Below are 71,879 nucleotides of genomic sequence, written 5' to 3'. Positions count from 1 at the left end.
TGGTCAGGGGGAAAAAAAATCAGGTTTCCTCTGTGCCTGAGGGCAAAACATTGGCAGTTCCTCAGAGAAGCAGAGTGCCGGCTCAGGTTCTTGAAACCCAAGGCAGCGTTGGCTTGGAGTTTATCTGGATCAGAGGTGAAAGGTTGGGGTTAGTGTGGGATCTGTTGTTTGAGTTTTTCCGTGCATTGGCAGTGTGCAGTGACGGTTCATTCAGTGCTCCGGAGGAAAGGATCCAGAAGGATTACGACATATCTGATCATCCAAACAATCAGCGAACCCCAACGGCTTGGTCCCAACTCTAGGGGGGGTTGGAATCTGACATTTGCGTTTGTTAAGTCTGTGCGGCTCCCTCCTTTCCTTCCTTCTTTCCTCCTTTCTCCTTCCTCTCCTTCTCCCTTCCTTCCTTGTGCTTAATATTTTTATGCTGCTAAGATAGATATGCAAAGGTGCATAAAAATACATGCAGAGTTTAGTGAGGTGTTACATTAGTAAAATCTTGTGCAAAGAGCACCCGGGTCAAGAAATAGAGCATTTATGGAATTCCAGAAGCTTTTCCCCTGCCTCTACCAGTTACACCCTCCTTCTCATCTGGGATAACCCCCATATTAACTATAATCATAATCACTTCCTGGTTTTTCTAAGCAGCTTTAATGACTTTAATGACCTGTTCATTTTTCAACATCGTATTTGGACACGTATCTATGTCATTGCATGTGGCTCAAGTTCATTTATTTAATTTTTTTGTATAGAATCTCCTAGTATGAATAGATCACAATTCCTTTAATTCTTGTACTATCGATGTACAACAAGGAGTAAGAAGGTTGGGCCCTAGGGTAGCTGAATCTTCAATTTAGAAGATAATCTCAAAATATCTCCTACCAGATTGTACCCGTTCATTCTCCAACCATCAATGAATGGAAGTTCTCATTATTTCACATCTTACCCATGTTGACGTTGTTCACCTCTTTCAGCTGTTGACACTCTGTTATGTGTCGGGGTTTCAGTGTTCATTTTCCTGAGTACCATCGAGGTTGAACACATTTTCATAAGCTTATTGCCAGTTTGGAAAGATCGGTCCATATCTTTTGACCATTTTTTAAAATTAGGTTGTCTGTTCTTTTCTTGAAAACTTATGCAGTTATTTATATATTCTGTTTGACTGTTGTATGTGCTGTAGATGTCTTTTCTATTCCATGGCTCTGTTGTCTTTTAAACTATTCTACCTTTGATACATCTACCTCTGTTCTTTCATTACTGATATAAATTTCTGTCTTCTTTATTCTAAGGCTCTGAAGATATTCTTTTATGTAATCTGAAATGTTAAGTTTTGTATTTCTTGTGTTGGTCTTTAAGCAACATGCAATATTTTTGTATATAAAACAAGGTGGGTATTTCATTTTTTCAAATGTTTGGTCAGTTATTTAGGTATTATTTATTGAAAAGACCATACTTACCTAAACTAAATAAATTGATACTTCTATAGTAGTTCAAGATTTGAGCCCTGGCTGGCGGGACTCAGTGGATTGAGCATGAGCCTGTGAACCAGGGGGTCACCAGTCTGGTTCCCAGTCAGAGCACATGCCTGGCTTGTGGGCCAGGTCCTTCGTGTGGGGCACGTGAGAGGCAGCCACACACTGGTGTTTCTGTCTCTCTCTTTCTCCTTCCCTTCCCCTCTCTCTGAAAATAAGTAAATAAAATATTTTTAAAAAGAGTTAATTTGTACATAATTCTTTTTCTGAGCTGTATTGACTTATTGGTTCCCCCTGGCCCACTATCACATGTCTTAACTACTGTAGTTTCACAAAAATACTGATTTCCTTTAAAGCAAATACTTTCAATCTGTTCTTCTTTTTAGATGTATTTTCACTGTTATCCCTTTGCTTTTCCACATACATTTAGAAACGGTTTGTCTACTTACACACCCCAAAGATGCATACACATCTCTCTTTTAGGATTTTGTGTGACACTACATTGAATCTATAAAATTTCTGGAAAGAGCTGACATCTTTAAAATATTGTCTTCCAAAAATCATTGACACAGTCTAAACTTCTAATTGATTAAGCCTTCTGCAATAACTCTTACCTAAGTTTTATAATTATTTCCATAAAAGTATTATATAACTTTTGTAAGACTTATTTCCAGACGTTTCATATTCTATGATGCTATTATAATTATATAAAATTTTCACTTTCCAATGGTTTACTGAAGGTATGAAATATACACTACAGATAAATACTTATATTTGATCTCTGCAACCTTTTTGTGTAATTTATTTGAAAACCCTTTTGGATTCCCTCATTTACAATTATTTCACTAGCAAATTATGACAGTTTTGTTTCTTTTTCTAATGTTTAAGATTTGCATGCCTTTCTATTGCTTTGTCGTACTGTTTATGACATTCAGTACAGTGTTAAAAATAGAGATACTAGCAGCCATCCTTGTCTTGGTAAGAAGCCCAGAGAAGATGTTGCTCAGAAACAAACATTAATTATAATATTTGTAGGGGTTTTTTACTACTATAATTTTACTGCTAAGATTTTTTTAATGATAAATTATTCTTGATGAGTTATATTGAATATTTGGTTTGTTTTGGGGCTTTGTAAAAAAATTTTTCAGGTGGATGGTTTTATCTATTAATGAGGAGGTGTGTTCAAGTCTTCCTCCTAAAATTGTGGATTTACGTATTCTGGTAAATCTGTCAATTTTAGCAAAATATATTTCACAGCTATATTATTGAAAACTGAACAAATTCAGAATTGCTATATTTTTAGGAAATAAAAGTTTCTCTCTATGAAGTAATTTAATTTATATTTTATACACTTTGCCTTACAGTTTACTTTGTCAAATATTAGCGTAGCTGCAGCAGCTTCTTTGGTCAGTACTTCTTTTCCTTCTTTTTACTTCCTCATTTGTAACCTATGGTTTATATAGTTCTCTGGTAAGTAGCCGGCATGGGGATAGCTTCATATGATCTAATAATCTTTATTATTTAATTAGAACATTTATTACATTCATATATCATATTATATATGTTTATTTATCTTATGATTTTATCTTCTTTAGACCAGTTTTAGGTTTACAATAAAGTTGAGGGGAAGGCACAGAGATTTCCCACATACCCTTGGTCTCCACCCGTGCACAGCCTCCCCTGTTATCAGCGTCACTCACCAGGTTGCTACTTTTTCACTAAGGATAAACCTGTATTGGTTTGTAATCACCCCAGTCCATCAGTTACCTTAGGGTTCACTCTTGGTGCGTACACTCACTGGCTTGGGAAGAAAGTATGACATGTATCCATCACCGTAATATCACACAGGTATTTCTGCTGCCACAAAAATCCTCGGTGCTCTGCCTGTCCCTGTCCCCACCCACCCTGGCACCCACAGACCTTTTCATCGTCTCCCCAGCTTCAGCCAGGCCTTTCCATTATAATTAGGTTTACATCTTTCATCTAATTTTGGCCTATTCTCTTAACATAATTTTTATGAGAGGACTTGTGATTTTTTGAAATAATTTTTTTTACTTCTCCTAACTATATACTGTTTCTAAGATTTTTGTGATTACCATCAACATTACTGCATAAATACAGGACTTATAAAAGTCTGAAATTGTCACTCTTTTTACCGACTTTCCATGCAATGCATGGACTTTCGATCACATCGACTCCAGTGACCTGCTTCATAGCTCATGTTTATTTTTGTCTTGTAAACTCCACAGACATTAGTGCGATTTTTATACAGGCACTGTTTGTTTAAATATATTCACATATTTCTATTTTCTCTGTTTTCATTCCAGCTTACAGCTGAGACCTTCCAAATAGCGTTGGTTTCCTTTTTTCCTAAAATAACATTTTTTTTCCCAGAATTTCCTTTAGTGAGGGTCACCTGGTGTGAAATCTATGTTTTAATTTGCCTGAAATGTTTTTGTTTTTCCCTCATTCCAGATAGATGTGTTCCCACACCCCTACCCCCCACTGCCTTAAACACACACGAGTGAAGACGCCATTCTTCCAGTGTGTACTGTTGCTACTCAGAAGTCAGTAGTCTGCCGTTTGTTTAAACATACGCCTTCCCCTCTCCCTCCAGCTTCTTACCTCTTGGTGTGTGGTGTTTGGCAGTTTTTCTGTACTGTATTTAGCTTGGATTTTCTTTAATTTATCCTCGTTTTGATTCATTGAATTTCTTTTGTCAGTCCTGGAAAGTGCTCTGCCGTCGTTTGTTCAGATGTTTTCTTTCCGATAGCCGTGGGCACGCTTCTCCTGGAAGTCTGATCGGAAATCGCCCACTTAATCCTCTGCATCTCCTCACTTCTCTACCACATTTGGTGTCTCTTTGCCTCGTTGTGTTCCAGACTGGAACGTTTTTTTCTGAATCTATCTTACAATTTATGAATTATCTTTTCAGCAGTTTCAAATATGTTGTTAAACCTGGTCATTGAGGGGTTTTTTTATTTGCAGCATTATCTGTTTATTTCTAGATTTATATTTTTATGTTAAATCTGTTGTTTTTCACTTCCTGTTTTATAAATATTGTCAAGTTTTTTTTCTGCTCCTTACCCAGGCGTCATTGTCTCTTTGACATTATTGAGTGTGAGACGTTTGCTTTACCTGTGGGCCTTCTTTGAGGATGGGGTGTTGGGGCATCCCTCCAGAGAGCGCTGACATTTGCTTTGGCAACTTGAACCCACGTGGTTTGAAGATTTTTTTAACAAAGTGAATGGGAACTCACATTGCCAGTGTGTGCTCTTAGACAGAATGTGCAGTTACGCATTCCCAGAGACTCACTTTCCCAGCACCAAGACAGCTTTCTCTACGGCGCTTTCACAGAGGACACGGGTTTATTTTGCGGCATTAGACAAAGTGGGTTTATTTCTCCTTGAATTCCGGGTTTACGGACTTGTGTGGCCTAGCAGGGTCTCCTCTTGTGAAAGCTTGTGTCCTCCGCACACCGTGTCTCTATCTGGTCTTCTCGGTACCCTCAGGGACAGCACAGCTGCGGGACCCCCTCACCTCTTGGGCTCTGATTGACACAGATTTCGGCTAACTAGTCTCTTGCTCTATTATCAGTTCTTTTGTGTTTGTAATACAAAAGTGTACTTTCTGTAGTATTTCAGGTATTTTCAAAGGAGAATGCATTCTGAAAATTTCCTTCTTTCTTGTCACCTTATCCCTGTTGAAGTAACCTCAGTGTGTGGCTTTAGTGATACACCAGGGCCTGGGAGGAAAGCTTGGCTGTTTTATACAAATTCCATGGTTTCTATCAGTTGGGATCAGAAAGTTCAGTCCTTTGATTTTTAAGATAAGTCTTAAAATTTATTTTCTTTTTAAAAATTTTTTTAAAAGATTTTATTTATGTATTTTTAGAGAGAGGGGAAGGGAGGGAAAAAGAGAGGGAGAGAAACATCGATGTGTGGTTGACTCTCAAGTGGCCCCCCAGAGGACCTAGCCTGCAGCCCAGCCATGTGCCCTGACTGGGAATTGAACCAGTGACCCTTTGGTTTGCAGCCCACACTCAAACCACTGAGCCACACCAGCCAGGGCAATTTCTTTTCTGATAATAAAAACAGAATGAATTTATTTTTGATAACATATTGAAAAACAATATAAAAATATAAGAAAATTGTTCAACACCAGAGACAATCACTGTTTCACTGTTCCTATATATTTTGGTATTTTATATGTACATACATGAAAGTGAATACATGTAAATTGTATACATATATGTTTTTAATCTTTATATTTATAGTATTAGACAGCATTAATTATACCTCCACACCTATTTCTATGGGATTTAGATATATATTGAATATTAAGTACCATTAGTCTACCATGTCTCATTTAACCCTCCTCCTATTTCTGTATTTTTTATTTCTTAGAATAACAAAACTTAAATTAATATCTTAGTCCATAAATCTTTACTCCCAGTTATTATTTTCTTCTGAAAAAAAATTTAGAAGGATTCTAGAGAATTTTTTAGATATTTGGAGGCTTTTGATATATTCTGGCATATTAACATATCTTCCAAAGCTAAATGGTCCTCTTTTATGATATGCAAATAATAATACTTTCATCATGCAAATTGAGGCTACAAGAATTAAATGTGACAATGTACATAAACGCTGGGCACTAGCTGGGAGCCCAAAACTGTGCCCATAGTGTTGCTATTACGTAATCCAACTCCTGATAACATGGCTGCGTCATTGTCATCAAACAAGCCCAAAGTGCTGAGACTTCCAAATATCTAAACGGGCTGTTTTTCTGCCTCACCTTCGCTCTCCCCCCTCCTCCCCACCCTCGCTAAGTACTTAACTATTACTATGACTTATTTCAATCATTAATTTGTAATTCTTCCTTTCTATAGCTCAGAGCAGGATCTTTAGCTTGAAATTAAATGATCCTTGATCCCTTTAGAATTCTCAGTACTAGAGAGACTGCATTACTGACTGCAGAGAATGGCAGAGGAGGCCAGACAACTTGGGCTCCCAGTCTCAGCCCCATCACGGCCTGCTGGATGATGCGGACAAGTCATTCCATCCTGTCATCGGTCCTGGGGGAGGATGGAGCCCTTGTCCTGGCAGCTCCATGGGGCTGTGGGAGCCGGGCTCCCTCGGACTGAGAATGTGCTCTCAGTGCGTCAAGACGGGGTGTGCATGTGTGAGGTGCTGCCCATGGGAACCCGTGTTTGCCCTTCTGGGAGCACGTTTCTGGGCTGTATTCCCAGCGGCCTTTTCCTTGGTTTGGTGACTGTGAGCAGAGCCCTTGAGAGCTGCACATGAATGCAAGAAGATGAGAGAGAAATAATAATATTTCTTTCTCCATAGGGAACTTCCAGCATCTCTGAGGAAACAGAATTTCTTTTGAACACAAGAGAGCCACAAAGGATATTAACCATGGCGTGTCCACCAACGGGAGGGGACAAGGAGCCTTGCTTGATGAAGGAGAACGGGCTGGAAGGACCTGGTGTGCTTGTGTGCGGTTCCCTGGCTGCACCAGCCTCGAGATCTTCCGGCACCAGGTCTTTCCATCTTCCACGGGCTGCGTCATGACTCCCTACATCTTCCCAGAGGTAAGGGGAGAACAGACAAATCTGGAAGCTGTCAAAGGAAGCAGTTATCAGGGACCCTTACAAAGTCCAATACCTGCAGGACCAGGCAGATCACTGTGCATGTGTCTGGCAAACGGGAGAGCACACGTTGTCTAGAGGCAGATGGTCACTGCTCAGCGGCCCCCCTGGCAGCCATATTGTATACTGAGAAAGTGTGTGTGTGCCTGTGTGTGTGCGTGCACTTAGCAGGAGGGATGGGCTTGGGCTAGGAACACATCTGTGGACGTTTGGAGCCAGCCACTGCAGTGATGAATAACCACGCACCCCCCGGACTGTCCACACTGGATCCCTCCAGGACCTGCCTTTGTCTGCGCAGCACCGCCGCAGTGCCACCAAGGGTTAACATGCTCCCCAGGCCTGACTGTGTCTCCCTCCAGGTGTTCGAGGGCAAATCTGTAGAAATAATGTTTCTCAGAGCCAAACATATGCCTCTGTTTCAAAGGGACTCCGCAGGCCCACCCTGATGGGGCCAAACAAAATACTCCTGAGAGCGGGATGGGACCTGGGACTGCCAGTTAGAGTCTTCGCTTCTTCAGGAAAGGAAATCTGTTCAAAATCAGCTTCTGAGGGCCATGCTCACTCTTACTGTAGTTGCTTTGCTTCCGTTCTTTTCTCTTTTGCTTTCGTGTCCCTTCTTCTGTTCCTGTTCTTCCTCTGCAGAAACCAAACACATTCCTTCCTTCCTTATGTCCCCTAATCCTGAATCCACAGCCACACTCCCTGGTAGCCTACACTCAGCTACACAGAACGAAAAGCAGGAGCTGCTACTTTTAGAGGGGGTGGGATAGGCTGTTGTATTTCTTCTAGCGTAGGGCAGAAAGGATGAAGCTAGAAATTATTTGCTCTGGGTGGCAAAGTGTCCAAGTCCCTCGTATAGTTCAATACATCAGAGAGGGTAAGCAAGTTCTTTTCCCATTTGTTTTTGGACATTTCACTCGGAAGAGAGAAGTACTGACAGCGGTCTTGGGACCACAGAGGACTGCTTTGCCACAGGACTTTTGTCATTTCCTGAAAGAAGGGAAGAGAATCATCCCCATGACCCCCCTGCAGAGGTAGCCAAAGATAAACACCCCCAAGGTGCTTGCTGACATGACCCTTCGGGTCCTTGGAGGTTTATTGGAAAGGTGGATGGCACTGGGGCTCCCAACCAGCCATTGGGACACCGAGGAGGACTGCAGGTCAAAATGTCATCTCAGACTTTAGCCTCCAACCACTGAAGAAAGGTCTCTGGTTAGTGCCAGAGACAGTCCCCACGTAGCCTCATGGAAGTAGCATGACTGAAGCATAAACACACCTCCTTCTCCCAGACGCTTGGGGCTCTGTTTACAGATTAAATCTCAGGATGTGTATATTCGATGTTCTGACTCCAGGATATTAATGGTCAAATGAACTTGTCTGGTGATGGCTCCGTCACATTAATGTCTGATGGACGGTTCCGATGTGAAAGGTGCGCGAGGCGCGCTGAGGCCTCTGCGTGTGCGCGTCGGAGGCTGGGAGGCTGGAATGTGAGCTTGTTTAGAGTGAACCCACATGGAGTCGATTTAACCCTGCAGGGGTCGAGTCATCTTAAATACCACGGCCCCAGAAGGCCGGGTCTTGATAAATAAAGCGAAATGGGCAAAATATTTACTTTGTGATTCGCGATCTGACTAATGGAGTCCAGCAGCATTTCTAGGAAGCTTTATGGGTTTTTAAGCTTTATTTCAAAATCTGCAGTCAGCTCAGAGGTCAGTGGGTGGCAGGGCAGGTACCTCAAGCCTCTTTAAATCTTGCGGAGAGAATTCTCGAAGTAGGTGATGGGCGCGGAGTGATCTCTTGGGTCTATTGAGCAGCTAGTGAGCAACCCCGCCTTGTCCACTGGTGAGCCAGGCAATGGATGGGAGGAACACGTGTTTGATTCCAGACATTGTGCACACTCTGATTGGGAGGCAAGACCAACTGGCAGGGAACCAGGACAAAGATGCATGGCACCATTAAACCTAACGTCGAGGGATATGGTAGAAGGTACAGCCAGGCATTGAAGAACCCAGGAAGATCTGCCAGTGTTCTCCTCCAAAACAGCGTGCCCTGGCGGCTTTAGGACAGGGCTGGAAAACACAGTGAGAGCCATCTTACGGCGTTTGAAAGCCCTTGGTGTCCTTTCAACACAGTGCCTTGAACTAGTGTGCATGATGCCAGACAGGATTGGAAAAAGAGAGGCCGAGGGCAGCGGATTCTCTCTCCGTCCCGTAGAAACGGGGAGCTAGTGCCCCCTCTTTTGTCTTCCATCATCTCTCTCCACGTCCTACACACAACCAGAAGCCACAGAGCCGAGGAAAGGGGGACAGCTCTGGGCTTCCCTGTGACTCCTGCTACCCGATTCACACCCGTACATCACCGAATCACCTTTCCCAGCGCCTGGCGAGGACGTGGCAGACGCTCCGTATCTCACTGAGGACTCTCCAGAGTCCAGAAGCCAACTGACCCAAAGCCCTAGAACCGGCAGGAAAAAGGAAAACCAGTTCTGATAAAATGGTTTATTTTAAGTCGAACAAAAAATGTTATAAAAAACAACGGTCATTTTTCATGGATCTTGCTTTATAATCACTGGTGGGAAGCAAATGTCAAATACATGTGTATATTTAAACAATTTTAGTCATTTCCAGAATATTTAACTAAATATAGAACTGCTTTTGGAAGATGAAGAGTATTATTTTTTTTATGAGATAAGTGTCTTTGTGTCATGGACATATAAGAAAGTATTAAAACTACTTCAGCTCTTTAAAAACCCATTCTAATAGAAGCAATGCCCATCAGAGTGGAGGCACTGGCCTCTGGCCCATTTCGGTGGCCATGAACTCAGCCAACACTTACTGAGTGCGACTGTCTGCCAAACACCAAGGCAGGCACTGAAGACAGACAGGTGACTCAGACATGGTTGCTGCCCCTTCAAATTACCTGCTCTTCAAGAGTCAGTAGCTGGGCAGCGCTCTCCAAGGACATCTCTTCTGCAAGACAAAGAGTTGCCCAGGAAACACGACCCAGCATCTTCCATTCCTTGCTTTCGTGACTCATACTAAAAATGTCCAGGCTGGATTGAGCCTGGGGTGGGGATGGGGGTGGGGGGAGGGCGAGGAAAAGAAAGAAAAATGAGAAGTACATACATTGGACAATAAATTTGAGATCGTAAACCTTGGGATTCTTTTTATAATACCACGTACTTCAAAATCAGGCAGTATTTTTCATTCGACGTGGATTTAAAGATAGCTCAAAGAAAACACGGGATTAACTGTAAGTAGTGAGATAGTGAGCACGAGCCAAGCTTCCAAATAAACACATCAGAGGCTCGGTCTAAAAAAAGACAGAACACAAATAACCTCCTCCTGATGTGCCTAAGGTTTCGTTTAACTGTTCCCAGGTCACGGAATCATTTGCCAAAAAGAGGTTAACTCCAGTGCCTCGTGGCAGCATTTCAGGAAACAGGTTTTGTGCCTGTGGCCTGTGGCGGCTGGGCCCCCAGAGGCCCAGCCGGTGAAATGGCTCTCCTACGAACACTTTTGAAAACGCTCTAGTGTACTTGAGTGAATGGGCCATGCTTTTGGAACTTAGAGAATAGGGCCCTGAACAAACATGGGCTTGGCTTGCACCCAAATGTTGATGTCTCCGAATCAAAAATTAGCCTAAGTACAGTTGCTTTGAGAGGCTGTGTGACCTCGGGCAGCCTCCTTCCCTTCCCAGGCTAGGTATCCGCCCTCTAAAATGAGGAGCTTGGACGAACTGCTCTTTCAAATCCTTCCCAGTGCCTGGAGGCTCTTCCCCCAGGACTCAATGCAGGAAGGCTGGCCTCTGCCCCCCAGAAGCTTCCAACGGAGGAGAGCAGCAAAGGAGCCAAAGTCCTAGCAGCTCAGCTGCAGGGTGATTTCCATTCACGACCGTCTTCCAGGCGCTGGGCCTGGAGGAGGAGCAAGGGCATTATATCATTTCCAGGCAAAGGCCTAGGTTCTCTTTTCAGGGCATGTGACTTCTCTTCAGATTTTGCACTTCATCGTTTGCTGCCTCATCTGACCTAATTCAGTGAGTCTCCTGATTTTCATACACGTGGAAGTCACCTGGAGATTTTGTTAAACATACTCCTTCCGGGGCCCTGCTTCCAAGGATCCTCATGGAGTCAACCTGGATTGGAGCCAGGAACCAGATTGCTTAACCAGCACCCCAGGGGATTCCATGGACTAGGCCGGGAGAACACTGTTCTAACTCTGCTGAACTTGGGCTACGTCTCTCTCATAGACTGAGTCTCCTAGGAGCCCAAGATCCATCTGACACTGCAACACAACAGGGAGCATAGCAAAGGGTGCATGCTAAGTGTTCAGTCCCATTCAGTGAGGAAGGGAATTGATGAACAAGTTAGGCGCATGGAATAGGGAAGGCCATCATCACCACCACCTACCAAACACGGAAGTAACCCAATGCTTGAGAAGCTAAGGTGAGTGGGAGGGGTCGTCATAGCCAGGCTCAGAGGCTGGGTCTCCTCGGAGCCACCGGAAACAGTAGGCTGCTCGCAAGGGGATGTTTCTTCTCCAGAAAACACATCTGCCCAGAGGGAGTCCCCAAGCCTCCACTGTATTTTAAGCTGCATCCCTCAAAATGTCAAAAGTGGGATTAAAGTGTAAATGATTGTCAACTCATGGCTGTCCTCCTGGGACAGTGCTGAGCATTACGGGCCCTTTGGGGATGCAGGGCAGAGGGGGAGGGGCGGAGGAGGGGACTGTCTTTAAATGTAACTGAATCGAGTGAGCTCCGGTGTGTCTTGGGGGGATAAAGCAGTTCACAGGCTGCTACTTTTTTGTGACATAGCTTTTATGAGGGGAGAGCCAGAATATTAAGCTCATTGCTTCCAGATGGGAAGGTTGGACAAGACAGAGAGGCCTTGGCTCCCGGAGCCTGGACACCGTGGTGCGATATGGATGTGACATATTGAAGTAATCGAGATAGAAGACCTGGCTCTAGCCAAGGCTGTCAGATAGATACTTTTTAAAACATTACATGGTTTGTAACAAGGTATTGTGTATCCTCCCAGAAACCCGGCAGCCTCAGTCTCAGGGAAGGTGGTGGGGGAGAAGTGTGCTTATTTTGCTTGAGTTACTAAAGCTCCTTTTTAGACACGAAGCACTTGGCATCCCCTGGCCGGGAGTGGCGGAGCCAACAGTCCGATGCACTTGTAATGTAGACCGTGCTAGTGACTCCCTAAGTGAGTCCAGGTGCTTGCTTGAGAGGCAGGGTCCTAAGCACTCCCTTATTTGAGCCCTGAAGCAATCATGGCCCAACGCCCCGAACGAGCCTCAAATCTGTTTAATAAATCATCTGTCTATTTATAGAGTTAATCCAGGGAGAAATCCTTCGGATTGCCTGGTGCGGCCTCTTCCACCAGAGGGCGCCCAATGCCCGCCTCATTCAGTCCCAGCTGCTCTTAATGGGTGAGGGATTTCAGCTCCCCCTGGAAGCCCCTTGTCCTGTTCTTTCCTCCCCATGTAACCTCCAGGCCCTGGATACAAGCATGTGGATCAAAGCTGGCTGGGATGGGGAAGAAAACCCAGACCCCTCTGGAGGGTCTCCTTCTCCTCCAACATCCACAGCGAGAGTTTTGTTCTGGCTGAGCCTGCCCGTGCGCCCTGGAAAGGGAGCGCAGGTGTTCAGAAACCCCCAGTTTGCAACGTGCCGGCAGCCTTGTGATTCTCCTCCTTGGGAGATGGCCCCTTCCTTGGCGAACTTCGCACCTGAGAACGGGTCAGGCATCCCTAAGGACCTAGCATCTGCTCTCCGTTTCAAAGGTTGGGAACTGTTAAGCTTGTATCTTGATGAAAATTTTGGTTCAGCTTCTCCCCTCCCCTTCAGTGTAATTTCTGGATATTTAATTTCAACCCATCATGTGAGGGGCGAGGGGAGGAGGGAGTTGATGTGAAACAGCACACAGGGAAAGGCCGCCAAGTCCAAGTCCGAGAAGAGAGCAGCTCAGGCCCGTGCACATGGGACAACTAAACTCTCTTTCCTTCTCCAAGGCAGGCTTTGAAACTGACGCCCATCGAGGACAGGAGATGGGTGCTGAGCTTGGAATCCAGATGACCAGTTGTTCAGGCTGGCCTCTCTACTATCTCCACGGCCTGGGGCTGGCTCCAGCTACCTGGTGAGGCTCTGGGGAGAGCATTTGTCACTGGCCATAGGGAGGGGTAGAAAAGTAGTTAAGTCTTCAGAAAAGCTAGTTTCTGGTGTCTACGATAGCCATTAGTGATAATGTCTTAGCTTCAAAGTGACTCAAATTTTTGGTTATGAGGATTACACTAAGACAGATAAAGGAACATCATTTCTCCTGCCTCAGTCAAACATCAGCCCACCTTGGTCTTCCTGTAGGGTGGTGGTCACTTATCCAAACATCTGCAGGGTCCAGGCAGGTCCTACAGAAGTCATGATGAGGCTATGCCTGGCAGAGAGAGGTGGGCACTGAAGATATATTGACTGAGTGGCTAAGAGTGGGTCTGGTGGGAGACATTAGGGAGTGGTAGGGACCATGCTAAACTGGAAGGTACATACCTTATCTTTGATGTTCAAATTACTGTTCTTTAAAATATCACTTTAAATATCTTCTGGCCCAAGGGCTACTGATTTTGTATCTCTGGATCCACTTTTAAAAAAATACCATAGGCCTGTGTAAAAGAAGAAAAATAAGGAAAGATTTTTGCTGAGAAAGAAGGAAAATAAATTTGGTAGTAAAGGAAGCCCCCAATCCACCCAGTTAGCCTGATGTAAGGTCCTATCTTTGCTCATGAAAACAGTCCCATTTGTCATTCTCCTTACCCACTTAGGATTAAGTAAACCCAGTCACTGTGGAAATAGTATGTATGAATGGTACCATAGGGCAGGAAGGATCATAGCAACATTTTCTTGAAGACCTCTGTATGGTGAACAAATGAGCTAATGATCATCCCTGCCTCATCTTCCTCTAAAAAAGCCCCCCGCCCCAAATCCATGAGGTTATGATGGAGACAGCGGGAAAACCGGCCTGGTCATGGAACTAGGCTTCGGTTTCTTAAAGTGGGGATTGTCCCTCCCTGGGTCTCCTCATACAGGGCAGTATGTGAGGGCCCATAAGATAATGTCATGCAAAAGAGCTTGTGAATTACCATGTGCAGAATGAACACAGCGAGTTAATACTGTTGATTTGGGGGAAGCCTGGAGAAATAGTTCTCATACTGGCTCAGTACATGCCTTGAATGGCTTATACTAAGGGTACGCTTTTCTCTATAGTTGAATGAAGTCCTCAGTTTATGGGGTCAATCTTTAATGTCCCTGATGTTTCTTACTTTAGTTAATGAGTCCAAAGCTCCTGTTTGCATGTGACCTCTGACCCTTACTGCTCACCCAAAGCTCTGGCCCATCCTTAGAGTGGATGTGAGGTGATGACCCTGGGGTCAGAGGACAGCCATAGGTGGCTCTCTGCGCCCTGCTTCCTCCATCCAGACTTCCTGCAGCGGGTCCAATCCTCAGTCATCTGCCGTTTGCTTTTCTGTTGTTTCTTGGTGTTTGCCTCGAGAACATGTGGTTGCAGATTCCAACCTTATATTTAAGGTAAACGTGTACGGTGATTTCATCCTAGAGCCAAAGGAGATGCACCTGGCATCACTCCTAAGCAGGTAAAGTGGAGGTGGGTGCTCGGGACGGCTCTTTCTGCCAGAGCCCTGCACTGCTCCCCGCTCCGGTGCAGGCAGGTGCGTACCGTTATGTTTCCAATAAGAGCCATAGATTTGCACTGCCCAGTGAGCAAAGTGGAACTGCTAAGCCTGGAATTCGAGGCTCTCCAAATCTGGCAAGATCTTTCTTGCCTTACCCTCCCCCACTTCCTTATTAACATTCTGGGTTTCAGGCACCACAGAGCACCTCCGCTTCCATGAACATACGCCACATTTTCTCACGTCAAGCCTTTATGCATACCGTTTCTTCTGCCGGGTGTTTTCCTCCTGGAATGCCTGCCTGTTACAATCAGGAGCATTTTTAGAGCTTTGTGCCCCTCATGTTTACGTAGGGAGGAAGTGTGGAGGTGGAGAGTTTCGCTAACCTCTCCAGGAGAAGGGAAGAAGGAGAGACACCACCAGGCCTTCTCTCCATCTTTCACTCATTCTTCCAAGGGGAAGAGGAGTACGTGGGGCCAGGAAGACGTACACACATTGGCCTCAGCCCGGGCCCCCATTCTCGGTAGGGCTGCATCTGCCCAGAGATCAGTGGCTTCTGGTCTGGCTCCCACCCACTCCCTTTGGTCAGGGCTTAGGGCTGCCTTCTAGAAGCAGCGAAGAGGCCCCTCCCTCTGTGCCTGTCTGTCCACGACGACAGGGCTGGCCTGAAGCAGCAGCATGCCTGCAGGGGGCAGGGGAGCCCATCTGCCTGCAGACCCAGCCCTGCCCTCACTGGGGTCCCCCACGCTATGGCCTACAGCGGTGGGGGCCGTGCTCTCCCACCCCGAGGCAACGGCAGCAATGCCGATGGTGTTAGCTCCTCACTCTCATTGCATCCCTGTTGCCTACTTGGTTCCCAGCTCTGAGAGGGAAGAGAGACGTTATTAATTATATCCTCAAACACTGACGCCCAAATACCACATTTGCAAACAGGTCTCTTCTGACTTCCCTGAGTAGGTGCCCTCATCCCTTCCCTTTTCCCTCTTTTTCCATCTCTGCTATAATTTCAGTTGCACTTCACTGGTTCCTCTGTTTCTTCTAAACATATTTACAGGTGTCTGGAGAGCCAGGGTTGTCTGAATTTAGATGTGATATGATTTCCTCTGAAAATCCAGCTCTAGACGTTCGTGTGGTATACTGGGAACAGAGTCGGACAGAAGGCCTGGGGTTAGGTTCCACACTGAGGTGCATGAAATACCGAGAGCCCAGCAGATGCCAGTAGCAATGTCTGGTGCTTTTTGAGACAAAATCTTGAGGGAGCTGGATAACATTACTCCTTTGTACGATGATGATAACGGAAGCTCAAAGACGGACCCGAAGAACACCACACATGATAGTAAAGGAGCTGTGGTCTGCTCAGGGTCCTGTAGCCAGTAGATGGTTGAGCCAGGGCTCCCGACATCCAATGCTCTGCTCCCCATGGTGTTAGCTCCACCTCAGCAGAAGCCTCGGCACAACACACGCTCTCTGGGGCTCTTGAGGTCCCTCTGCAGGGACAAGGTAACCAATAAAACCTATCTGTAGTGGCATAGGCAGTAAATGATGAAGGCCAAAACGAATGATCCAGGATGTGAGCGTGCAAAAGATACCATGCAGGGACACTCCTTAGGGCCTTGCCAGCCTTGGCGGAAGTAGCCGGAGAAGCAGAATAGACTGGAGCCCGGGAAGGCGCATCCTGGAACGGGCATCGCCTGGGAGGGGCGTTCTAGACAGAAGGTCCCCCGGCACCAGAGAGAAGAAGGGAAATTTAGAACACAGTGAATTTCCCACCGCCCCCATCTCCTGGCCTGACCCAAGGTGGATGTTTAGATGAGATGGCAGGTAGAGTTAGAAAGACAAGTAGTTAGGTCTTTACTAGGTAAGACAGTAGTTTTCAACTTAAGATGAACCATGCTATCATCTTTTTGAAAATACATACCCGCATCCCCAGACCTACTGAGTCAGAATGCCCAGCATGCACTGGAGCCATTATTACTATTTTTAAATCCTTCGTGATGGCTTTGATGCTGAATGAAGGCTGAAAATCACAGAGAAAGGAAGAAAGACTTCCCAAGGCAGAGGCTGGTTCCCGATTTAGACCGATGAGTCCTGGATTCGAGTCCTGGCCTGGGCATGTATCGCGCTCTGGCGTGGAGCAAACTTTGTGTGTGCCCCCATGTTCTCCTTTTTACGATGGGAGCAGTGATGGGACGGCCTCCCTCCCTCAAAGGTCATTATGATGAAAAGCAAAATGTTGTATTTGAAAGCCCAGCACAGCACGTGCGCACCGGAAAACCTAGGTAGCGGTGAGCTGCTTCTCCGAATCGGGAGGTGGAGCAGATTGCATAGGAAAGGGTTTGGGGCTGGCCGGCCGCCCAGGGAGGACGGCGCACTGAGGATTGGAGGGTGCTGGGTGCTGGCTAAGACACTGACTCAGATGAGACTGAGCCAGCCCAGCAAAGGCAAGGCCTCGAGGACATTCGTGTGGCCACAGGCCAATGCATGCACATTCTCTGTGGCTGAAAGGCCCTAAGGCAGTGTTCCTGCCTAAAAATAAAATGGGCCTCTCCCATCATTGGACTGGGTGCCTTGAAATACTGGGGGGCTGTCGTGAGATGCAGTTCTAGTTTTATGAAACTCCTTTTTTTTTAGTGCAAATACAGAAGCAACTTTGCTCAGGGACAATGTCTACATATTGTGTCTTTCAGCATATTATCAATGATCCCAAAGAGATGTCAGGTGCAGGAGAACTGAGGGATGTCCCGGGCTTTCTGACGCTAGCATCTTCCAGCAGGCGGTGGGGCAGCGCATGGAACCAAACTCGGAAGGTTCAAAAAATCCTGATGGGTGATTCGACGCTCCTCCTACTCCCACTTTGGTCTGACGCGGGTCTCGGCATCAATTCCCTCTGATCACGAAAGAGTCACTGCCCCTCAGGGTGGGGGCTGACTCCCCCTCCTCCTGCTCCGGCGGCTACAGGGCCCATTATCTCACGGACTTTCTCAGATCCCTGGGAGATAAGTATTTCCTTATGATAAAGATTGGGATCCTCACTTTACAGGCGAGCATGTGCAGACAGAGGGATGGTCCCGAAAAGAGGGAGACATTCTCTTCCCTTTCTCTGGACTCTGTCAAGTTCAAACCATAAAACGGAAAGCACNCGGGCTTTCTGACGCTAGCATCTTCCAGCAGGCTGTGGGGCAGCGCATGGAACCAAACTCGGAAGGTTCAAAAAATCCTGATGGGTGATTCGACGCTCCTCCTACTCCCACTTTGGTCTGACGCGGGTCTCGGCATCAATTCCCTCTGATCACGAAAGAGTCACTGCCCCTCAGGGTGGGGGCTGACTCCCCCTCCTCCTGCTCCGGCGGCTACAGGGCCCATTATCTCACGGACTTTCTCAGATCCCTGGGAGATAAGTATTTCCTTATGATAAAGATTGGGATCCTCACTTTACAGGCGAGCATGTGCAGACAGAGGGATGGTCCTGAAAAGAGGGAGACATTCTCTTCCCTTTCTCTGGACTCTGTCAAGTTCAAACCATAAAACGGAAAGCACAGGAAGCATCTCCCAGTATTTTTAAACCCGAAGTAGCAGGGAGCAGCGCGGGGAGAAGGAAGGCTAGGAGTGGGTTTGCTGTGCTGTAAAATTTATGTTCCGTTTGCAGGGCCGGTGGGGGGGGTGGGGTGGGGAGTGTGGATAGTTCCTTTTTCTTTTCATATGCCCATAAAAAAAGATGGGGTTCCAGGAATCATCTCTCGAAGGCTTCATTTTGCATATGAGGAAATGGAGGTCAAAGAGGGAGCTTGTTAAACAGGCTGTGGGGAGAAGAGCTGACCCCGCCCCCAAATCCTAGTTGCATTTTTGTCCTGCTGTCCTTGCCTAAACCATTACACATGCTCCCTGGGCCAATCCTCTGGGCGGGCAAAGCCACGTCCAAGGGTAACGCTGCCTTTCCTCAAGGTCATCGTGAGAGCCTGGCTGCGAGCCGGACTTATCTGAAGAGTTTGAGAAACATATTGAAATTATCAGGACTTGGAACTTGGCCTTCATTTGCACTAAGCTTTCACCGCCTTATCGAGTTCCTAGACTTGAACTTCTCAAGGTTCAGTCAGTCAGTTTTATTTGCCTCATCGGAAGCCCTGCAATCATAGCATAGGCTTATCCTCCAGGCTCAGGGTGAGGATTCTGGGAGGTGTGGGAGCCATGCTGTCTCCAAGGACTGAGCAGGGAGAGATGTTCTGGGAAAACTCCCCTAAATAAGCATAGCCCCTGGGCCTGGAATTGGAAAGGGGCACAGACTGGGTGGGAAGACAAGCCTTCAACACAGAGCTGTGGGCCTGGGTTCCGAGAACCAGCATAGAGTTTGGTACGGGGTGGCCCCTTTCCATGTAAGTGATTTATTACTAGAGACGTCCCATAATTGCCAATTTAAATAATTGAAAATAATTTTCTCATAGGCCTACAGAGGGAAGGATGCATTTTGAGACTTATAAATGTATAAATATCATAAGCAACTTTTTTTTTGGCTTTTGAATTTACTTTTAAAATAGTAACTTCATCTTATGTAAGTAAAGGCTTCCAGGAAACTTAGAAATGTTTGTTCAATGATGCTTCTCATTTTCTTGGGGTGAGCTGTACTGTTTCCCTAAATCCATTCTAAATCAACAGCTGGAGTTCTCCTGTCTGCTCTCTGGTCATCTTCATAGTATTTTATCCCACCCAAATCTCTTTCATAATGCTGTTATTCTCAGAAGTGTTTCTCAGCAGAAGCACTATCATGGCCACTTAAAGCGCCCTTGGATGGCATTGACAGAAGCTACAGACAAAAATTTAATGATAAGAACTCAGAGCAGCGAAAGAAATGGCAGCAAGATTTCCCCTCCACCACCGTCTTAGATAAATAACAGGAAGTACAGGGAGGGCTTCGCGTGTGCTGAGGGACAGAGCGTCGCTGTGAGGCCATAGTGAGAACTTGGTTCCCACCCAACTCAGCCCTACCGATCACATGCAGTTCTTCATTTTTATACATTTTGGAGATTTGAGTAACTCAAAAATTCATCGTTTTTTTGTGCTATGTTTAATTAAATTCATTTAACTTTTTGCCATTCTGTGCAATATGCAAAATGACATAGAAGTTCAGAGACTGGAGTGGAAAAAATAAAGACTCAGGATCGGGATTCAAACTCACAACTTTTGCTTGTGGACAATTACGTATATGATTTATTGAGCACCACGCACTCTAATAATGTGCCATTCTTACATGCTCGGCACACCTGGATTGTGCCCATTGCCTCCGTTAGGGGAAATCACTGCTGACAGAGCATCCTATCAGATACCCTCATTTTATTCGGTTCTCATGGCAACCCCAGGAAGCCAGTCTCTTCATGTCAAGCAGACCCTGAGTGCTTGCGCCACCTCCTTGAGTCTCTGCTCTCTCTCCGAAATTGTGGCCTCGCGAGTTCCGGTTGTTTGATTGTTTTCAATTCCACTGTTTTTCTGCTGACCCCCTTAAGAGAGCCTCTCAGCAACTACCCTCTGCCAGGCTTCCTGGCCACCCTCCCTGCACCAGGAATTGACAGACGCGCCGTATCAAGCTGTGTTCAAACACCTGGGCTCATATCCTGGCTCCCTAAGTCTTGGCCGCTTCCGTTGCTCTCTGCTGCCTTTTACTTTCTCTGCTTTCCTTATGGTTCTCACCTAGAGCAGTGGTCGGCTGCAACTACAGAAATAGTTAAGTTGACTTCCACCGGAAGTGGAAGTCAGTACGTTTCTGGGATTTGCAGCTAGAAACCTCGGTCATTCTTTTGAATAGATGAATAGAATTTACATGTGTAGTGCATTGTATTTATTTATAGGTGACGTTTGGGTGTTTTCCAGTTGTTCACTGTTAAAAATCACCCTGTAATGAGTATTCTTGCTGTCTTGTGCACATCTTCAAGAGTCCCTCAAAAACAGACATCTGAAAGTGGAATTGGAGAGCCAGAGAGGACACTCATGGTTAATTTCATTGCTTTTTGCCACTTTACTTTCCAAGGTAGATGGAAACATCTATTCTGTTTTCCCCAGCAGTGTGTGCTTGTGTTTAGCGCTAGCTTTGGTAATGTTTGATTGTGAGATCATTTATGCTTTTCTCATCAAATGGAAGTGGATTTGTATCTTCTTATTTTGATGTTAGTGGGTTTTCAAGTTCATTTCATTTGGGGGTTCCTCTTCTAGAAATGCCTATTCACCTCTCTGGTCTACTCTTCAGCTGGGGTTTCCAGCCTATTGGACCACAGAGCTGACCTACACCAGCAGTCCTTGCAGTTACAAATCTCAAAGGTGACTTCTTCCAACAGGCCCACAAGAGCCCTCATCCCTTTGGACTCTATTACTTCTCACTGTCCTTCTGTTCTCTTATCCAAACAGTCCAGCTCGAGCTCCTTTCTGACCTACCCCAGGAAAGCTTCTCACACAAACCTTGTCCCCAAAGAGCGCTCCTTCCTCTGAAATCTCTATCCACTGTTCTCAGCATGTGCTGCTGTGTTAGAGTCCAGAACTGTGTTCTGTCTTTTCCTGTCCCCCGGATCAACTCCAAGCCCCGTGAGGCCAGGGCACCGGAGGGCCATGGATCCTAGAAGCAGAGATGTCAGACATGTGGACTCTACCTTTACTAGAACGTGATCTTGAACAAGCCATATACCCTCTGTGCACCTGTTTCTTCACCTGTAAAGGCCATAATACCAACCTCATAGAAATATTGTGCAGACTATGGTCTTGAAGCCTTTATCAGAATGCCTGACCTAATATTCACTAAAAAAACTTAACTATTTCCGTAATAATTATGATTTTGTATTTTCTCCACCCTAAGTTCCTGAAGGGAATCTCATACATGCTAGGTTGACCTGGACTCCCATGGAAGCCTCTTACGTACCAACGCTCACTCTTTGTCCATTACCTCCTGCCCATCGGCTATTTGGTCCTCTCACCCTTGTCCTTGGACTGCATGGTGGTAACTGTGTCCTCAGGTGTGGGCAGTGCAATAGTACAGGGAGCATATTTGAAGGTGGTGCTTTCAGGAGTCAGCATGGAACCCATAAAACAAAGATGAGGATGTTTATGAGGAACTTCCATGAGATTATTTGCTTTATAATCATAAGAATCCCATATACTGTATAGCCCTTTAATGTGCAAGGTACTTGCACATCTATGATGTCACACCGTCTCCAAAATAATGCTCACAGGTAGTCAGGAAGCATTAACCCCATGCCATAGATGATTCAGGGGGGGATAACTTCCCCAGGTTCATAAAAGTCAGAAGGGACAGGAATGGGCTTCAATTCAGGGCTTTGAATCTAAATGATGATTGATATCGTTAACATTGAGAGTTCTTACTGTGTGTCGTACCCTACATTGAGTATTTTACTCATGTTATCCATTTATACTCATTTCACATGCCAGTGAGGTAAGTCCACAGAGATGACGTGGCGTGGCCCAGGTTCAAGGCTAGCGACAGAAGAGGGAAACCTGAAACTAGAGCTCTGTGGTTCTAGGGCACAGGCGCAACACCAGGCCCGCGGGCCAAATCCGGCCGCCCCCCTTGTTTTATCTGGCCGGCACCTTGTTTCTACCTGGTGGCAGCGCTGAGCTCTCGCTGAACTGTTAAGGAGCAGCTACATTTATACAGTCCTAAAGTTACATTCGGCCCTTTGAAGGCAACTGCACGGCTGACGTGGCCCCCAGTGAAAATAAATTTGACACCTCTATTCCAGAGCCGTTGCTTTTACCTGCACACCGTGCAGCTTATACATCTACAGGGGATAAAGCGTCAGGAGGCAGGAAGACACCTCACCTCAGGGCCTCTCGGATGCGACACTCACGTTCAGTCTTCATAGAGAAGGGACATCCCCATTCTTGCCCTTCCCCTCCTCCCCAGCTACCACCTCTCCCTTGAGTCCCAGGCTCTCTGCAGGGTCTGGTCCAGCTCTCTGGGAGCATCTGGCCCCTTGAGGGTGGAGACCTGGGCCTGCGCAGAAGGAGTGTAAATTTTTGACAGTAATACGCCAACTTGGACGTAGAACCATCATTCGGGAGCATGTGGAGAACTTTTGAATGTTTATCTGAGTGGTCTTCATAATGATACCCTCTCAATGACATAAATTGTAAAGCCTCATTTTGGTGTAAAGGCAACGAAAGAAAAAATCATCAGGAAAAAGCACATGGGGTGCTTAGAAGAGTCTATAAACCCCATTCATTCGCACATTCGTTAGGCTGGCTGGTGCTTGTTGGGCTGGGCAGGGAGACCTTTTTAAACATTCCCCAGGCATCGACCCCTGGATAGAGAATGCCCTGATTGCGGGGTGAGGGAGGGCAAGGCCATTAGGACATGAACCTAGCTACCACTTCTGACTAGCTGCTTCTTGGACTGGAGCACCAACCTGCTAAATGGCTGTCGGCCACCACTGTCCTCACCTTAATTGTCACCCTTGTGCATGTGATTGCAATCCATGTGATGTACAGAGCTAACCATATCATTCATCTGCTAAAAAACTCCAGTGATGTCTGTTGTCTAAAAAATTAGGTCACCTTTACCTCCCATATGTGGCCTTCATACCATTCACGACGCCTGTCTCATCTACCTTCCAAGTGTCTTCTTGAGTTTCCTCTCTCTTGCCAAGTCCCCGTGCCTCACCCTACGCTTCTCCTGCTGCCTGTAACACCCTTCTCTCCCTTTTTCCCCAGGAACCCAAGCTCCCCAGACCGACTCAAAACCACATGCTTAGCCACAGCTTTCCCGCCCACCACCATTTGTTGTCCTTTGAGCTCTTTATCACAGACTCAATTATTTTGTATTACAGCTGTTTTGTTTATGTGTATTTATCTACACTGGCTAGAATGGGAGCACCCTGATGAAGAAAAAAGTTGGTTTTATTTATCAGTGTACCCTCAGCACCCAGCTGAGTACCTAGAATACACCAGATACTAAAAAACAGTAGAATGTTTCTGCTGCCTAATATGGGCCAGGATGAAAGATGCCCATGTATTTGACCTACAGACAGACGGGACTTACAGGTGTGTGAAGGGCTTGACTGGAGGGACCATGTGAGCTGGGACTCATCACGCAGGTAGTGATTTTATGAGGGAAGTGAAAAGCAATGCCTTGCCCATGCAGGGGGAAAACATGGGGAAGAAGCATTCCCAGGGTAAGGAAGTGGCCCAATTGGAGTGAAAGAAGGTGAGGCCAAAAAAAAAAAACCCCCTTAAAAATACCAAAGGCTGAAGTTTGCTGAGGAGTAAGTATCATTTGCTGAGAGTGTTCATGTTGAAGCGGAGGTTCTTGGCTTGCAGTGCAGGTCACCTGCTTCCTTGCACTTCCAGATAGCAGAGTAAAAGGCAAGAGCCCACATATGGGATGACTTAAATTGGTGCGAGGGAATGTGTGTGTCACTCTGATCGGGGGTGGTACGTGCTGCATTATTAGGCCCATGCTGGCCACAGCACAGCCATAAATCAGGAAGTGGGTGTTTAAAAACCAGTGGAAGTGTTAAGGAAACATGAAGTGGCTGACCTGTGGGGCTGGGCTGTTACTCCCTACAAGAATTTTGATGACTAATGATGTGGATAAATAAGTGCTTAAATTTCTCATAACCACACGTGTAATTTATTTAATTCAGGGGGTATTAGGCAGTTCTGGGAGCCCTTTCAGACAACGGTGAGCAGTTGTTGGAAAAGGTTTCCCACTCTTCAGAAGAGGCTGGTGCCTTTTTCTTCCAAATGAGATTTTTCCCCTGATAACAGGGAATAATGTATAGAAGGATGAGATTTAGGAGTAGCCACCCATCCTTCTAGTTTACTTTATAGTTTGTGAAGTTTGACCCATAGATGATCATTCAATTGGGTCTTTGAGAGCCTTTAAAAAATTAAAATAACTGAGACAAAGGTGAGTCACACCGAAGGACTTGTTGGATCACATCGACAGAAATTCAGGGCACTCTGCTGAGAGAAGACCCTACAGGCTCGGAGAGGGGAGGAAGTCAAGTAACCCAGGTCTTAGACTAGCTGCCTACCATGCAGTTCATCGGTTGCCACACCCTGAGCCTCGATTTCTTCTTCCAAACAGGGGGCCAATCATGGCTCCCTCACAGAAGATTGTGAAGGTCAAAGGGAAAATTCTGACGCCTACTTTCATACGTGATATACTTCTCAGATGTGTGTGAAAGACAGAGCTATTTCAGGTGAATGAGCAATAGAAAAATATCATAAGGAAAGTTTGTTCCTAGCTCATTATAAACTACCAAATCCCTCACTGGAACTTACTGTTTCAATAAAAATCTTAGAAATAATATTTTAGCACTTTATGTTCTTTTATAAATATATATGTATATATATTTACTTTAAAACTGAAAAAAGATAATGAGCTTAGGTCCAATGAATATACAATTGAGGTTATAGATTATTTGCTTTCAGAACCCTCATTCATTCATTTGACAAAAACAAATAAATTAGTATTCAGTACTTGGCACGTTAGTCTCAAATGTGTCATGATTATGAGACGTATGTTGATTAACCATTCTCCTTGTTTTAAAATGTCAACCTATTTTAAAAAACACTGATAAAGTGCAGTCAGTATCCCAGTAGGTTCCCAAACACTGCAGAATATGGACGACGCCCCTGCGCACTGAACCACTAGCCGGCAGCAACTCTGTAGGGCTGGCTCAAAGTTCCTTTCGTGATGGTGAAAGTCTAAATTCAGCATAGAGATGTGTGTTAAGGGTCTTAGTGTAAAATATAGACAGTGAAAATGTTGAAAACCACCAGTATTATATCTAAAATGTTTTGGTTAAGGAGCCAACCTAATGTAAGGAAATAATACTAGAATTGGGTGTCAGAGGGTGCTGGCGGGGTAAGAGAAAAAAACGAGCAGGCCAGCGTGGGGGAGTGGAATCCTCTTTCCAGACACCAGGCTTCTCCTGAGAGCCAGCTCAGAGGCAGGGTGAAGATGCTTTCTTCCAGGGGTCGGTTTTTCTCTGTGCCATTCCCTACTGTAGAATTCCACAACTCCGTATTCTCAATCTGGGCTACATGCACTAAATACTTTTGGTTCTTTAAGAGAAAAGCCAATGCCTGAGCCCTACCTTATGTCAATTACATAAGAATTTCTGGGCTAGTAACTGGAGAAGCTTAGTGCAAATTGGGTCAGGATGTCTACCTGTTGTTTTTTTCGTCCTATATTAATCTGGAGATTATGCATTTTAAAAATTATTTTAGTGTTCACTCTGTATTATTACATTGTGCATCCTTGACTTACCAAACTTCAGTACCTATCTTCACTTTTATATTTCTCCTGGGTAATCAAAAACCTTTAGAACACTTGAACTAGTTATCCTTTCTTGATCTCTATCTAAATATGATCAGGTATATTGTCTATTATTTTACATTATGATTTCATACATCTTATTAGTTTTATATGATGTTTATATACTTCTTTTCTAATATAACTATCAGCTTTATACTGACTCAATAGTATTTTATTTGATGTTAATTATTTCCTGTATCTCAGAACTTCTATCTGGAATTACTTTCCTTGTGCCTGAAGTGACTTGTTTAGAATGTTCTCTGCTGTGATCAGCCATGACCAGCTCTCTTCATTGTGGTATGATTGTGAACATTTTTACTTTACAACCAGTCTGGATATGTATTCTGCTTGAGTGTAAAATGCTAGGTTGGCAATTATTTTCATGCAGTCCATCTACTATCTGTCACATATGTATGTATTTCACATGTAGCCTTTCAGATTGGCTTCTTTCGCTGTGGATGTAAGGCTCCTCATGTCTTCTAATGGCTTGACAGCTCATTTCTTTTTATTCCTGAAGAATAGTCGATTGTTGGATTTACCAATTTACTCATTCGTTCAGATACTGAAGTGCATCTTGGTTGCTTCAAGGTTTTGGCTCTTACAAATAGAGATGCTATAAATATTTGCGTGCAGTTTTATGCATAGACTTAAATCTTCCATGTTTACCTTTTTCATATTCTTGTTCAGAATTAGGCCTGTTGAACTTGTGGACTGTTGTTTTTCATCAGCTCTAAAAAACTGCCTTTCATTATCTCCCCAAACATTGACTCTGTCCCTATTCTCTCCTCCTTTTCTCTTCATAACTCCCATAAAAACATATTATGTATTTTTATTCTACTTACCACAATTCTTAGCCTCTCTCCTAAAATTTCTATCTTTATGTCTCTCTTTGCAGCATTCTTGGTAATTTTTTTCTGATCCTTCCCTTTAGCCCATTTCTTCTCTCTTCTGTTGTGTTCAATCTGCAATCAAATCCACCCTCTGAGGTTTGCATTTGTTATGGTAATTTTCATTTCTAGCAGTCATATATTGTTCTGAAAGCTGTCACTTTTACTGCTTTTTTTCTCTCTGCTGAAATTTTGTAGGTCACTTAAATTTTTTTTTTACTGATATTAGAGAAAGAGAGAGAGGAAGGGAGAGAGAGAAAGAAACACTGGTGTAAGGGAGAAACATCCATCGCCTGCCTTGCCCCTACCAGAAATCAAACCCCAATCTAGGTTTGTGCCCTGACTGGGAATGGACCTGGTGACCTTTAGGTGCACTGGATGGTGCCCCAACCAACTGAGCCACATCAGCCAGGGTTAAATCCAAGAAAATAAGTCATCAATTTGGTCTAAAATCATTAGGGACTAGTAATACCCTAGATGACCAGCAACAAAAAAGAACGAGCAAACAAAATGCCCAAACTTCCCAAATTTCTCAAATTTCAAAATGAGAAAAAATTTCTCATTTTTTCTTTCTTTAAACATACTAAGCATAGTTATTCTATCATCTACGTCTGATGATTCCTACATCTGACATTTTGGGGTCAGTGTTGCTGGTTCTCACTCCTGGTACCTATGCTTGTACCTTACTGCTTGTCACGGCCCTTGACAAAATTATTTACAGAGGTTTCCCAAGCCCTTTCATGAAAGAACCTTCCTCTCAAGAGGATTTGGGCATTTTGTTTGCTCGTTCTTTTTTGTTGCTGGTCATCTAGGGTATTACTAGTCCCTAATGATTTTAGACCAAAATTGATGACTTGTTTTCTTGGATTGCTCTGGTGAAGTCAGTTCCCACTTCTACACGGGGACCAGGGCTTCATTTACAGCGTTCCAGGGACAGGCTTCCTCCTTTTTTTTTTTTTAATAAGACAATTCTGAGGTATTTAATCAGAAAATTTTACATGAAAAGCCTTCACTGGACTCATTAAGCCCTTCCTTTCTAGAACTCTCTTTTTTTGGTATTATTATTTTTATTGCACTTTCTCCCATTACCATTTATCATCCTTATATCCTCTCTAACCTTCACCCACCCTCCTCCCCTCTGCAATCACCACCCATTGTCTATTCCTATGAGTCTTTTTCCTTTTTTGCCCGATCCTGCCACCTCCTTACCATGACTCCCCACCCCCCACCCTGCCCCGAGCTGTCAGCCTGCTCTCTACGAGTCTGGAGCCTGTCTTTGTTTTGCTTGTTAGTTCAGTTTGTCCATCAGATTCCACATATGAGTGAAATCATCTGGATGGTCCCTCTTCTGCTCGGTGTTGAGACAACTCTCCTATTCCGTGGGACAGCTGGGAGTGTTGTATGCCGTTAATCCCTGCTCACCCTTACCTTGATTGTGTAGTCATTTAGAATTGCAGCTTAAGTGAATTTTGGCGTCCACCGTATCCCAGATTTTACCCCAGATTCTGTGCAGGCTTTCACTCCTATTCTCCTTCAGGCTGTAAGCAGTCAAAACAAAAGTTCACATTCATCATTCTTCTAGGGTGACAAATGTCCTCCCGGCAAAAGTAATTTTTTCTTTTCCCTTTTAGGAATCTTACCTTCACATTTACTTGATTTTGGTCTAAGAATTTTTTCACCATTTTGTCAGTACTTTGTTGTTTTTAAGAAATATATACATATATTTTGTATTTTCATCATAGTTGTTAGTTGTCCTAAAATAAGATTGTCCAAGTAACCTAGCCTGTCATTTCCTGAAGCCAAAGTCCCTGAAATAATTCTTGTGAAAAAGAAATGTAAAAAAAAAAAATCTCTTATCTGTCACCACTCACTGTATTCAGAAAATTGTACATGAAATAATATTGATATGTCAAGTGTGTTATCAGTTGCATAGCAGGAAAACTATTCTAAGAATCTTTAATTAGTGGGTTTTCACTAATAGGATATGTGTAATGTCTGAATTCTTAGCAGATGTTGAAGACTTAAAACTGTTGTATTTCAAAAGAAATAGGCATTTGCTATAAAGTACAATAATATGGTTCTTTTGATCATTGTATTATGATTTAACTCAGACATCTTTATTGTTTGTGCACTTTCTCCAAACCCATGAAATGTGATATATATCCCTCTGGCGTGAAACCAGCACTCTGGATTGGGTACTGGGTTATTTAACTACCCTGATAAATAATTTACACTTGGGGATATTATGCAGAAACCTTTTCAATTAACCTGTGTTGACAGAGAAGCTAAATATAGAAGTCAATGAAAAAAAATTAACACATTCTTGACCCACTGCACAGAAAAGAATTCTTCCTTAAAATATTATCTACTCTACAAAATAAATATGTTAAAGGGAAAGATTGAAAATAATAATGATTATAAATATAGGAATTAAATGCTGACTTTTTATTTTAGGGACATTTTTAACTTTTGCTATGCACATTATTTTAGTTCACTTAAAGAAGTGTCTACTTGTCCAGAGTGTGTCAAATCTGAAAAAATTTGGTTCAAATCCTGGTCTCATCAGGCAAGTCATTTAGGCTTTCTTTCTTCTTTCTTTTTTTAAAAAAAATATTTTACTTATTTATTTTTAAAGGGGGTGCGAGGGAGAAAGAGAGGGAGAGACAAATCAGTGTGTGGTTGCCTCCCATACATCCCCCACTGGGAACCTGGCCTGCAACCCAGGCATGTGCCTTGAATGGGACCGAACCAGCAGCCCCCTGGTTCTCAGACTGGCACTCAATCCGGTGAGCTATACCAGCCAGGGCTCATTTAAGCTTTCTAAAGATCACTTCCCTTAGCTGTAAATTAGAAATAAGAATGCCTTGAAGTATTGTTACAAGAACTAGAGATAATATAGGTTAAATATCTCACATAAATAGTAGTTATTATTTTTCTAGAAAGAACTTTCTCTCGTGAGTTTAATTAAGTCTCCTAATTTGTTCTATTAATTGATGGATGGTCTGTGGTCTTAGGGATCTGCAATATCATGACATTATTTTAAGAAGAAAATAAGCCCTTTTAGTTTTTTTCATACAGGTACTTATTTGAAAATTAAGTAGGGGACAATGCAAATGCATACAGACTACATCAGAATTAATTGTGTTGATTTTAGCAAATCATATCTAGTTAATTGAAGGCAGACTGCTTACTGAAGTCCACAGGAATCTGCAGAGCAAACACTGGAAGGCAGTAATCAATAATTTGACAGCACTGTATAGAAGCTTTCAGGGGAATCTGTGGCCAGATTAAAAGTTTTTAGTCTGTGAGCTTTCTTTTTAGCTTCCCTCATAGTCATTCCAAATTACCACTGATTATAGTTGTCAAAGATGATGGCACGCTTACCCAAGGCTTTCATACTTATCATTGCCTCAAGAGTGTGAATACTTATCATACTTATCATTTTGAACGTGAGTGTGCAAGAAACTTCAGCATTACTGAATTCACAAGCCCGAAGGGTCTTCTTGCAAAGGCTGACCACATCCATTGTCTAGAGTGTAGGAAGAAACCAGTCGAATTAGCTCCAGCTACCCTGGCCACTGATAGGGTGATAGACATGTTAGTTTTTAGCATTAATTAACTAATTAAACAATCAGCCTAACATCTTGTGAGTAATTGATATACTCCAGCCCTCTACCAGATGTTGGGGGGGCGGAGCACGTTAAAATATTTGTCCCTGCTCTCAGCACACTGCAGTCTGGTTCTCAAAAACTCACATCCAGCCTTTGAATCCCCTCTTACCTTTACTTCTCTGATTAGATTTGCAGCGTATAAATAGAAATAAATATTCCTAGGGTAGCCAGGGTTTCAGTCATAAATGTCTTTCTAATCCATTCACACTACCCAAAGCACTTATGCGGGATTATCCATCACAAGTCATTCTACAATCTTAATCAAATTGCCTGCTGAAGGAAGCCTAGTATTTATTACATTTTTCCTAAATGGAAAACAGCTGTGATAAATTAATGTTCAGCAGAAATCTCATATTAGGAACAATTCTCAGATATTCTCTCAACTGTCAGTCTTTCCCACTACGAATAATACATCCCTGTCCCCCAACCCATGTCTTTGAGTTCGGCTAGTTCGCTTGGCCCCTCCTACCTCCCTGTGTGGTACACCGGACGTGAAATGTTTCCTGAGCCAGACTAGCCATATGTAAATGGTACATGCATATTTAAAACAAGAAAATGTCCTTAGGAAGGTAGCATAGTCGGCAACAGCAGAACACATGTTTGCAAGGCTTACTTCGAGAGCCTTGTCCACCGGAGCATAAATCTTCCATTTATGGGTTCACCCAATGCAGGTGTCACGGCTAATGATGTCACCAAACAGTCAGCCTCAGAATTAGCTTCCTCCCCTCTGAGTCAACAATACCCAACCAAGGTTCGGATTATAGTTTGGCTCCCCACATGGATTTCCCCACTGGGATACGATGTGCTACCTAAAGGAAAGAGCGTTCCAGTTCCTCTGGTGGTCCCTCATTGTCGACTGATAATCTGAGGCTGCTACGCTGAGGCCGAGCAGTGTGAGTCCTCCAGGGAGTGCCATCTGGGCGCCCCTCTTTGTCAGCCCCTCCCTCTCCATGTCCCTGTGCCTTCTCTATGTGGTTTCATAGGCTCCTTTGCAAGGTGGTTTTCACTTGCAAATGTATGGGTTTCCCTACTCCCTCTGGTCAGTGACTTTGATAGTCTACTTTCTTTGTAGGAAACAAAATCCTTCCAGGTATTTTAAGTGGCAAGAAGAGAAGGTGCCTACAAAATCATGGGAAGGGCTGGGAAAGTATGATAGGTTATATAGTAACAGGAATAACTGCAAAAGTCCTACAGAACTGACCAGTGAGGGGAAGCTACTACTTTGCCCGGGTGAGGAAGGGGGGCCTCCAGGGTTCGGGTGATGGATATGTAAGTGACAACACACAGCACTGCAGCTGCAGGTCAGGAGTCAGGAACTGAGGCAGGACACCGAGGCCACTGCAGCCTCCGCTCAGCGTCTGCTAGGAAGTGAGTGCACACGGAATCACAGGGGCTATCCCACTGGCCTCCTGTCATTAAAACACAACATCAAACAAAAAACAACTCTACATCCACAATCTTTCTTACCAGCCTAAAATGACCAGAAACGGTAGGAAAAAGTTCCCCTTTTCAATTCTCCCTTCAAAGTCTCATGATAGGAACATCTGTTCGTTGGAAGCTCATTTTCATCCAGGACACAGGTAATGTGTTGTTCTTGTTGTTACATGTTTGTTTATTGTTTTAAAACTCTCCAGCCTACAAGAGATTAAAAGGGCACTGTAGTGGTAGGAAGGGGAAAAAAACAAACTGAATGCCTGTCATCCATATCCTTCAGGTTCTATCTGTGTTATGTTCCTACAAACTCCATGTAAGTCATATTGAAGGTATCTGCACATAACGACTGTTCACAAGGAATCTTTCAGTGCCTGCGTGTGCGTGTGTGGGTAGGATCATGACCATGCACTGGAGTTAGCTGTACGTTAGATGTACTCGGCGTGATGCACTGTGGGAGATCCTGGGTAGTCGTACCCAAGGAGGCTAGGGCCGTGAATAAATGCAACTGAGTGTATCACTAGCATCCCCACATCACACACCGTATGAAGAAGCAGCAAGACAAATTCCTTCTGATAGACAGGGCACACTAGTACGACTTCTCATATTTGTATTTACGTCGCCAACTCCACTCATACTTTTCTAATTTAAATACAGTGACGTTTCTGTAGCTTCCATTATGTCTCTCAAAATATTGAAATACAGTTATCCTGTTTTCCAGTTCATAGAGACTTACAGAATAAAAATGTGCTTTTAGAGAAAAATAAAAGAATATATACATTGGAGCCTCTCCACCCTCCTCCACAAGACCCCAGTGAGTTGACTTTCCCAGCCTCCACCTCCATTTATCTATAGGATGGCTCTTGATAGCTTGTGTGAGCTTTTTAAAGTTCAGCCAAGCCAGCTGCATGATCCACACAGAGACAATGGCTCCCACACACGGGGCTGCGTGGATTAAAGAGCCCGATCCATCAGTAAATCTGCCAGATGGCAGTGGGAGAAAGCTTGTAACTCTCTCACTTTCATTTCAACAGCAGCAAACAATGTTCAGTGTTTAAAATAAACTCTTCCAGATGAGCTAAAGATAAACTCTGAGGTGGGCGGACTCGCTTGCTAGGGTGCAGCTCAGAAGTGTTTGATTACATTAACACAGAACCCCTGGGCAGAGTCCGCTTCTGTCAACAGAACGCTTAGGCTGGAACACCTACTACATGGAGCCATTTCCTGCGCTTTCATGGGCTGGTGGCAGAGACTAGCCTTGCTTTTTGCATCAACCAGTCACGATTATGTATTTCTCTGTGCCCGGCATTTCCTCAGTGTGTACAACTTTAAGATAGACCTAAAATGCCAGGACTATATGTAGGGTTGCACAGATAAAAAAAAAAACAACAAAACCTTTCGACTATATTTGCAACTTGAGCTTCTATTTACTCATTCATCCTACTGTTCACTTTACGGTTCTCATGGTAGCAAGAAAGGTGACATTAGTATCTAGAACCATTCTGCTAAGAACTGGATAACTATTTAGATGTATTGGGTAGAAGGAAAGAAAAAAAGTTTGGAACATTTCTGTTGCTGCTGTTTTTAGTAGACTTAAAACCTGCAGCTAGACCAGGCTATAATACCTCGTATGTAACATGGCAACTTCTAAAGACAAAATCGTGCACAGAAGAAGAATCCTATTAAATATTCAGGAACTTACCTATTTAACACAATAAGTAGATACTTTAAATGAGGGAGAGAAGCAAACACACGGCTGATGATGAAAATAAATTTGAGGCTGCAAAGACACTCAGGAACTAACATATCAAAAATAATTAAGTATATTAGGTGGTTTTGAAGAATAAAACACCCCAAATTTAGATTAGAAGTCTTTGGGAAAATACAATTCTCTACACGGAACACAGTGATTGCCAAGTCCTTCAAACTGAAACATTTGCGGTATGTCAGTGATGTAGGTCTGTTTTGTACAATAGAAGCCTTCCTATCTGTGATCAGTTGGTTACGCCAAGAGACTGAGTGAAGAACTTCATAAAGATGAATTATATGCACCTCGAAATTATTAATTAAACTGAAAACATATGACATATCTGTTCATGTGCCTATCTTTTGATATAAAGTTAAGGGCTCATCTGTCTTTCTCAGTGTGAGTTCACTTGGAATTCCATTTTCTTGTATTGTACTCACTTAAATAGTAGAGTCTGCGACTTCCAGCTTTTGTGTCTCTATAATGCAGTCAAAGTTTAAAGTCCCTTGCAAAGCACTAAATATAGACCCTTTTAGATGTTTATACTATCTATTTTTAGTATTTGACAGTTGTTTTGAAATTTTATTCAACAGTAAGTTTCTAGTGATTTGCTTTCATTTAGTTTTTTACAAAGCACTCAGCCTACTTTTCACAGAAATTCTTTCTTTCTGTACTCATCATTTGCTGGTGTGCGTTATGATTAGGACCTTCCATTATAAATGACAACAAGCACAGCTGACACACACACAGGATTGGCTGGGTGTTCCCAGTTGCCTCCTGCATCCCAGAGCCTAGGACAATGCCTAGGCATTCAGTAAACACAGGGTGGGGCAGAAAGGTTGGGTTGCAGTTGTTCATATGAAAAATAATACAATAAATAACAATAATACCAGAGTAAACTGTTTTGCATACTCTTGATGCAAACTGCAAACCGACTTTTGCCTCACCCTGTATTTGTGAAATGATGAATGAATGGTGTGTAACTCACTCTTCCTATGTATATAACAGAGCAGGTGGGAGCGGAAGTGCCAGGGGTGGGCTAGAGGGGACACTCATAGCCTACAGAATCCTCATGCTATGGGCATCCACCAGCATGCTTTACCCGCCCCCCTGCCCCCGCAGCCAAAAAAAATTGGAGAATAGGTTGTCACAGCGTCTGTTACATAAGGGTTGCTTGAGCGCTTCTCCCGCACTTTGATACTTAACTTATGGAAAACTCTTCCTTATGGTCCACCTGCACAAACTAAGCTTTCCATCTCACCTTCCTTTAGGAATAACCTACCTTCCTCCATGCTAACCTGTACCTAATTTAACTCCCCATTGTCCAGAGAAGGTTTGTGAAATATCTGATGTTGTCTGTGGGGGCCAAGCTCCTGTAGGGGGATTAGTAACATGTTTTCTTCAGTGTTGCTTAGAACATTTGGAATCAATTAAATATTCAAATGTTGGTTCTCTCAGATCTTTAGCCAGGCCCGGCAAGTTTGTGAGGGGAGAGAGTTCAAGGCAGATAACTGCTACCCCTCATACCAAAATCTATAGCTGGAGATTAAAAAAAAAACAGACCCTCTAGACTTGCTGGGCCTGCCAGCAAATAGATGGGGTCAGAAATGGTAAGGGGGAACCGCGGGAGCCTTGTTAAGAAGGAGGAGTGGCAGTGTACGTGAGAACAGCTGCCATGCCCAGGGACTTCAAGACAAAGAAGTAAGCACATCAGCATAAGTACGACAGTGTGGCCTGCGTGAGCTACCACTGGTTTTTACGTTTGTAAAGGATCATAAGAAGAATTTGTAACACAGACTGTACTTGGTGTAATGATTCTAAATGTTTATGCTCTGGCCTTTTGTAAAATTTGCTTACTCTTGGTTTACTTTAGCTTCTATCATATGTGCTAATATAAATATTAATAACTACTATTACTATTAGTAGTACTGATGAGGTGCATTGGGGAAGGAGAAACTGATGAGGGCCCACACGTGCCAGACAACTTGCTAAATGCTTTGCAGTTCAGGGGTGTCCAACCCTTTGGTGTCTCTGAGCCACACTGGAAGAAGAAGAGTTGTCTTGGGCCACGCATTAAATACACCAACACTAATGAAAACAAAACAAAAAAATCTCGTATTTGAAGTAAATTTACAATTTTGTGTTGGGCCACCTTCATAGCCACCCTGGGCCCCATGTGGCCCGCTGGCTGCGGGTTGGACACCCCTTTACATACTCTACCAATTCATTCACTGAGCAATGCTCTGAAGGAGGCATTCATTATGTCAACCACAGAGCATAGAGGACAAGCTCAGAAAGGTTAAGTAATTGTCCAGTGTCACGGGGAGGGGGCCAATTAAGTAGTGGAGTTGTTAATCAAACCCAACCAACATGGTGGTGTGTTTAAGCAGTGAAATCGCTTTTCCCATTAAATGCTATTTAGAACCTCACTATGTAAAACAGTTTACTGTGAGTAAAGTTGAGGCAGAAGACCCAGCAACCCCAGCCCTTCTTCAGGACAAGCTGTTTGGAATAGAAATCAACATTTCAAAAGATGAAGCTAATAACCAACATGAAAATGGGTTTCCAACTCAATTATCCCATTATCCAGCACATTACACATTTCCCTCGAACAATATTTTCCCAAGGTCAAAGGAAGTACCAAAGTAACAGAATTACTTTGTACTCATTTCTGTGCCCAGTGAAACGGTTACAGGTCAGTCCGCAGAAAGGAGAAAGATGAGAACAGCAAGTTTAAATAATCCTCAAAATCGAAGCAGTCACGCTATAGCTATTAGTCCTCCGTGCCATCAAACACTGGGTGGGAAGGACATCTTCCAAATGGCAGCTCATTTTACCCAAATAGTTGGTGTTTCCAGATGAGTTTCTAGTTCTCCATCATGATAAATTAATATATCCTATTTTATTATGGTGCCACAAACAAGAACTCTGAAAGGCGCAACTCTTACAAAAGGCCCAAATCCCCTGAAAAGCATCAAGTATCAAAATGCAGCCAGAAAAGATGGTATTAAAAGAAAAGAAAGGGGGAGGCTCCTTTTTAATGAAGCCGAGGTGTAGGACAGATTTATTGGCTTCCAGTTTTCCAAGTTGCATTCTGGTGTATTTCCTGCCCATATTTCTAAGCTCAGCAGATCTCTTTGTAGGATTATTTTTTTAAAATACATTTCAAAGAACATGAGGTGGCTATACACACTCCACCTGCAAAGACACACCTGTGATGAGACAAACACGTAGGTTGTTCCTCATATTCACAACCTAAGCTCTAACAGAAAACAGACCCTCTGTGTGACCTGCCAAGTTTCCGCTGTTCTCAAAAGGAGCTGATACTGGTAACCAGATTTTATAAAATGTCTTGAAAATAACCAAGCAGAGATTACCCCTGACTACAGGGGTCACTAAATTCGGTGTGGTTCAGTGTGTCCTTTACCGTCACAATTCCTCTTACCAGTATTAACAGTTAAGACAAATCACTGAAATAATTATTTCTGATGCTGTAACAGATGCCTACTACTTACCTACGTAGACTTTACTTTTATGTGCAGCGTTGGTACCTTATTTCTCATTCCAGCATCAATATCAAATGTTTACTCTGTGTCAGGTATTATCCTTGATTCTTGAGCAAGGAAACTAATAATAAAAGCTTTCCTTGGAAAACTTATTCCAATTGTCTAATTAGATTTGTGATCAAATAATTAGTGCACTAAACCTCTACTAAAGCTGCCTCAATCAAGGTAAATGAAAATGAAGCAGAGAGAGAACTGGCACAGCCGACAGGGAGACAGGAATGTAACTGAAGGGAATGTCAGAGTGTGTAGTACTCCCAGTAAAAAGGAGAAAGCTGTGCCCGATTGAGAGAACAATGGAAGGAAAGGCCAAGAGGTGAGTGTTTGACTGGGTCTACATGGAGGGCTGGGTTATGCAATGGAATAACTAGAGACAGGCTAAGACATTGGTTGGTCACTGGGCACATGTGCCTATTTAAATTTAAATTAAGGTTAGAAACTCAGTTCTCGGTCATATTTCAAGGACTCAGTGACCACACACATCAAGTCTACCATAATGGACAGTGCAGGGGATTATTTCCATCATTGTCAAGTTCTATTGGACAGCACTGAGTATAGGTCACGGAGAATCTAAAATGTATGTGAAAGAGTTTAAACTTTAAGTAAAAATGGTTTATAAATTTCAGGGATATCCTGGGGGACTCCACCTTGGCTGCACTGCTTTGACCTGGTTTATGAATCCAGCTTCTGCATCTGTTTTTTTTTTTTTTTTAAGAATTCTGCAGCTTGAAAACCAAACAAAACTGGAAACTCAGTGCTATGGGTTACCGGGAACCACCACAGGTTTTTAAGTAGGTAAGTAACACTGTGACACAGACTTGGATTTTAGAAACATTACCTCTTAAAGCAGCAAGTGGGTTATGGGAGAAGAAAAGACACCTGGTGTATCACAATCAGTGTGTGCCACTGTGATGATGGACTAATTTCAGCGATTCTTCTAAAGAAACAGACAACTAAGAATTTGCATCAGTAAATTTATTCCAAGTAAGAATGATACACATATGCCAGGTACTTTATTTCCACAGAAAACCCAGTTCTACAACAAAAAACACTTAGGCCTTGAAACTCACAAAAACTTCTCAAGGTATCTATGTTAAGTGACTTCTTTTAATATGTGTAATCCATGCTTGTTCAATTACAATTTTTGAAATATATTTTTCACCATTCATTGTTTATTATATATTCATACATCTTTTCTGAAAATTTTTTCATAACTTGAAAATATCCCTATGTACCTCTTATCAGAACTGTTGTAAAACTAAAATTATGTTTTCAAGTATCAGGTGGTCAAGCCACACTATTTCTGATCACAGCTTAAGTGACATTCGGGTTTTTTTCAATGACTTACACTTCTTGTTCCTACTTTAATATGCCAACCATTACTTCACTGACATCCCAGAGTTTTCTTGCAACAGACTCGTCCATGGCTTTAGGCAATAGTTCTTCCTCTTTACAATCCCCAAAGTACTTTCCAGACACACCTTCTACCTCAGGTGAAGAGGCTAAATAAATCGAAGTCTTGGCACCTTCTTCTGGAGTTTTGAAAAAAGCCCAAGACACCAAGTTGAAGAGCGGTTTGACCCACAGCGGAATGTGTATGTGCCTCCCGAGATTGGTCCGCACGATACCGGGGTGCAGGGCATTGACAGTAACCTGTGTGCCTTCTAAGCGGCGGGCCAGTTCCCTGGTGAAAAGGATGTTGGCCAGTTTGCTCCGACTGTAACAAAAGCTTTTATTGTAGCTCTGCTCACTGTTCAAGTCTTCAAAGTTGATGTCTCCGTATTTATAAAGTTTGGAAGAAACCACCACAATCCTGCTGGGAGCCGAACTTTTGAGGAGTCCAAGGAGAAGATTCGTGAGTAGAAAGTGACCCAGGTGGTTTACTCCAAACTGCATCTCAAACCCGTCTTCGGTCTTCGTGTAAGGGCACTGGAAGATTCCTGCGTTGTTGATCAAAACGTCCAGTCTAGGCTCTTCCTTCAAATGTCAAAAAGAGAACAGCAGAATTATAACACAGGCTGGACGTGTCCCTAAAATAAGTCTTTTAAAATTCTTACCAACTACCAAAATTCTATAAAATGTCTCTGTTAAGTTTTCAGTTGATAAAAGAACTACAGGAGACCTGTATGCTTATCAGGGCCTGGCTTTGTGCTTTTTACATGTATTCTGATCTACTGTCAGCAACTTATAAGCAAACAGAAGCACTGAGGTCCAGCGATTTGTCCACTATCACAGGGTTCCTAAGTGCCTGGGCTCTTCGTTTGTAAGCCAGATTGTTTTTCTAATTGGGATTTTCAAACCATAGCTACTGAGTCAATGTGAGCTAGAGAGTGCAAATACGGCAGAAGACAGATCAGCACTGTTTATTCCCAGAGCTACTCGTACCAACACCAGGGGCAAGTCAGGATTGCTTTATTTTGCGGTTTTTCTAAGGGTAAAATGGTACTGTGGGGATGGAGCAACTGAAGTAGGTCCCTTAAAATTGGGACAAGCAATAGACTGGGTTAGGGATGCAATTTAAGGCCATAGGAAATCATGAATAAATCGAAGAAATACTTTAAAAAATTGTGCAGGTAATATAAAAATATCAGAAACAACCTAGTCAGTCTAAATACTAAGGCTTACAATAATAGCAAAGGGGATTCACGGGAGACAGGACCAACAAATGTCTTAACTCTACTATGACTAGAAGTCATTTTTCTTCCCTGTACAAAATCTACCTCTTTCAGGCTTGGAGGGGCCCCAACTTAGATCTATAGTCAGAACTTTCCCTTTTGACCAGATCCTGCTACATCTTTCCAGAGTAAAGGCCTAAAATTTAGACTGTCCTTAAAGGGAAGTCTTTTCATTCTGTAATCCATATAGGTTGGTTTTCCCCAGCCCTTTTCTGGCTCCTCTCTGCCTCTTTGGATGGGCAGAGAAAAATAAATGTACAACATGTTCCAAGTGTAAAGACAGAGTGATGAATCCACGATGAAATTAATTTGAGGTCAAATTTCAAATTTCACTGGCCCTTATGCCAAGTGCAAGTGAAAAGAAAAATGTGTTAAATTTCACAACTGTATCAAAGCCTACCCGTCAAAGGAGTAACTATTTTTCATTCTGTCTTCTAAGCACCTTTAGCTTTTCCAATAGTCAGCTTCAAAAAGAAGGCAAAAGTTCACCCGTGGGGGAAAGAGAGGAGTGTTCTTTGTCAGTAATCCTTTGGAAGAGTTTCCTGTATTAATCATTTCTGAGCCATCATTCTTTGCTGGGCTTGTGTTATTTTAAGACTTTATCATCTACTATTTTTTTTAAATTCTAGGAGATAAATGACATGAATACCAAGAATACTAACTTGTAGGAAATTGACATTTCCATTTCATTTTTAAAAAATTTTAGTTATGGTCACTGAATTTGAGAGCCAGGAAGGAACTTAACACTTGGAAGCAAGGACAAATTAGTTATCTCTTTATCTCCTAATTTTAACTGGTTCTGTCCTAAGTGACCCATGTTGTGAAATACATCATTCAAAAATGAGAAGTATATCCAGCCATATCTAGATTTCAATGAAAAAATAGGAAGGTTCACTTATGTTTCCAACACCTCTATTGAGTATTAATTGTTATTTTTAACTGCTTTACCTAATGAAATAGGCATAAAAATGCGCCCCCTCCCAAAAAAAAAAAGCCAACTCTAAATCTGCAATAGCTCACACTGTACACCAGTGACCTAGAGAGTCAGAAGAAACTCCTAGGGTGCTATGGAATATTTTAAATTTTCAAGGGAAACAATGGGATACATCGCTCAACATCTAAAAAACCACGAGTTCCAGGTGGTTCACAGCTTTAACAATATATTGTGCTAAATTCTCTTTGGTAATGTCACATCTCTGCAAAGCTGTTTTTAGCAGCTGCTGTAATGAAGAGCATGTATAATGTTAAAAATCAATGTAGAACAGAAAGGTGGGTGGCAGTGTCCAGAGTCTGGTTCCAGAGTCAGAACTGAACAACAGGTAATGTTTCTCACATTAACTATGGTTACTGAGGGATGAAATAAGCCTATCTTTTTTTCTTTATGTGTCCTAGTTTTTTAAACAGCTACTAAGTTGTTAGGACATCAATACCTAATTACTTAATATAAATAAACTGGCAGATATTTCTCTTGGCCTGAGGGCGCCATGAAAAAAAAGTAGCAAGTTTAGGAACCACTGCTCTGGAGTCAAGAATCTCCATTTCATCCATGCATGTTTCCTATGCCAGCTAACTTTAAACCTCACTCTTCTGAACGCCGGCTGCAGGAAACCCTTCCACCTCAATTTCAAGGGAAGGACACCCCTCAGTGGCATATTTACCATCTGAAAAAGAAATCCTCCACCTCACTGGCCAGCAGCAGGTACAGAGGAGTTGAAAGCAAGGGCTCTGGAGACAGATACTGAGCAGTCAACTTAGCCTGCCTATGCCTTCCTTGCCTTACATTGAAAAATGTGGCTAATAATGCCCACTGTAAGCATTCCATGACAATAGCCAAGGACACCTTCATTTCGTTGAAAAGAAAAAAAAAATTAAATATCTGAAATGCTTGGAACAGCTGGCACAGAGAAAAGCTTTAATAGATGCTAGGTATTACATATTTACTTATTTCTGTCTTCATTTAGGGCACGTGGCTACTGGGATTCTGAGCTCCAGTTTATTTGGAAACCAGGCCAGAGCGTGGCTAAGGATGGTGCTAATGAGTCCCCTGGTGGCAGAGAGCTAAACTTCCTATCCCAGCAAGGGGGAAGAAAAAGACTGTTCCAATGTCCTTGACTTGCAACTTCCCCCAAGTGCTCCGCGCTCTCTGAGAGGAGAGGGCCTGGTGCAGATTCTCTTTGGACACAGGGAAGGTGATCCAGAGACCTGGCTGATCTCCTCCTGGGCCGTCCTCACATAACTGAAGGCAATGTTCGGACAAAGGTTTATTTTCCTCTAGGGCCTATTTTTTCTCAATATCCTTGGAAGACATAAGACTACCCAATAAATTTTTCCAGCCTGCAACTCCCAAGCCGCCTTCAAATCACGTGACTGCTCCTACTCCTAACCTCAGTCATTCCCAAGACCGCACTCCCTCCATTTTGGGCGGACCCCTGCCGGCTCAGCCCCCGGCCCGCCGGCCCCGCCCGGCCCGCCACTGGGCCCCAGCACTGGTCTCCAGCTGGCTCCCCGAGCCCACACCTGGAGCATCTCCTGACAGAAGGCGCGCACGGAGCACAGCGAGGCGAGGTCCAGCTCCCTGACGACCAGCTCGCCGACCCCGCCGGCGTCCGGGCCCCCGGCCGGGCGGAGGTCGCGGCGGAGCTCACCGGCCGCCTCCTCGGCCCGCGCGCGGTCCCGGCAGCCCATGATCACCCGCGCCCCCAGGCGCAGCAGCTCAGCAGCCGTGGCGCGGCCCAGGCCGCTGTTGGCGCCCGTGATCAGCACTGTCTTCCCGTGCATGAGGCCGGCGTCCCCGCCTCCGTGCAGCCGCTCGACGCTGGCGCCGACGAACCGCCGGGTTGCCAGCCACAGGGCCCCGCCCAATGCGGCCAGTAGCGCCGCCACTGTAGCCACTGCCATAGGCACCCGGAGGAGGGCCCACCGCCCCCTGCGCGGGACGTCTGGAGTCCCCACGCCGCTGGGGCTGACGCTGCCACCTGTCCGCCAGGACCTCTGGGGCGCGGCCTGTGGACCCCGACAGGGCGGCGTGGGGCATGCTGGGACTTGTAGTTTTCCTTTCGAGGACCTCCGATTGGTTATGAGAGGATCTCGCCGGGGGCCACCGTGATCCCGCGAAGACAGCTTCTAGCGAGAGTGCAGGGTGAGCCCTGGTTTTCCTGGCGGCTGCGTTTCCTCTGCAAGGACATTCCGGAGTGGTGGTGCTTTCCCACTGTGAATGCCTATTGAATACTGCGAGTTTACAAATCTCTCTGCATGAGTAGGCTGGTGTGCAAATCCTACTCTTCAGAGCTGTTTTCTGTTCAGGGCCCCTGGGGCTTGTTCACTCCGCCCCCCCCCGCCCCCGTTCCACTTATTTTCACCGTCTGGAGAATTGTCCCTGCCCAACAAAACCTGAGGAAGGGCTCTTATTCCCGCCCCCCACCCCCCCATGAGGCTAAGAACTTAGCAACACGGATCAGTTGGAGATAGACTAGACCAGCGGTTGCCAAACTTGAGCGTCACATCAGAATCACCTGAAAGGCTTTTACAAACCAAATTTTCAGGGCCCCAGTACCAGAGTTACGAATTCGATTGGTCCCAGATGGGACCTGAGAGTTTGCATTTTTAACAAGTTCTCAGGTGATTTCGATCTGGTCCCTGTAGAAAAAGACGTCCTCAAATGGTCTCATTCGACACTGGCCAGAATACAGTGAGAAAAGCTTGCACTTACTGTGAACGTGGACTTTGGAGCAGACCCCTTCACAAGCACCTCCCACGTCCTCTGTAAGACTCTTACAGGTAAAAATGGGAGGGGAAGTGCTCAGTCCACTAGAACACGCATCAGAAACGTCAGGGCATTTTTCCCACGGACTCATCTCCAAGGTGCGGACTTTGTGGCTTTAGACCAAATTGTTGTTAAGTGGACATTCATTCATCTCACCCCATCCTTTAGGTGCCAGCCCCTGTGCCCCAGGAGAGTCACAGAGAAATGGGGTGCTTACTGTTTGGTGCACCACATTCCACTGTCCCAGCCCCCTTCCAGAATCTTCAGGGCAAGAGGAGACACACGCAAAATATAGTTTGCAATAATCCCCTGTAAGCTTTTGATGAACTGTCCTCCACTCTGCATTTGTGAAGGATCTAACATGCCACAATAATCAGGATACAAAGAGGGGAGGGGAAGAACAGCAGAAGACGGTTTCTTACGAGTGCTGAGAATGAAGCCCAGAGGTGAGAAAGGGCACTGTTACTGGGGATTAGACAAGGCTCCAGGAACAGAAATCACGAGGGTGGGGGTAGGGGTGGGGCTTTATTCTCCTCCTATAATTTGAAGCTCTCTGTCAAACTCCCCGAGCCTGGAACACACCTGTTTCCTCTCTCTCTTCAGTTTTATCCCTTCTCCGTCCTTCAAAGACCACCTCAGTGCTCTTCATTTCCTGACCCCTTCCAGCCCTTGTAGCTATCTGCTTGTGACCCTAGCTGGGCACTGAGAACAAACAGCCCTGTAGTGTTGGCTATTTGGGTTTGCGCATTTGACTTCCTCTGTGGCATTGTTAACGTTTTAAATTTCCTTGAGGATGGGTTTCTCTCTGAGTCTCTCTTGTAGTCTTCACACTGGGGAATGCATAGAAAACACTGGGTACTCATTAGGTGTTGTGACTGATATATTTTGGACTGGCTTACATCAAACTAGGAAGTAGATCAAAAGATGTATGTCAGCAGCGGTCTTCTTTAACTAGAACCAGGGTGGACATGGCATAAGTGGGTGAGGTAAGGTGGAGGTGGGGGGTAGAGCAACCAAGACAGATGAAGCCCCAGACCTGCTATATATCTGCTGTGAAGCTTAAGCATAGAGTTTGATGGAGTGACTCATCTGTTGAGGTTAGGTCCTATGGCCATGGAGTCAATAAGAACAACTCAATTTGGAAGGCTGTATGTGTAACACAAAGAAAAAAAACAGTAGCTTTTTCAGTAAATAAGACCTGAATTTGACTAATTTATTAGCTAATTTATTAGCTGCTACTAATTTATTGGCTGCTGTTCTTGGACAAGCTGCTTAGTCTTTTTCGCATCTTAGGTTCTTCACTGATTACAAAGATGGGTAACAATGCTATATCACACACATTTGGTTTGATGAGAAAATGGGGCAGCATGAAAATATCCTGCCCACTGTGCCGCATCGTGTAGTAGATGATGTTTAATATCCAACCAAGGTTTTTTAAAACAAAACAAAAATCACAAGAGAATGATAAAAATGCAAGGCCGGGATACTACATTTCGTGCCACATTTTGAAGTCGTGGCCAAGGCTTATTTTGCTACATGAATATTGGGCCTATCTGCTAGGCCCAAAGCAAGAGATTTCAAAAATGTTGTTCACGGGCTGTAAACCCACCAAATAAGCTTCAGAGAACCCTTGCTAGGGGGTTCTGTCTGGAGCACGCCTTAGAGGGAAAGCACCCTGTATGAATATCTAGCTGATTTATTTTGGAATGAGTAGTGTCAGAATCGGTACATATGCAAATGAATGACATTTTCATTTTGCATGGACTTAAAGGCTGGTCATCGAGGTAACAGACTGAAAAGTTCTAATTTTCAAGAGTGTACTTAACCCTACTCTTCCTACCTTGGGAGACCACTATTCAATAGTGATGATTTGTACCAACTGTATTTACCAACATCCCAAAACGAGCACTGCTTCGTAAGACCTGGTAGGCTTCTGATGTAGCCCTTTACGTCCGAAGCCCTTTACATAGTCCCTCGTAGCATCAGGCACACAAGTTCTAAACGTGGCCTAAAGAGGCATCATTATGACTTACACACAAACTTAGGTGCAATGGTATGCCACAGTGTGGACATCTCCAAAACAAGTAGCTTGAAGGTAACTTGAAGGTTCAAAATATTTTCAAAAAAAAAATTAAAAGAAAACTTTTGCAAATGAACTAAGTTCTGAGGTCCAGTCTTCTGAGATACCTAATTACCCTGGAGGTCCACAAGAAGTGGCTTCTGTAATACCAGACTCACTGCTTTATTGCTCCGCCCCATCTCTAATTGTTCAATTTCTGGTTAATGCCATAAGGTACATGAGATGTGATGGTGCCGAATTTCTGTGCCCCTTCAATGTGGAACATGCGGTCATCAAAGAAGATGTGGGGCCGTATTTTCACCAAGATGGGACCTTTGGGGGCTCCAGCAAGGAAAAGAGCTTCATCTATCTCTAGACCCCACCGGCGAAGGGTTTTCAGGACTCGAGCACCTGAGCTGGCTGCGCTCCTGGCCGTAACCAGGTAGGTCCTGATAGGGCAACATAACCGTTGGTCTTTGGCATAAAACTTCTTTTGCAGTCTGCCTAAATCTTCCAGAAAGCTTTTCAAGGGACCCTGTAAAAGGAACATACGTCACAGCTGTGATCCAGGGAACCAAATGAAGTGAATGCTGAAGAAGCAGAGGCTTGTAAGAGCTTATGAGAGGATGGAATACTGCATGCAGTATTATAAAGTCAGTGGCACAATGCTGAAACTCCTTGCCTTTATTTGAACATATTTCCTTATATGGAACCATCCTTGCATTCCTCAAATACATGTGGGATGATCATATGATTTACTGTCTAAAAAAATATTTTTAAGAGTGAAAGAAGTTTCTATTAAAAAGTTAAACCAAGGCAACCGTCATAAACTTCTGATGGCAAAGTGGAACCCAGTTCAGTTCATTCTCAGAAGCACTCTTTTAATTCGCTTTTTGTGACTTGCACATTATAACCTTATAAAGTATACTGTTTTATGTTGTTTCATGCCTTGTTGGCTTGAATCCAGCCTTGTCTTATATTCATTCGCACATAGGCTGTATAGCATCATACTACCTTTTATCTTCATTTCTTCTAAACACTTAGTTTTTGCTCTAAATCTATGCTGCAGAGCACAGAACTGGATTTTGCTATGTGATCCAACCTGAAAGTCCTAATTTTTAAAACAGAATTTGAGTTTTAGGACATTTATATTTATTGGAATTACAAATATACATGGTAATGGTTCTCATGCTTTTTATTGTATTTTTCATGTTTAAAATTTTCAGGTATTACTCAAGAATAAGTGTCTTTTTCTGTATGCATGTGTGTGTTGTGTGTTTCTTCGAAGATTAAGGATAGTTTATATTATTTCATTCTATTGGTTCCCTCAATAACTGTATCATTGTGTAGTACTCTTAGTACTGTGTTTTTTTTTAAATCTAGGACCTATTATTTTTAACAATGAGAAAAAATGAATTTCGAGTACTTCTTTACCTTTCTCTTATCCTTTCTTTTTCAGCTCTGTGATTTTACTTGTTTAAGTTTGCATTACTGAAGATTCTCATATTTCTATTTATCAGCTTTATACTTTATCCTTTGATCAGTTATCGTAACTGAATACATCAGCATACTTGTTCTTCCTTAGACTGTTTTGCTCCATGTTCTCCCAGTTCCTTAGTTATATAACTTCTATCTAGGGGTACGTCAATAGGTACTTTCTTTTCTGTTCCCTAACCCCTATGATTGTTTAGTTTTGGTTCTATGAGTAAATGTATTCGAGGCCCATTTGTGCCTTTGTGTTTCTAGTCATCTGTATATTAACCCAGTTGTGTCCTCTAGTACTTATTTTGTCAAGAAAAGTTATGGAGTAAAATTCCCTGAGAATAGTGTGTGTTCTCAAATGTTGACCTGTTTTCTTTTTACTTGAAGGAGCTTTTGGCTGGATCTAGAGTCTGTGATTTATATATTCTTTCCATATGCTCTTACAAGTAGTGATCTTGTAAGTCTTTTCTTTAACTCTTTTTTCATCACTATTTTTAATTACAGTTTATATTTGATATTATTTTGTATTAGTTGCCGGTGTACAGCCTAGTGGTTGGACAATGATATACTTTACAAAGTGCTTACCCCAGTATTTTCAGTACCCAGCTGGCACCATACACAGTTGTTACAATATTATTGGCTATATTTCCTATGCTGTACTTTACATACCTGTGACTGTTTTGTGACTAGCAATTTGTACTTCTTAATCCCTTCACCTTTTCACCTAGCCGCCAAGCCAACCCTCTTCCCTTCTAGCAACTACCAGTCTGTTTCAATTTTGTTTGTTCATATCTTTTGTTCTTTAGATTCCACATGAAAGTGAAATCATATGGTATTTGACTTGATCTAATTGACTTATTTCATTTAGCATAATACCCTACAGGTCCATCCGAACTATGGCAATGATAACATTTTATTCTCTTTTACGGCTGAGTAATATTCCATTAGTCTTCATGGCTGAGTACTAGTTCATTGTGTAAATGTAGCACAGCTTTTTCATCCATGGGTCTATCGATGGACACTTGCATGGCTTCCATAGCTCGGCGATTGTAACTAACGCTGCAATGAACATTAGGGGTGCCTGTATTCTTTCAAATTAGTTTCTTCAGATAGTTACCTCGAAGTGGAATTTCTGGGTGATAAGGCAGTTCCATTTTTTATTTTTGAGCGACCTCCACAGAGTTTCCCACAGTGGCTGCGCCGGTCGGGGCACCCACCAACCCCAGTGCACCTGCCTCTCACCACTGAGTGCTGCTGAGGGAAGAGCAGGAACAGCTGGGTCCTTCTCCCCCTCAACTTGTATGTGCAGGGTGCTAGGAAAATCACTACTTCATCTTTGAAGTCAAATAATTTTACTAGGGCATGTCTCATGACCATTCTCTTCTGTTTCCCTACTACACGTGTGCCCTTTGCACATAGGAAAGTCTTCCAGTAATTCAGGATCTTTTCCTGATATACCTATCCCTTTATATTTACCACATACAACCCTTTTCTCCTCCTCGCAGAACATAATTTCAGTGTTTTTCTTCAAGGATTCCAATTATGCATATTTTGGATTTTCTTCACCTGTGATCTAGTTCTTTTTCCCTCCTAAATTATTATTTTTCAATTCTACTCATTTCCAGAGTATTACCATTTAACATTTTACCATCTCTTCCCTAGTCTTGCCTTTCCACTTCATAATGCTGCTTTATTAAGTTTTGAAAAGTCATGGTAAATGTTTAGTCACAACTTTCACCTAGACTTTGGCAAGTATTTGCCGTGAGAGTTCATCTGTTACTATATTTTTCTCTTCTTTGTCTGCCCTTTTCCTGTAGTATCTTTGCCTATGTTCTGTGCTGGTTCTTTTTTTATTACTCATCACCGGAGTAGATTGGCTTACCTAGGAGGAATTAGAGGGTTTAAGGGGAAGGCCAAGGATTGTATTTTTTTTAAATATAAAATCTTATTCTTTATTTCTATTCTAAACTTATCTCTTCCTCTTTATCAATCACTACCTTTAGGCATAATTTGAAAAAAAGTGTTTTGGCTTATAATATGCTTCTCAATGTCAGAATAACTTTTATTGATTTTATTGCTTATTTATAACCTCCTTCTTTTTTAAATTATTTTATTGTTGTTCAATTACAATTGTCTGCATTTTAAGACTATCTTGTTTCCACAATCCAAACTTTCCCTTCTTCTCTGTTATCATGGGAACAAACTATTTCCTGCAAACATGGCTTATCGATGTGATCTTTTACTTAGTTTTGCTTTCTCAGAAGCTACATATACAGAAAAAAAAAATTACTTCCTAAAGGTGAAAGGCATGCACATAGGTGAGAAATCTGCAACTCTTTTCTAGGTGGAGAGCAACAGCAGCAGAAAGGGTCTCGTGACTGTTGGCAGGAGCCCCTTGCTCACAGGTTGGCTTTGAAACCGGAGGAGCGCAGTTCTCCTTTCTGACATTGAGTACCTTCCCAAGGGGATACATGGGGACTGGTCAGTGTATGTCACCATATTAAAACCAGGTATTCATATCATCCTTTCTTAGTTTTATTTTCGGGGATGTTTTATAATTTATATATTTGTACAGTAGTTTAAGTATATAACTCACCAATAAAATGTAGAAATATGAGAGAAAGTTACTCAAAATACTTCTTGAGGAGCCATATGGTTAGCAACATTGGAAGCTGTCTGGAGGTAGACAGCTGGAAAGACTTACTCGTAACCTAGCAAGAATAAAAAGCCAAATAGTCGAAAAAATAGAACTTTTCTTGAACCCATTAGAGAGCTGAGTTATCAGGGCAACCAACTAACATGAAATCTAAGGGATAAAACTCCAAGGAAAAATCTAGTGTGTCTTCAAAGACAGATGGGATTCATGGACTGGCGCATTTTTGGCAGAGCACCGAAGGAAGCATCCCAGATACCATATAAGCAAGTGTGAAAAATTCAGGGTATTTCAGGGAACAAATTGATAAAGGCCGAGTGTGGGCTGATGAAAGCAAAGAAGCCCTGGGAGCTACAGACACAAAAAACACACACTCCCTTACAGGCTTCTCCCCAGCCGCCCTGTGGACCTCAGGAGTCACTTAGGAGACGGTCTGCAGGCAGGGTGGGAGATGAAAGAATGAGTCATGGGTGGTGCAGGATTGGAGGACAGGAGCAGCTGTCCCCGAGAGAAGAGACTGACATTGTCCCATACCTCCTAAAGAACAAAAGTCTTAAACTGCTGAAAGGAAGACTTCCAACACTACTGTCCCCACCCCCTCCCCAGGGCACAGGTAAAGATCCACTATCAAAAGGGAAGGAGAAAGGAAAAACTCTCCATTCCTGGGAAAGGGATGGGGCACTGATAAGGACCCAGGGCACTGATAGGGACCCAGTGACCCCTATCACTGGAGGAAAGGCAAGATCAATGGTAAAACTTCACCCCTAAGGCCAAGGAGACACAGGGATTGCTTTAGATTTGGGCTAACTAGGACAGGTGGGATGATGTCACCCCACCATTACCAAGCCAGCCATCAGAGACAAACAGCAACATTTGGGAGAGGGGTGACAACACGGAGACCCCCTCGGAGGCACAGACACAAAGAGAAGGCCTATGACTGAAAGTGGAACAGGACAACCCCCCACCTCCACCACCACCACCGACCTGAGTTTGAGGCCTGCGGTGGAATGAAGGTAACAATGACAGCAATAAACAACGCACAGCGAGTTAAACTGACTTGGTTGTTTAAATCCATCACACTGATTGTCAGCAGGAGAAGAGGACACCAGGCAGAAATACTATTTACCAAAACCTCTACTGTCGACACACTATGACTGGAAATTGACCAAAGAATCTGAGACTACGCTAAAGGGAAACAGTCAACTTTCGAGAGAGAGTGATTATCAGCAGAAGAATCAGTGACCGTCTAGATGTCATACCTAGGACAGGGAACTGCAAATAACTACAATTAGTATCGTAATTGAAATGTGGACTAATTGAAAGGTGGGTGGCATGCATGAGTAGACCTGTAATTTCAGGCAAGAGATGGAAAATGTAAGAGTTGAGTTAGAAGCTGGAAATAAAAATGACAGTACAGAAATAAAAATGCCTTTGATGGGTTTATCATTAGAGTTAACATAGCTGAGGAAAGAGTCAGTGAACTTGAAGATAGTTCAGTGGAGATTACTCAGTTGAAAATGAAGAGGAAAACAGCACACGTTAAAAAGAACAGGGCATTGCCTTCCTGCGGAAACACACGCACAGATACGCAGACACACACCGCCATGTTAAAACTGCTGAAATCCAAGCAGACGGTCCTGAAGGCAGCCAGAGAAAAATAGACATATTACACACAGAGGATTAAAGACAAGAATTTAGAGCAATTTGTTTTCAGAATCTATGTAAGTCAGAAGACGATGAACGTATATGTTTGAAGGGCTAAAAGAGAAATATGGTAAATGCAGGGAGCTCTATCCAGAGAAAATAAAATATTTTTCAAAACAAAGAAGAATAAAAAATCTTCAGGTAAATAAAAACAGAGTTTTTGATAACAGCATATGAGTTCTTCTGGCTGAAGGAATATGCTGCCAGGGAGAAACCTGAATCTACAAAAAGAAATAAAGGTCCCTGGAAATGTTTAAAATGAAAATCAATACAAAAAACATATTTTTGTCCTATTCATATTCATTCTAAAGGTAACTGATTACCCAAATTAAAAAATAGTAGCAAGGTGTTGGGACTTTATAAGTGAAACTAAGTGCATCACAATTGCACGAAACACAGAAGGGAGAGAGTGATCACATGCGATGGTAGGTTCTTACAGTAAACCTGATGTGGCATAAAACAAAGTTAACTGTGATTACGTCAACTTGTATACTGTAGTACCTCGCACGGGTAATGAGACAAGAGAGATGAAAGGCATACAGAATGGAAGCATAGAAGTAAAACTATTTTCATTCACAGCCAACACTGCCTGCATAGAAAATCTCAAATCTACAAAATCTTACTGTGACTAATGAGTGACCTCAACAAATTTGCAGGATGCGAGGTCAGTACAGTGTACAAAAACCAACTGCATTTCTTTATATTTGCAATAGTGAACTTGGGGCTTAAAAACTTTAAAATATCATTTATAATAGCACCAAAAGTTATGAGATATTTAGGAATAAATCTAAAAAAACATATATAATATCTATATGCCGAAACCTTCAAACCACTGATAAAATAAATCAAAGGTGACCTAAATAAATGGAGAGATATACCATGTCAGACTTGATGTTTAGGTAACTATTTCCCCAAGATTAAAATATCAATTTAACATAATCACAAAACAATGGACAAGCTAATTCTTAAATCTGTGTAAACATGCAAAGAGATCAGAATATCTGGAAGATATGTGGAAAATAATAAATTTGGAGGACCCATACCTCCTGAGCTCAAGACTAACAATGGAACTATGATAATCAAGACAGTGTAAATGTCAGTATACCTAAAGGAGTAAAAATGAACCTTAACCAATGTTTTGTAGAAATATATAAATTAATTAAAAATAGGTCAGATTCCAAAAAACCCCAAAATTTTTATAATTTTAATAAAAATTTTATGCAAAGCATAGGAGGACATTTTTATGACCTTGGGTTAGGCAAACATTTCTTAGATATTACATTAAAAGCACAATTCAAAAAAGAGCACATTGGTAAATTGAACTTTATCCAAATGATAAGTTTCTGTTCATTGAAAGATACTATGAGAGTGAAAAGACAAGTACAGGCTGAGAAAATATATGTAAAACATATCAAATAAAGGACTTGTATCCAGAATATAGAAAGAACTCTCAAACCTCAATAATAATATTAATAAAACCCCAAACACTCCAATACAATGAGCAAGAGACTTGAACATGTTTGCCGAAGAATACATGTGACGGCAAATAAACACTTGACAAGATGCTCAGTATTCCTTGTCATCAGGAATCAAGGATATGCACATTAAAACCACAACGAGATACCGTTATATAACACCTTACATTACTTAACACAAGCAAGCAAATAAAAAGCAACTGACCATACCAAATACTGGAAAGGATGGATGCAGAGCAACAAAATCTCCCTGACAGTGCTATTGGGAATGTTAAGTGGTACGTTCACTTTGGAGAAGAGTTTGGCAGTATCTTACAGATTTTAACACACACTTATTTTGTGATCTAGTAATCCTCTTCCTCCCAAGACACATAAGATCTCATGTTTACCCAGGACCCTGTATGGAAATGCTTATAGTGGCTTTATTTATTAATGCCCCCCAACTGAAAACAGCTAAATGTCCTCCAACAGGTAAATGGATAAAGACAGTGTGGCACATCCACAGAACAGAATACTTCTCAGCAATGAAAAGGAACAAACTACTGATGCAAAGAATGACGGATGCATCTGAAATGCATTTTGCTAAATACATCAGATTCAAAAGATTGCGTGGTGTGGTTCCATTCATGACACCTTGCAAAGGCAAGACTACAGGGACAGAAATCAGATTAGTGGTTGGAGATGCGAGACTAAGGATGACTGCAAAGAGGCACCAGGAGATTTTTTATGTTGGGCATTTTGAATCAGATTGTAGTTCCCCAGCTGTATGTGTTTCTAAAAACTCTTAACACTCACTCACCAAAAATGATGAATTATACTGCATGTGAATTATACCTCAAAAACTCTGATTAAAACACACACAGGCACAGAAAACACACACACACACGCACACACACACACAGACACCTGGAGGTGACTATCAGAATGGTGAGACAAGGTGGAGATCACATCAGGAGTCATCCCTTACTAGTCATGGTGTCCCACTGGAGACCTATAAACTATCCTGAGTGTGGCCAAATTAACCCTCTCCGTCTGTCCCACTTGTTGGTGACTCTTAGATCTCCTCTGTTTGAGGCAGTTGGAACATTGCTATGGCCAGACCTAGAAAGACCTATTCGTGGCCCAAATACTAGAAAGCCTTGGGTAGGTATCATACCTTGGAACACTCTCATCAGTGGAACAGATCTGGTAAGGCCTGGTCTTTATAGAAAAGTTGCCTTTTCCATGTTAAAAAACAAACAGCAACTCTAGCTGCTGCATAATGAAAGCAAGTGTGATTAAACAGACATTTATTGGGTATTCCTGCAATAACTAGTGTTGGGTTTCTCAATTTTAATTGTTTAATGGGGTATTTAGGTGTTTATGAAAAAAAACGCTGATAAAAGCAAAATCTAAAAGAAAATTTAATTAATTACCTGGGATGAGAAAATGGTATTTTAAGATTATCTTGAAGTAATTCTTTTTTTTTTTTTAAAGATTCGAGTGTGTGTGTGTGTGTGTGTGTGTGTGTGTGTGTTCTTTTTTTGGAGATCTTCCACATTTCAATGATAGTTCAAGGCTGATAAACGATGGGCTCTGAATTTCAGCAAAGCAGACATATATAAAATATAACAAATGGCCTTGCTGGTATATCTCAGTGGATTGAGCACGGGCCTGTGAAGCAAAGGGTCACCCGTTCGATTCCCAGTCAGGGCACATGCCTGGGTTGCAGGCCAGGACCCCAGTAGGGGACACAGGAGAGGCAACCATATACATTGATGTTTCTCTACCACTCTTTCTCCTTCCCTTCCCCTCTCTCTAAAAAATAAATAAATAAAAATATATAACAAATTCCTTTCTTCTCAACAGCAAACTTTGTTAATACTGAACGACTTCATAACATGAGAGCTGGTCTTCCAAAGGAGCTATTTAGGAAGATGCCATGCAGTTAAATGCACAGACAGAGTTTAAATATTACTTGCTGCAACGGAAGGTGAGTTAGTAAAGCTTTTCAGTTTTCAGTTAGTTTATTCATACTTTCATGAATGTCATAAAAATAGTATTTAAGTTTATCTTAAGTTCAAGAAGAGCTGGAACAAGGGTCAGTTAAATTTCTTGGCAAAATTCATAGATTAAAACGGAATGATCCATTAATTCAGATTCAGCCTGGAGAATATTTTGACTCGTCAAATTTCCTTTGGGACAGAAGTTGTAGGTTTCATTCATTTCACACCATGACTTTAACACTTCAACTTCAGTTTGTGGATTGATTCCAAAACACCTGCATATTCAGTTTCATTTTGATTAGGTTTTCATAGCTTGCACTGGTTTGAGGCTCATTATTTGAGTCATCTCAAGCTGTCGGTTTTGCAGATTTTCTCAATTAAGCAATGCCTTCACTGAGTTTGAGGTTATGGACAAAGCGGTTCAACAAATGTTTACTGACATATTTGAAATGACCTTACTATTTTGAGAACCTGTTATGTAGAAATGGCTTATCGGTAAGCCATAAGACCTGTTACTCATAATTCAGAGGGGGTGAAGTCATTTTCATAAGATCATAGAAACGTTTCTAAAAGGCTAGGTAAAAGAATGCTAAACTTAAAAAAAGTAAGCAGCAGAGGCTTCAAAATGAGGAGTTCACAAAAGAAAGGGAGAAAACTGCAAAGCATCAGAAGTCGGGAGTGGCTTGTCTAGAATAATCTAAAAGCCATCCCAGGGAACAGGTACTGATATCTATTGGGAAATAAGCAGATCAAAATTAATTAGAGCTCCTTGAACCTACCTGAGCCAGAGACTTGTTGTCAAATACTGTGTCGTGTTGAAAGTATTTGTCCAGCCCGCGGTCCTTGGTAATATGTTCCGACTCCTCACAGAAGAGAAGAGAGTCCCCATCGAAAGCCACGCGGAGCTGTGTGTCACAGTACGATATGTCTTTGGCTCCATCAAACATTGTTGCAGCAGCGATCCCTGGTAGGTAGACCATGGGGACTGATTAGTGCTCCTCTCAGGGCCATGATATTTAGTTTCTACCATTAAAATAATCAGAAGAAGCCATCCCAGATCTTGCATTCCCTCTGGCTCTTTCTCTGGTGACTTCCCTCCCCTCCACCACTGCACGTCTCAAAAGCATTGTCTACGCACTTCCCCCATGTTTAGAAGGGATGGGAAAGTGTAAAATGGGTTATAAGAAGATCACTGAGGATGTCCACTTCCAGGAAGGTCAGCACCATAAAAGACAAACTTAAGGGCTGCCACTTGGCGGAAATACCTTAGGAAATCCAACAAGGGCATAGGCCTTAGAATCATGGAAAACCCGATGGAAGTAACCACTGGTGCAAAGCTCTCTCTTGAGTACTGGGATAAAACCAGACCCATACCTTCTTTTATTGCTTCTTGTACTTTTTCAGAATCGGAGGAAAGATACAAGTTGGTAAGATAGGACTTCAAATAGCCAACGGGGCTTTTCCCACCAGTCAGACAGAAGCGGTCAATTAGTAAGCCTGTTACGGGGCAAGAAAGATTTCGTTATGCCAGAGGTTAAAGACAATATACTTACTGTAAATGTGAATGGGAGTTATCTTAAGAATAACCGAGTGCCTACTGACGTTTTAGAATCACCTTCTTAGCACCAGTACTAGAAGATGAAGAGTACCTTCTTACCGCCAAAGTTTTATATAATAGTAGATGCGTCTGGCACATAATAATGTGTGAGGTCCCTCCACATTGACCTTGCCAAGTTAGCCTCACAGCAACTGCATGGCAGCTCTGTTATTTCCATTATAGGGAAGGAAACTGAGACCCGAAGTCCTGTCTAAGTCCTCCGGCTCCCGCCAGCTCTGTGCTTCAACCGCAGCCTCCGCACTTGCTGCAGGGCCCGTTAGAGTATGGCTCTGTTTTAGGTACCGTTTCTGTCTTTCTTCAGGGAAAATACAACAGTGATAAAAAGTTGCGCTAGGAATTGAATGGCTTTCTACAAATCACAACAAAAGGTCTGAAGTTGTTTCTATTTCCTGACTTGAAATTTTAAATGGACTTATTAGCAGACTAATCACTAATGTCCCATCAATGCCTTTCAAATCAACAACTTGAAAATAAAAGTACTAGATGTTGCTGAGAGATTTGTCCAATAAGCACCCAAATACACTATGGATGAAAGTATAAATTGGTACGAGCCATCTAAAAAGTAATTTGACAAAATATATCAGGAGCTTTTAATAGGTTTATACATTTTGACGCAGGATTGCTTTCTTTGGGGGTTTATTCTAAGGGAGTAATCTGCGACTGTGAAAAAGATTTATGTAGAAACGTCTCAGTGCAGGATCATTTGTAAAAGCAAAACCTTCAACAATGTGCGGATAATTAACTGAAGTGTAACCGTACGCATATAAGGTTCGTACCCATTCAAAGTGTTTTTAGATGTGCCAAAGACTGGGTAGCTGCATATATCACAGAAAGCAGAGTTCTGAGTCCATCACCTCTATGGACCAAGACAGTACATAGGATCCATCAGCAGCCGAGGTGCAAGTGTTTGTTGTGGTGTTAACAAAATGCTCTCAGTTTTTCACTTCAGCCAGCAGTGGGCTGACGTGGCACAAAACCGCACTTTACAAATCTTTCATTGTATTGATTTAATGATCAGAAATTATACAGTGGCACTGGGGCCCTAGAAGTGACTAAAACATGGTCTGTCTTCTCAAAGAGGTAATAGTCACTGAGGAGCTGGGCTTATAAACATAATTATAATGTAACAAAGCCTATAGCAGAGAGATGTACAAATTGCCTTGACACCCAGAGAAGGCAAGTGGCTAATTCTTCTTCCAAGTGAAAGGTTGTTTGTTGTGCTATGAACAAAGCTGCTGCGGGAGAAGATCCGGCTCAGACAGTTAATTAGCAGATTTAATAATAGGTAAAATAACAGTGTTTTTTTTTTTTATGTTACTACCTTTGATGGGCTCATTGTGGTGAGGGATAGGTAGACCTAAATTGCCAAATAAATCAAATAATTGCACTTTACTAAGTAACTAACCTATGCCAGTCGTGTATGCTAAACCTTTTACATACATTCTTTTCATGTCGTAAACACTATGGAGGCTGCATTTTTGAAAGGCAAACATGTTTTAAAGTATGTCACAGTAAGGCGTCAGCCTTATAGTTAGGATACTATTAAACTCATACCTTGTAATGTATCTTGATTACTTATAAATATGCCCCATTGAAATGAAGAATTTAAATATGCCAAATTTACACCTTATTTTGGCTTGGCATACCCATTAAATGCTAATCTGCTCTTAGTGTTTTCCTCTGGATGTCACTTAAGAAAAGAGGCTAAAAATCCCCAAATAAGAAGTCAGGTAATTCCATAGCAGGAAGAAGGGGGACTTTCTCTTAAAGTCTCCTACACATTGATGAGAATGCTATGAAGAGACTAGAGTTCATCTAACTTTCCATGTAAAGGAATCAAGACAATTTTGCTGGCCTGACTCTGGATTTGATGTGTGGGAGAGCAGCCAGGGAGAAACAGATTTGAAGAGTGGAAAGGAGAGGTGAAACCTTTGAACCTTTAACATGTATCTGTGGTGAGCAAGAAGTTTGATCACACAGCGAAAGCCCCCGGGTTGACGGCTCCTTGAAGTCAAGTTCAGAAGTGAAAAACATAAAACAGAAATATATTGCAGGACCTGGGATTAAGACTTTGAAATTCACACTTGACAAGTTAAGTCCAGAGCTTTGGGTCCAACTCTGTGCTGAAGTTAAAAATGAACATGGCCTCTCTTGTTCTGACATAGGCAAATAAACATTCCTCAGGCAGAAGGGGGTGTCAGTATCAAAGACACTGCATTAGTTAGGCCACAGTTAGCAAAACAGCAGGCTTCTCTCTCCCGGAGCAGCGAGCTGTTCTTCCACACGGTATTTATTTTACTTACCATAGTGATTGACGCTGTTTATAAGCCGCACTCCCACTTGGGCATGGTTATTAGTCATCAGTACAATATCAAATAAGTCCTGTTCATCCGGATACAGATCGTGGAGTCTAGTATTGACATGCTGCAGGGCCTGTCGGTTACAAACATGAGCGTGTGCAAAGGGGGCCAGGCGAGGTGGGCGTTGGGGGTCTGCAGAGAAGGGGTCTCATCAGTGTCAAATTCAAGCTTTGAAGACTCTTCACTGAGACATTACAGCTCCTTTAAGGTGGGGTGCTGTCATTCATTTCTGTGAGTTATGCCTCTTACACAGGACTTCAGTTAATGCTTAGTGAATATATAGGTTAATACTTATCTGTTACAATTTGTTACAATTGTTACCACATTTGATCTACTAGCATTTTATGCTTTGTCTACTTTTTTTTGCTTGTTTTGTAGAGTCTACTTTTCTTGGTCATCTGATTTTTTTTTCATTTTTCAGTTACAGTTGGTGTCTGATATCATTTCAGACGAGTTTCAGGCGTACAGCACAATGGGCAGACCATTATATAATTTTCAAAGTGATTCGCCTGATAATTCTAGTCCCTACCTGGCACTGTCCATGCTTATTACAATATTATTGACCATATTTCCTATGCTGCCCTTTACATACCCATGTCTGTTGGTAATTCGTACTTCTCAATCCCTCCCCCTTTTCGCCCGGGTCTCCACACCTCTGAGGCAGCCCTCACTTTGTTCCCTGTGTCTTTGAGTCTCTTTCCTTTTTTCCACTCGTTTCGTTCTTTACATTCCACATGAAAGTGAAGTCATATAGATATTTTTTAAAAGTCTCTGACTTTTTTTTGAAACTAGAGTTTTTAATTTAAATTTATTTTTTAAAATTTATTTTAATTGTTGTTCAAGTACAGTTTTCTGTCTTTTACTCCCATCCCAGCCCACCGTCTGTCTGACTTATTTCACTTACCATGATACCCTTGAGGTCCAACCATGTTGTTGCAAGTGGTAAAATGTCTTTCTTTTATATGGCCGAGTCATATTCTATTGTCTATATGTACCGCATCTTTCTCTAATCACCTGTTGATGGATACTTGCATTGATGATGATTTTTTATTGTGAAAAGTAATCTGCATGTTCACCTTGCACAAGGGCCATGCTAACGGTCTATTGTTCCAACTTTAGTGCATGTGTTGCCCAAACAGTGTTTGGTCTGTTTTCCAACAGGAGACTTTAGAATAGGCAGCTGGTTTCCTCCTGTGCTCCTCCCATGACCTATAAGTTCTACTTACAAACAGTGGGAGCGCCATTTGTTTCTGCCTGGTTATGATGCTGTTGTTTAATGTTTGTTTAAGTTTTATAGAGGATCACAACTGTAAGTGCTATATATTTCTGTATAAATTTAGAGCACCTTACTTTCTTAATATTATGCCCCTAAGTGCCAAGAACATCTTAGTTTGTTTTTTTTTTAATATGCTATGTCTTGGGCAAAAGCAGCAAAAGTGAATTTTGCCTTATTTTAAGGAGGCATTTTATCTCTGCTAGCACTCACAGCTGTGAACTCATTGCTTCTGGTTGCCGTTCCTTCTAGGGAGGGACAAAGGTTTCTGAGTTACTGGCCTCCCAATTAGGACTCCACTCAAGAAAGCTCAGCATCTCAAATCTGGGGCTGGAATCCCTTCCCCAAGGGTCTGGTCTGGAAGTCTCTGTGACAGCATAATCCAACTGGGGGTCAACTAAGAGGGCAAGAAGGACAGAGGTGGCTTAGGAATATAAGGGAAGCTAGACGAGATCCCGCGCGTGACCCAGGGCCTAAGGACAACAGTACCTTGATGAAGCGGAACGCGGGCCCGGGGGTCAGGATGACGTTCTCGTTGGTGAGCTGATACTCCATGTACTTTTCCAGACCCTCTTCCTCGTAGATTTTCTTGCCGTCCACCATGTTGAAGAGAGCCTGGGATGACACCGCGATGGTGATGGCATGCTTGGGTTTCGGCTGCAGAGAGAGGTGCCAACCGAGTCAGGAGGAGACAGTCTCATAACCAGGAAGGGATTGGGAATGGGGCTCGTCCCAGGGCAGCGTGGGGAGAAACTAGCTGGGCCCTTTCCCCTCCTCCCTCCAGGGTGCGGAAGGGAGGTCTGGAAGGGATTTCCCTACTGCCTAGAGAGGAGACTGGGGCTGCGGTGCTGAGCAGAGGGACAGACACCCAGGCCCCAGGGTCAGTGGGCCCTGCTCACCGGCCGGAGGCGTGAGCAGCCCGGGGTCTTCTCATACAGTGTCTTCACGGATGACCAGTAGGCTTCCTCGTCGTCGTCGTCGTTCTCATTCTCCCGCTGCCGAGACAAGTCGGGCATATAGTCGCGGTCCAGCTGGGAGGGGTAGGTGGTCCTGCGCTGGCCATAGGACTTCCATTCACCCGGGGGCGTGCGCGGATATTCCCGCTGCTGCATGTCCCGGGTGTCCCGCAGGTCCCGGGTGTCCCGCAGGTCCCGGGCGTCCCGCAGGTCCCGGGAGTCCCGGAAGTCCCGCACAGTGCCATGCGCCCAGGCTTCATGGCTCTCCTGCATCTTGGTGCTGTGTCTGGACAGGGGCTGGGACTGAGGCTGAGCCTGGGGCTCAGGGGGTGTGGGAGGGCTCTGGGGGTCTAGAAACCCTGGGGGCGTGTGAGCCACAGGTGGCGTGGGCGGGGAGTTCTGTAGGGTCAGCTCCTGCGTGGACTCTTGCTGGCTCTGGGAGGTGGATGACGTCTGGGAGGTTGTGGAGCTTGTGGGGACCTGGAGCAAGAAGATGGTGTCTGAGTTACGAGATCAGCCGGCATCCCTGTCCCCATCTCCAACTGGAGTCAAGGAGAAGGACCAGTGCCCTTTTCTCTGTTCTATTCCTAGCCCTTAATTGGATCCTTGTTCATCTCAGCTCTTTTAAGTGGGGCTTAAAGGGGCTTAGGCATGCCAAGTCTCCAGACATTAGGTATTTCTGTTAAGTGGACACAGACAGTCTGCTTTCACTTCCCCATAGTTCCCCCATCGACATGTCCCTTTTTTCTGAGTAGCTAAGTCAGGGGCCCTCTCTCTTGTCCTTAGGTGGATGGCACACAGATTGTAAAGTTCTGTCATGTGACTTCTGTATGTATACCTGCTCAGTTAGAGACCTCCAGGTGGGCTTGAGTAAGGGACCTTGCTTGTGCCCTGCCTCCATCTGTGACCTCCACATGAGCAACTAGATCAGACGTTCCCACCAGAACGCTCTACAGAGCACCTTGGAGACAGCCACCTCCACATTCGCCCTGTGGTTCAGGCAGTGCTTGTGGGAAGGTTGCTGGAGAAACTGGTGTTTCCCCTTCGCCTCCAGACTCTGTGTGCAGAGCTCAGCTGGAGAGAAGGAGCCATTCTGGAGAAAGGACTCCTGGACTAAGATGTGCAATAAGTTGTTAAGCATGCACATATTATTTCCACTTTTATGTCAGCTTCACGTGTTCTGAAAGGCATTTTTTTTTTTTTGTTAGATGATTGAGCCAGTCCCCACAGAGACAGATGGGTTGGTGGGAATACATGTTTTCCCAGTGGCTGGATGTGTGTCACTCTCTCTGCAGCCAAAACTTAATCCGCAAACCGACTTTTTCGTCTTATGTGGCTAAGCTTAGTGTAACACTCTTCAACAATTTATCTTCTTTGTTGACCTTTCTACACCACCCCCTTCTTAGTCTTGAGTACGCAGTCATTATTGAACGAATGAAGAAAAGAATGAGCAACCACAGAGTTTAATCATTAAGTGTATGTATGCGTATGGGTTGTGACCTGGGGTTGTAAACTAGCTCTGTTAGCATCACTGATGTGAAATCTTAAGCAAGTTGTTCTGTGTTACTTTCAGCTGTAAAATAGGGCTCCCAGGGGGTGTCTTGTGAAGGCTCAATGAACTGCAACATGTAAAGTAGGTAGAATGGACTGACAGGTAGGAAGCATCAGTAAATGTTGACTGTCATCCGTATCAGTAGTATTCTTACTATTACTATTAGTATTGTGCTATCAGGTCCTCCATCCTTTCCTCTCCCTCTCTACCTTGAGACTGGCACTCTTGCTTCTGGGCTCCTCTAATGATGGGGCTCTGACGGATGGGCTCCGTGAAGTTCCGGACCACTGGTTTCGCACGAGGTACCCTCGAGAATCTGTCTTCGGCAATGATAATTCTTGTGATCCCTTTTGAGGAGAGAAGAGACCTAGGGGTGTAATGCCCCACCACCCACTCCTCCCATGCATGTGCCTAAAGAATAGCCATGCCAAGCTAAACAGCAGCACACTGAGAAAATTCCCTGGCCACTATGACCCTTAGTTCATTCTTGGTCCTGGAGTACTAATCTAGCTCTGGCCCAATCCTCACGTCTCTGAGAAACAACAAAGTGAGGATCCGCCTAGGAGAGCATTCAAAATCAAGAAACAAATCTGATGTCTCATATTTTTTCACCTGGCACTCTTACATGATACTTAGTAGAGCTGATAGTTTTTCCTCCCTTTCCCCACTTCTTCCCTTAAAGATAAGCCCATTAACAGATGCTAAAAAGACATCCACCATTTTTTACCAGAGTGCAAAGATGGGGGCAGGTGGGCCTAAACAAGGCTGCAACAGGACTCCAAGGCAGCTACGTACTAGTAACTAGAGCCCTTTGGGAGGAACAACACTGAAGGGGACCGTGGAGAGGCGAGTGGAAGAGTTTCTATGCCCCGTACCCTTCCCCTCCCCCAGACTGACTGGCTCCCCTGCAAAATCAGTAGTTCCATCTCTGCTCACCCTGATCATGGTGATCTGCTGGCCCTGTTCCCACAACAGGCACATGTGAATATAAATACGTATTGTGCAGCAGGGGCCAAGAAGGACTGTTCCCTCAGGTGCCCTAAGGCAGTGTCTACACGCCAGGTGACCACGCATGGGGCAACATCTCAGCCAGTGATTCGGATTGACTGCATGCCTCATCTGAAAGATTGTGCAGAAAATGGTCAATGCCATGGCCAGACTCCCATTCCCTCCCTGATTTGAACAAAGACCAATCTCCTCCCATTGGCTGAGCAGAGGAGGCGGCTATGGTTTCTATACTATATTTCCTATGTGAACACGGAAATGTGTACTACAGGGAAGGCAGGGACCAGCTTCTCCTAGCTATTCCTTAACCTCTCCATGAGGGGCATTAGTATGCCTTGATACATACCTCAGTAGCTCAGTCTCCCAGAACACTCTGCCCCCAATATTTTATTATGCATTCTGTTTTTTAATTCTCTCGCTGACAATGAGGAGGTCAGCTCACCTGAGTTCTCACACGAGTTCCTGATTTGTCAGACTCCCGTCTTTTCTCTGATTCTAGACTTTCTCTTGAGTATTTCGTTCCAGACTCATTCTTAATATGAAAACAAAGAATGTTTATTAATTTTAATCTCAGGGGCATTAGAAACCTGGCACTTGGGAATAAAAGGATAAATTAAAATTAGCATCTGTCTCTTTGCCAATATCAAATATATATATATATATATATATAAAGTTTGACATTATTTTTTGCCTTGTTCTCTAAGCATGGGTAAAAATAACACACCAAAAAACTATATAAATTATTTTATGGTAGAAATTTGGTGCTTTATAGATTGAAGACATAAGGTGTTACATTTAAAAAATTACAGTATGGGATATGTTGTAGGAAAATTTTCCAGGGGCCAGCAATACTTGGGTTTAAATGTGAGGTTGCTCACATAGACTACCTTTTTCTTTCCTCCATCACTCTGAAGATTGCCACTCATGGAACTTTAACTTTTGCCATGCAGAATTGAAACTTTTCTTATTTTCTTAATAAACCATAGGTCCAATATTATGTGGATCCGAGCCTCACTGATATTAGTCTGATTTTTAAAGTCAAGGACCTTAATGCCATACTTAATCCTCAATCCTGTTTGGATCTATTGACAGGCGTGCCTTCTGTTCATATTATGTAATTACTCATAATATACTAGTAGGGAGACTGGTAGGAGATTACAAGAAGATGACTCACTTCGTGGATACCTATGCAAATTATTGTTTTCACTTTCAATGGAGAGAAATACTATTGTGTTGGATCACCATTTGTATTGTTCATGCTAATTTTGTAGCTGTAATGTGATCAAGATTAGTATTATTTATCTGTTGAAGAAGTGCAACTTCAACAGTGCAGTCTATTCATTTCTTTGTGCTCTGTGCCTTAGGCTTAGAAGAAATCTGACCAGGGTTAGTTGAATGATTGTGTCTGTGGCAGCAGAGAATGGCACAGTTGCACAATCCTAGGACTAATCCTACGGTTTTTCATCAACCCTGCACCTTCTCCATGAAGTCCTGGCTCTCGTAACTTCAAAAGATATTTTAAACCCCATCCCTCTGCTCCATGCCTACCATGGTGGTCTCGTTCCAGACCTCACATCATCATGGGTCTGTATTCTTAGAATAGAACCTTTTGACAGGTCTCATGGCCTCAAATCTTCCCAGCTTTTTGACCCATTTACCCTATTTACTTAGGGTGATATTATAAAACATGAATATAATTATGCTTCATTCCTGGATATACTTTCCATTCACTTGGATAGACAGACTGGGAACCTTCTGATGTGCCTTGTCTTCCTCCAACTTGCATGCCCACCACTCTACACTTTACATTCTTCTTGGCCAAGTGACTTGTCTTTGTCGATATACCATTTTATTTACCTGTAGCCCTCTCTTTCCTTTAGTATTCTTCAAACCCAGATCAGGTGACCTGGGAGAAGTTCCTAGAGTTAAGCATTCCTCTGTGTTGGCCGTGTCTTTCATAGAGCACTGCATTTGCTGAGCACTGCATTGTACTTGGTATTTTCTTTCCTTCTAGGCTGTGTATTCTTCAAAGGTAGCCATTGTGTTTTTACCTCTTACAACTAACATATGAGCATATATTCAATAAAGGCTGACCTATTGGTTTGACTTATACTACGTGCTTTAATCTCCTTCTTCTCCATTTTCTTTATTTCTTTTACTTCCCCCTCCATTTTTTGTACACGTAATGATCATCTGAAATGATCGAATTATTTCAGAGAGGTTCCAGAAGTAAATGATGGACTGATGGCTACTTTTTCTTGGCTCTTTGGCAAGATTCTAGGATGTTTAATTCACTTACCTTCTTTTTCTGTTTCAGAGATGTTTGACTCATTTCTTTAACTATTGAAGTTCTTTCGTTGTTACACAGGTGTTCATCTCCCCAGCTCCATTTCTTGTTGTTTCCGTTGCTTGGTCGAGGCTCGTGTGTAGAATGTCAAATTTATGACATCACATGTGATTCCGTAGTAACAAACTGACTCTGAATACATTACTATAAAAATACCAATATTCTTTATTCACATATGAGTACATCCATTTTTTTAGGAATTGATGTCTAAACAATGTTCAAATATTTAATATGTAGCAGTATTACTATTATTGATCCTTCTTTTGAAATCTCCTTTTAGCATTTTTAGGTCACCAATACATCAGTTTGATTTCTGACTGTACATTTTCCAGTACTGCCAAAATTAATGGCAAACTCATTTATGGGCCAAATCATTTATTATCATTTATCCTGACAGATTTTCAGGAATTTTCTGCAAATCTGGAGACTATTTTTGACAGCTGAGATTTTTTTCTAAATATAGAGCAGAGATTTGAGTTTAGCTTTAGTGTTTGGTATTTCTTTCACAGCAATATCATTTCCGTTTCACAAGGTCAAAGCAGTTTCCCCAAGGCTAGACTCAGTGGAGTAGATAGAATGATTCTTGCACTGTCTTTGCTGCTGTCTGTGCCGTCCTTAAAAACTTCAACACACACGTGTCCCTCTTGTGTGCACACAGAGAAGAGTATGTCAAATCCAGCACCCAACTCGGGTTTACAGGCCTCAGTAATGTTCTGCACTTTACAGTTCTGATTTTGTCTTCACTCAAGTTCCAGGCCAGTCGGAGTTGGCCAGACCATCATGGATTGAGTCAGATTTCTGACCTGTCTTCAAGGGAGTTGCTATCTTAGTGAGTATTAGGAGAGGTTTGGGGCAACTTTCATTAGAGTTCTCTGAGGGGTCTCCTGGGTAGTAAAACATGCAGGTTCTGCGTTAGGCCGCCTGGGTCCTTTCACTTCCTGTATCTCACTGTGATTCTCAGCAGATTGTTTACTTTTCATAAACCTCAATGTCCTTATTTATAAGGTGGAGATAATGTATCAACATCAAATGATAGTTGGATAGTTGGAATAATATGACATAATGAAGAGGGACCAGCACTCATAACTTATTAATCAGTGTTAGCTATTTTGTAATTTTGCTTCAGCTACCTTACAGAGTTCAAATAGAAACATCTTTTATTGAAGCCCCACTATACTCTAGGAACAGAACATTAAAATTCGTTTTTGTTCATATAATTTTATAACCAAACAAATGTCAGTTTGCTGATTCTTCCCACAGTATTGGTGACAGAGCAAGAAGACAGGCGTGGAAGTAGCAGGGGAGAGCAAAACCTGGAGGGCCCTGAGACCCAAGTTCTACAAAACAGAACAGGGACATTTTGCAAAGAGCATTCTCCACCCATTTTTGGCAAATCTCTGTGATGCTTGCCGTGGTTACTGAGCGGAACATACCCTTTCCCTTGGCAGTGCTAAGAGGATATTTTAGAGCGATTTGTGGGACATGGTTCCCACCTGGCCATTTTCCTACTATTTACTTTTTGGGAGAAGTTGTGATACTATTCAAAATTCCTGGAGACACTAATGGGAAGGTCGCTCAAAGAGAAGGCGATGCCATTCAGAATTCACCAGTGAAGAAGAGTTGTTTTGGAAGTTCATATTTCTTGAGTCCGTCCATTTTGATTACCCACATGACTCAGAGGTTACTGTGGACTCGGGGGGCCAGAGAGCTCTGTCTCTGTGGGACACTGCGGTGAAATGGGTTTGATGGATCAGGAAAGAAAAAAACGCAGGACACTTGTACTTTAGAAAATAATTTGTGAAAACTTTTCTCGGGTGAGATTCAAAGGGAATAATGGTCTATAAAAATATCAGGCCTTGAAAAATAAAAGTGCCACTTAATTTCTGTGCAGGTTAGGACTCTGAGCTTTAATCCTCTCATTTGTAAAACAGGAATTAAATGCATTATACATCTCAGAATTTTGTGTAAAACTTGAATCAAAATCACACAAGTACAAGCACACAGCACAATTTAAAATCAGTTCTTAACCCATGCCTCCAAGACAATTTTTTGTTTTAAATAATTCTGCATATGGAACAGGGGGAGAAGGTTAAGTGTAGGATTGCCAAAGGACTTGACAGTCATGCGGACTAATTAGAAAGTGGGGACCACTGTCTCGTAAAGGCTGGGGAGCCCGGTGCCAGTGTGAAGTCAGAGTCTTTCTCTTTTTAAGAAAATCATGAGGAGTTTTTTCCACTTTTCATTTAGCTTAGCCGAAATGGTCCATGTTCACCTTTTCCCCCCTCCATCCTGCCTTCAACACTCACTTTCCTAAGTAAAGTTAACAAATGATCCCATTTCTGCCCTTAGTAACAGCCATTAGCAAGAATGTTCAACACTCACCAGCATTAACCAAACCCTAATTAGCCCAGTACTGCCTGCCACCCTTTACAATGCACACCTTTCTTTCCCCATGCCTGCCACGGCTCTCCTAAAAGAAACGTTTGTAGAACTCCCCTCCTTAGCCCACTCTCCCTCACATCATTAATCAGCTGGCTACGCCTCATCCAAAGGGGGAAAAAAATGATCCAGTTTCCTGCCGCATGCCGGCCAGATGAACAAGTGCTGAGTGGGACTTACATGTGTGCCCTCCTCATGGTCACAGTGCACCCACTGCTGCACCTGGAACTGGGGACTCATCCTGGGTTTCACGGAGGCTGTCTTGAACTCTCCTGTCGGTGATGTCCTGTGGACTCTATGCAAGCCCTGAGTAGAGCAAAGCAGGCCAGTCCCTCCTGCCTGGGACCTTCAGCTTACTGTTTGTTTATCAGCTTGCTCAGAGAACCCATGATCTGCAGCACCAAGGGGACAGACTTTTTGTATTAGGTAGCCTTATTGAAAGAAAGAGAGTAAGAGAGAGAGTAAGAGAGAGAGTAAGAGAGAGAGAGAGGGAGTTGAGGTGGCCACTGCCCTGCCTTGTCACCAAGTTGTTTCCCGCATGGAGGTGGCAGGCGCCGGGAGCTCCCACTCGGAATGCCCAGGTTCTTGCCGATGGGCGGCATGATGCTGAGAGACAGCCCTGTGGTCTGCAGGCCTGGCTTTGAATGTCAGTGCCACCACTGCCTAGGGGTCTCTGTGGCTTAGCCTCATGGCCTGCTTCCTGGTTTATAAAATAGGAAGGATAATAATACTGACCTTGAAGGAAACAAGGAATGTGGAGGCTGAAGCAAAATGCCTGGCACAGATCAGGCGCTCAGGAGCCATCCTCTTCCCAGATCCCCTGCCTCCTGGTTCACCTGCATAAACAAATCTGAGGGGCTTTGGGGAGGGTTTTATCTGGACCGTGTGACCACCTGGGGAGGGCCTTGCCCTGAACTTCAGTGCCCCATGAACAGGAGACTGGGAGTCTTGTCTCTCTGTTTTCTTTGGGCCTGTTTTTTATTTGGGGTCTGTGTGATTTCCTGGCAACAGCTCCCCTGGTGGTGAGAAAATATGTGTGTTTGCTATTTGAGGAGCAATCCGCTTGTTTCTAGAGGTGCCCCTCCCCCAGTGTTGTTTCCAAATGTGGGTCAGTGACACATGTCCCTCCATGTAGCACAGCTCAGAGTAGAGTCCCAAGTCTAGGGCAGCTTGGATTCTGTATTCTGGGTGATGCATGTGGACAAAATTGGCATTGATGATATTTTTCAGTTTTTTGAAGTTTGGCTTCAAGATGGATTGGCTTTCCTCTCTTTTCTGGATAGTCCCTTTGGCTGCCACTTCCTTTTCCTAGTAAAACAAAGCTTCCTTCCACTCCTGTGCTCCTCCTGCCGTGAGTGGCACCCCCATTGTCCTGGCAGCTCAGGGTAAATCCTGGATTTTCCCAGGACTGCCGCATCTTCCTCCCTGTCACATCTTCTCATCAGCATCTTTTACTTGAGTTTCTTAATATCCTTCAAAACCAGCCATGTGCTCCCATTGCCCCTGCTTTAGAAAAGTAGCCTCAATGGGGAGATCTGGGTATTTCACCCAGCACTAAATTTCTTTTCTACTAATGCAGACAAGAGAGTTTTGAAATGGCCGAGCTAGTGGCTGCTCTCACCAGACCTGGATGCCCCGTGATGCGCCGAGAACATCTCGTACATCCTGCTGTGATCAAGCACATTGCATGACATTTCGTCATTGGTGCGTCTGTCTCCCCTGCAATGCCTTGATTCTGTTCCGTCCTCTGATGCACGCGTGGTACTGCTGCCTTCCTTCCTCACAGGCCTCAGTAATTGTGTCCGAAGGAGTGAAAGATGGGTAACTAGCTTCTGACCTGAGGCTTTCCTCCACTGGGGCGTGGTTAGCCCATTCACCCCCAGGCCTGATCTCGTAATGTGACGCTGTGGTATAGAGAGGAAGGGGTTCATTTCTGAAATAGGATCTGCACGGCAACAGATAGATTCTAAGCAAAAACGTATACCAAGAAACTTCTAGGTGCCAGATGAGTGCTTTATGTGTTTATCTTCTTTCAGTTTAAGAACGACTCAGTGGTGAAGGAAATAGGGATCTCACTTTGAACATGCAAGTTTCATGGGAGGTAAGCAACTGTCTGAGGAAAAGGAGGCATCAGAATCCGAACTCTGCTTGTTTTGACTTCAAAACTTGAACTCTTTTTTGCTGTGTGACTGCCCAGCAGAGTTTGGATGATATCAGAGCTAAGCCAGGTAGAAAAGTCAAGATGGAACGGAACAGAGAAGTTAACTAATGGGTGAAATTCTGTGGAGTGGCATCACCAAGACACGTGAAGTTATCAAGCAGACACAGTGCCGAATGCGGAAGGTTGTTGTATTGGAGACGACATGTGACGATTCCAGTGGGACAACAGTAGGCTTTTAAAAATTATGGATTAATAGAGTAGATGATATTTCAGGTACCGTCAAGAAAAATGAGCTCCTCTTGGAAACGAGGAAACCAAGGTCTAGAAAGAAGAAAGGCCTTAGAGCCACACAGCAAGTTGATGATGCATCAGAATTAGCTACCAGGTCTTTGCATTCTGTCTCCTCCTACTACATGTAGCTGCGTTCTTTTATTTCATTTTCTCGTAGGTCAGTGCATCCTTCTCATTTGCTTCGATTCAACAACAAGACACTTACTGGGCAAAGCATTATACCAGGTGCTGGAGAACCAGCAGCAAGAGAAGGAAGGGTCCGAGGTTAGCAAAACACTTCTGTGTTTCTCTGTCTCGCTGTGTGTCTCTCTCTTTCTCTGTCCCATGAATGGGACAGGGAATGAAAACAGAGGTCATTACGCGGCCGCCTGTGAGTACGGCCCTTCGTGTTTCCCACTCCTTATTACTGTGCATACGCTCCAAGGCTTGGTGTCCCATAATGCAGTGCCCTCTGATAAGTCATGGGCGGAGAGTGGATGAGAATGACTGTGCACAGGGAGAAAATGTCCAGATGTTAGTAGCTCACGATGTTTTAATTTAGAGCAGTGCTTTCGCCCGATGCCATCACCAAGGGTTCGCCTTTGGTTTATTTGTGTTATCACAACAGGGACAATGGAGTTAAATGCAGCCTTTGAAGAGAAGATTTTTGGTTGTTTCATTT

The 71,879-nt window shown here is 43.2% G+C and overlaps 2 protein-coding genes across 2 annotated transcripts; both read right to left on the bottom strand.

The window, feature by feature from the left end:
- Positions 1–38,377: 38,377 nt before the first annotated feature.
- Positions 38,378–43,119, bottom strand: RDH14 (retinol dehydrogenase 14). The gene is made up of 2 exons (XM_037035442.1): positions 42,613–43,119; positions 38,378–39,397 (listed from the first exon to the last, which is right to left on the bottom strand). Exons 1-2 carry the CDS (start codon positions 42,991–42,993, stop codon positions 38,780–38,782), a joined length of 999 nt encoding a protein of 332 aa, XP_036891337.1. The 5' UTR covers positions 42,994–43,119; the 3' UTR covers positions 38,378–38,779.
- A 3,000-nt stretch (positions 43,120–46,119) lies between these two features.
- Positions 46,120–66,312, bottom strand: NT5C1B (5'-nucleotidase, cytosolic IB). Its single transcript, XM_037035488.1, has 10 exons — positions 66,280–66,312; positions 64,423–64,512; positions 63,912–64,094; positions 63,185–63,322; positions 61,367–61,903; positions 60,957–61,124; positions 59,138–59,267; positions 56,591–56,713; positions 55,996–56,180; positions 46,120–46,452 (listed from the first exon to the last, which is right to left on the bottom strand). The coding sequence occupies exons 1-10, from the start codon at positions 66,310–66,312 to the stop codon at positions 46,120–46,122; spliced, it is 1,920 nt and encodes a 639-aa protein (XP_036891383.1).
- Between the last annotated feature and the right edge of the window lie 5,567 nt (positions 66,313–71,879).

Source organism: Sturnira hondurensis, unplaced genomic scaffold, assembly GCF_014824575.4.
Source record: "Sturnira hondurensis isolate 20B ecotype Veracruz unplaced genomic scaffold, ASM1482457v3 Scaffold0022319, whole genome shotgun sequence".
Classification (NCBI taxonomy): Eukaryota; Metazoa; Chordata; class Mammalia; order Chiroptera; family Phyllostomidae; genus Sturnira; species Sturnira hondurensis.
The sequence above is the reverse complement of the archived record's forward strand: the minus strand, read 5'-3'. Positions and strand labels throughout refer to the sequence as shown.

Excerpts from the sequence above, each read along its gene's own strand:
- RDH14 (XM_037035442.1), bottom strand. The coding sequence starts at position 42,993 with ATGGCAGTGGCTACAGTGGCGGCGCTACTGGCCGCATTGGGCGGGGCC. Across the intron at positions 39,398-42,612 it reads TCTGTCAGGAGATGCTCCAG|GAAGAGCCTAGACTGGACGT; the intron begins GTGTGGGCTCGG and ends TGACATTTGAAG.
- NT5C1B (XM_037035488.1), bottom strand. The coding sequence starts at position 66,312 with ATGAGTCAAACATCTCTGAAACAGAAAAAGAAG. Across the intron at positions 64,513-66,279 it reads CTCTGAAACAGAAAAAGAAG|AATGAGTCTGGAACGAAATA; the intron begins GTAAGTGAATTA and ends TTTCATATTAAG. Across the intron at positions 64,095-64,422 it reads GAACTCGTGTGAGAACTCAG|ATGAGGCATGCAGTCAATCC; the intron begins GTGAGCTGACCT and ends ACAATCTTTCAG.